The sequence below is a fragment of the Athene cunicularia genome (assembly GCF_003259725.1).
Source record: "Athene cunicularia isolate RWA chromosome 1 unlocalized genomic scaffold, athCun1 chr1_part1, whole genome shotgun sequence".
In the NCBI taxonomy this organism is placed as follows: domain Eukaryota; kingdom Metazoa; phylum Chordata; class Aves; order Strigiformes; family Strigidae; genus Athene; species Athene cunicularia.
The window spans coordinates 123,903,108-123,974,889 of NW_020799091.1; the positions used below are offsets into that span (position 1 = coordinate 123,903,108).

Below are 71,782 nucleotides of genomic sequence, written 5' to 3' on the forward strand. Positions count from 1 at the left end.
TGCCACACAGTGGCAATGAAAGACCAAGGGTCAAAGGTATGTCAATCAGGGTGCAAGAGGACAATAGCCCAAGGACACGCAGAGCAGAAGATCCTCTTGTTTTTCTCTGCTGTTGGCAGTGTGGAGCACAGCTGGAGATAGTTGCAGAGGTGTCATGTGGCTTTAAGCACTGATGAAAATAGTTGATACCGGCCTCTGCTATAACCTTATCTTTGCTTTCATTGATACCAGCCTGAGAAGTCTCTACCACTGGACAGCCAGCCGCACACTCATTCGCCAGCCACACAGATCTTGTCTGCCCAAGGAAGGTGTGGCTGAGCACAATAAAACTCACAAGCAGGAATTGGAAGATTAAAAGAAAAACTAGGCGTTTCCTGTCCAGCTACTTTCATTCCAACTCTTGCACATGCTAGAAAGAGCACATCTTTGATGCAAGGACAGAGCAAAAGGCAGCGCCTTCAGGTTGTATGTTTGTCACTGGAACATCCTTGGGTGTCTCACAGCCCGCGTGACTTGCTCATGCCAGCTTCGCCTTCCTCGTCAGCTATCCCCAGCCTTCTGCACTGTTTATTTATACTATCTAAATCAGACTCCGCATGGTCCTTCACTGGTGTCTGGAAAACAGAGAAAGGATGTCCCAAGTATCTGGACTTACCTCCTCAGCAGATACTGTGCCCCTGCACCCTGGGCTGCAGTGCTTTGGAACAGTGTTTCCTCCCAGCCCTGTTTTCTAATTTTACCAAGATTTATTTTTCCTTTTTTCCATAGGGAGGATGAGACTTTCACAAGGCTTCTTAGACAATAAGTATGAGGAAAAAAAAAAAAAAAAAAAAAAAAAGAAAAAGCAGACAGTGAGGGACTAGGTAGGGGTGAGAAAGGGAAGGAAAAGCAAGACAAAAAGACTATGACCCTCCATAGAAAAATGCTTTTCAGGAAACCATAAAGAATTCAGGTCCATCTTGCACAAGATAGTTATAACAACAGAGGCAGTATAACAACAATGGCAACAGAGTTGGTCTCGGACACTCCCATCCCATCCACCATGGAAAAGGAGTTAAGAGAAGCAGTTGCTATTCAATCTGCCTCCCACTTCGTCCATCCAGAATCACAGAGCGCCTCTGGGGCTGGTAAAAGCAGCTGGTAGAAGTCTCCAGTCTTTGGCCATTCTTGGGGATGGTCATTTTGTTCCGCAGCATCACCCCCTCAGGTGTTGTCCGCGAAGTCTCAGACAGATCGCCACAAATGGGGCTCGAAGAGGTGGTCTGAGTGGGGCTCCTTATGGGTGATAACAACACCCTGGAGTCTGCTGAAGAGGAGGGGTGGTCCATAATGGGGAAAGGAGGACTGAAGAGAATCAGACTCTGGGGCCTCCCAGGCCTAGATCTGCAGGAAGGCTTGGAGAACCCTGATGGCCTCTCCATCTTTGAGGACTGTGGGTTATCTCCAGCTGTCTCTCCCTCAGAGGTGCGCTTTCGGCGCAGAACAGGGGCATCCAGAGCGGGGTAATGACTGCACTGAGATGGTTCCAGCGGAGAGCTAAGGCTGCTGTGCCAAGGACAGGTTGAGTCCTTTTGAGTTGGGTCACTGTTTTCTTTCTCTGCTTTGGCTTTCTTCTCCGTCAGCGGGCTCTTGGGGGCTTCCAGGTGGCTCCATGCCACCCGTTGAGTCTGCCTGATGACCTGCTTGGCTTCTGCTTCCTTCTTCTCAGCCGATGGAGTGGTGTTCTGAGCCTGCAGGGGCTGGGGGATCTGGGTGTACTGAATCTTGGGTGGTATCACGGGTACCGCTCTAGCCTGGCACATCTTAATCATGAAGGAGGTCCTGACCGCTGACACGCTGACAGGAGCAGAGTTACGGCGGCCAGTGGTGGCATGGGCCACTGCCAGGTAATCCAAGTCCAGATCCACGTGGGCACTGAAGTGAGACCCCCAGGAAACGCCTTTACCGGCAGCAGGGCAGGCAGTCAGAAGGGATGGGACAGAATCACTGCTTTTTACTTCCTTCTGCCCACACAGGAGGTTCCCAGGAGCAGAGGGCATGGACAGGCTCTCGAATGTGAACAAATCTGAGGCTGGAAGGAGTGAATCCAAGTTGAGGGATGATGGTCTAGTCTTTACTTTGAGAGATGTTTCTTCACCTTTATTACTCAGCTGTGACTCAGAGGCAGAGCACAATGCTCTGGTGACAGTATTGCCTCCCAGGGCAGTGTCCTGAGACATGGATAACTCCTTTGTGTTCTTCCCCTGTGAAGAACTGCCTGGGCTATTTTGGTGTGGTAAAGACAGCTCAAGCTTTGAGCTCCAAGGGTTTTCTTTGCTCACATTCACTTTCTTTTCCTCTGGCTCTGAAAAAGGGATTCTGGAGGGTCCTTCCTTCCCAGCTGGTGCTTCCTCCCTGCTGAGGGGGTACCTCATCTCCTCAGGTTTTGAAGGTTCTTCTGAAGAACTTGTGCCAGTCTCATCTTGCTTAGCTTTGCTCAAACTAGAGGGTGAGATGGGTTGCGTTTTGGGCAGCTCACAAGTCACTGGCAGAATGTCACTGCATGGTTGTTGCTCGTCAGTGGCATCTATGAAAGAGAATGGGATAGTCCACAGACTCATCACTGTGTCTTTGCTGTCCAGGGAGAGGCTGCGACTGAATCGTGGTCTAAGAGAATGTCCTGTCTCTGCTCTTTGCCTCTGTGGCTGAAACTCCTGTATCATCTTCTCTTGAATGTCCTTAAAGGTGGGGGAATGGAGTGGGCTTGTAACCCACTGGTGATCCTCCCAGGGCTCCACAAGCTCTAAGCTCTGCACATTATCTGTCCAGGTATCCTCATCATCCTGGTCACCAGCATCATGGGTTCTGCTAATAGCATTGCCCTCCTTCAGCTCCTGGATTCCAGCTCCACTCAGTGCCTTGGAGGTGAATGTGTCCCTTTCCTCAGTGGTCTGTATCTCAGGCTTCTCACTCTGAGTCTGGGCTCCGCTAAGATCATTCTTTTCTCTCTGCAGCTGGCAAGTGCTATCTTTTTCTCTCCCTGACTCTGGACATGCTCCTTTGGAACAAGAAAATTCATCACTTGGGGCAACCTCATTAAGTTCTGATTGACTACAAAGTTTCCAGTCCAGGGGAGGAGTGAGGCATTCACTCCTGCTGTCCACCACTGGGTGGTGGTTCTTTGGAGCTGCTGTGCCAGTCGAGAGAGTACTCACTTTGGGTAGGGCTGAAGCACAGCTCTGCTGTGCAGCCACATCAGACTGGCAGTTGTGGAGGCTGTCTTGTTCCATGCCAGCGGCACCAAATAAAGGCACCTGAGTTGTTATCTGTGGTGTTCTGCTTGTAGATTTCTGCTGAGACAGTGTTGGACTCTGCCCTGGGCCAGAGGAATAGATATCCGTTTGTACTGAAGAAGAGGATTCAGAAATCAGGCCCATTGTGGGGACAGCTGCTGGCAAGAGCAAGAGATCCTCTTCAGGTTCAATAATTTTCAGTTCCTGCTGTATCTCTGGCCACAGTGGTTCTAGGGGGGCATTCGCAGGGTCCTCTTCTGACTGAAAAACAGAAGAAATGCCATGACCTGGCAGCTCACAACTTACCGGTAAATACACCTTCACTTTTCTCAAACAGCCCTCTTGGAATAGACAGGCTCCTGGATGAGCACACTCTTGGGTACAGAAACACAGGCATGCATACTACTACCAGTTCAAGAAAGGAAATACATCTATAAACGAGTGGATTATGGAGGAGAAGATCTGATGTGCAGCCAAAATTAGGCCTGGACAGATGTACTGAAAGAGTGAGGTGAATGAGTAGCTGGAATGTCTCAGCCTGTTTCTCAGCTCTTCCCATTCAGGCTCACTTGGCCTTGCCAGAGGATCTGCATTCCCAAACAGCACACAAACTGGAATGAATAATCTATTCAAGGAGCTATGCCAACAGATCTTTAAATAGCTGTCCAAAGATGAGTATCGCTGTAAGAAACTTGGTGAAAAAGCTCTGCTAGAGATACAGAGGAAGCAAAAATAATAACAATTAAAAAAAAAAAAAAAAAAAGATGTAGAGAATGGAAGAAAAAAGGACTGTTCAGGCTGTCCAGGACAAATGGGACAGCAAAAATAGAAGGGGAATTCAGAGACCACGGGTCAAAATGCTCAGACATCCAGACAGTCTCACATCTGGAAAGTCTCAGAGAAGACAGATTGTACTGACTGCAATCAGATAGTTATGGGAAAAGAAGACCAAAAGGGGACAGTATGTAGTTGTGTAAAGGTAAATCACCACATGGTATTTCTAGGTAGTTGTGTAAAGGTAAATCAGTACATGGTCAGTTCTTGACCCTGCTTAGCCTAGGTCATAGACTGAGTTTTCATGACTACAAACACACATGAAACTTTAAACAACCTCCCAGTCACCACCATGACATTGTCCCCCATCTTTTTTCTCATGCCTTCTTCTTACCACATCTCTTAAGCACAATCCTTCTCCTGTCTTAGCTGTCTTGATCTCCTGGTGGTCACAGCTGCCTTCTGAGGAGACATCCTTCATCTTGAGCTGTCCTTGCTCTGACTCGTCTTCAGGGAGTGGCCCTGTATGAACCTCTGAGGCCGGTGGTTGTTCCAAGGTGGGACTCTGCTCTGAGGACTGCTGGGGGCTGCTGGTGCTGCTTGTGCAGCTGCTTTGTTCACATAACGTCTCCTGATTTTCTGCTGCTGCCTGTGGATTTTCTAAGGACTCAGGTTTCCTGGCTGCCACCAGCTCCTCAGTGTGAGAGCCTGGATCAGAAACACAAATTAAAGATGTAACTATTTGTGACTGAAAACATGTGCCCTGAGAGAAAGCGGTGCTGTTCCAACCCAATGCCAACTAACAAAGCTAAAGAGCAGCCTCCGGGCACAACAGGATGTTACTGGGAGGCCACCCACCACCCCAGTCTCATTATGGCAACAAGCACCAACCCGACCTGCTACCATCAACACCCACCCTGCTACAGCTTGGTCTCTTTCCTGCCACAAGAGCAGGCGGGAGCAACCAAGCTGCAGGGCACATCCTGTAGCCCAACAGAGGTTCCACATCCCCCCTCTTTAACACACTTTTACCTCTGGATGCTGCCGCTGGCAGCGTGGGCTGTTTCTCCTTCCGCTCTGGTGCCTGCTCTGCCCTCGTGTGGGTCCCCACTTCCAGGGCAGAGGGACTCGTGCTCTCAGCCACAAGGGAAGACAGTTCCTCTAGGCTGGAGAGGGAAAGCTTCTCCTTGGCAGGCACACGGCATGGGGTGCTGTTGGTGCTGATAACTGCGGATACCCGCAGGGGGACAGAGACGGCGAAAGGCTCGGAGATGTTCAGGGCCTTCCTCTGGTGACGAGGGGAGGCCTCCAAGGGAAAGAGACTGCTTGGGAAGCCTGACTTGGTGGCTGTTTCAGAGGTGTAGAACATGCGGCCGCCTTTGGGGGAAGTCTGCTCATTTTCAGCATCCTCTGCCCGGAAGACCTTCAGCTGCTCAGGGGGTGACTTTGCCTGCGGTGTCCGGGGAGGACCTTTCTCCCCACTCAGGTCTGAGCTTTCTTTGGCCCCCGTGGCAGATCGTTCCCGTTCCCACTCACTCTCCTTACTGAGGTCATATGAGCTGCCTGTGCCTCCTGTCCGTATCTTCATCACCGGAACAAAAAACCCTCCAGTAGTCACTGTCCTCTTGAATCTGCTCTTTTCATCCTCCCCTAGAGATGGGACGATAGGAAGAAGTCAGTGGGAAGCAAAGCACTAGCAAATAACCTTTCTCTGTGAGAAGCCCTCCTCTGTTCCTTCAGGGATGAGTCCTGCCCTGGTGAACACCCACATTTCCCCGGAGAGATGGGCACAGCAGGCACTGGAGACCTTCTGGGCTCCAGCCCAGCAGCCTCCTTCAAACTGGGCAGGCAGGGCTGGATAGGATGCCCTCCAGTGGAAATAACCTAAGACTTTTATTAGAGGCCCCTCTCAATCAGATGCAGCCAAATCTAGGGCTAGTGTGCATTGCCCACAAAGATCACAGCTCCAGGCTTTGTTGGATTATTGCAAGCACTTTTCACTTATGAATGGGAATTTTGTGCCCAGAATAACCAAGAATCAAATCGAAGCGATCCCACTGATAATAAAGATGAGCTAAGGACAGTGGTAACTCCCAGGTGCAAGCACCAACATAAAAGACATGGAAAAGGGTTAAAAATGCATGCACACAGAGATGGGGGCACATGTCAGCAGCCATGGCACAAGCACATAAAGATACACTCAAGGTGAGATAAGTAAAGAAACAGACGCCTGCAGCCATACAAGCACAGGGGAAGGCTGAGAATGCAGACATAGAATCCTTCACCCTTACAGTATAGCCTGTTGGCGTCTCACCTTCAACTGGCAGGGAACACAGCGAATCCATGCTCTTCGCAGGACGAATAGTTGCTTTTTCTGTGGAAAATGAGTTTTAGAAGCAGGCTTCAGTTCCTGTGGCTTTGCAGCTTTCAACCCATAAAGATCAAAGGCTACATATAGATGGACACACCAGGCAGACATCAAAGTTATTTTCCATTTCTAAGCATTCCCCTGCTCTGTATCCACACCACACGGCATCTTACCCACAACACTTGTCCACACAGCTGGGGATCTGCTAGCACTAACAACAGCTTTGCACCTGCTGGACATGTGGAGAGCTATACTTAACCCAGCCAGTCAACACCATCTCCACTGTGAAGCAGTGGAACATCCCCAAAGCTGTTATGTACTATTAGGCTATTGGTTGCGGGGACTTTTTAACTAAACTGACACAAATGCCTTCTCACCTCTCATTCCTGATAGCAAATGTTAGGTTATTTTTATGTTGCACTCCCAGGGTCTTCTGCTGGCATAAGCATATCCTGCCTCCAGCAAGCTCTGCGGGAAATTTATGAGGGCAGTAAGCATCCTATTGTCCTGGTCACCCTCCCTGGACTTGCTTGTCCAGAAACAAGCTGCCATTTGTCACCAGACACTCTACAGGTCTGTTCCTGAGAGGTTTTGGAAGCGTGTAGCTGTTACCACCTTGAAAAGGGGAGATGGGAGGAATGTAGCTGGCAAGGAAGACAAGTTAGTCTCTGGCAGCCCAGAAAGGATCCATGGAGCTCTGGAAAATGTCTGGTAGCAAAGTTTGCTGTTTACAGTGTTGCACAAAGTAGGTAAGGCAGAAAGTGAGCAGGCTTGTTGGACTTCATTTGTTTATATAATTGAGGCTTCTGGGACTGACTTTCACGTGAGCATAGGAGAAACTCCAGCTACTTTTTGCATTTATATGAAGCCTGACTACCTTGTGCATTCATATGGCATGATGCCTTGAGCAGTGGCTCTGCTTTCCCAGAGGAACAGAATTCAAGCTGTGGAGCTTACATTTTCTGTGACTTGCAGACTTGGGTGCATGGACACAAACTGTTTTATACCATGTGCTGAGTTTCAACAGCAAGTTCATCTGTTTCCTCACATTAGACTGTAAGCAGAGAGCACACAAAAATACAACATGGCAGAGCTGAAGCACTGCTTCTCAAAAGCACTACTTCAGTGCCTAAATCTCTGCACACATTCCTGTATTTGTGTGTCCTGCTGGTAAAAACATGCAGCATCCTGTGACTCGATGCTATGCTTGGAACAGGGCTCAGCCCCCACCATCACCGGGCTCCAGTCATTCCTCAGCATCCTTGGGTTAGCACTATTTTGGGACAGTATTCCTTATCAAAGCGAGGAGGTGATCCCATGATCAAAATAGGATGGAGAGCTATTTTGAGATATGCCCTGGGCACCCTATGCAAGGCCATCTGTACCTGCAAAACATGGGGGAAGGCAGGGGTCCAAAAAGAGCTGGATCCAGCATTTGGCTTCACACTCACTTCTGATCCAAATACAGACTCTCTTATATGTGGTAGTAGGCAATGTTGCCAACATTAATTACTTTATTTTAATTCTTGTGATGTTTGGTAGGGCTCCTCCAAACACCAGCTGCTGGAGTCATGAGACTATTTAAAAAATCTTGTAACTTCATCTTCTTTCTAAAAAGTAAATTTCTTGACTTGGAGATGATACTAAAAAAATCTAGGACATATAAACCTGAAACACTTCTTTACAACTCAGGTAAAAAATGGTATGCTTTCTTCTAAAAACTGTGATTATTCTTAAGTCAACTTCATGTTTTTAGAACTTGAGTCATCATTTCTGAACACTGGGAATTGGCACTGCCATGTGATTTTCTAGGAAGCAGAGTGTTTAAGAGATTGCTGCTCAGGAGGGGCTAGAATTTGGGATTACAGCCAGGAGAAAAGAACTACTTTTTTCTTGTAAATTCTGCAAAAGTAATAGCTTCCCTCAACGTGCTGAGAGCAAGGAGCCATAGGAACTCCTGGTGCCTTGTTTTTCACAAAGGCACTGAACACAATTGGTTCTTTAATGCCCTTTCATGGAAGGAGAGCCTGCAAGGACAGTCATTCACCCAGTGCCATGTAAGGAACATTAGGAGCCGGAATCTGGCTGGGCTGGAAGAGTGGACTAATCCAAACCTACATAGCATTTCCTAGTTGCCCAGCTTGACAGCTGGGAAACAGGAACCTGTGTATCACATACCAAAATGGAATATTTACTGTAGCTGTCTGGCACATACTCCTGAAAGGGTGATTCTAGCCATCAAAGAATCATTCAGGTTGGAAAAGCCCCTTGGGATCATCGAGTCCAACCCTCAACCTGACTCTACAAAGTTCTCCCCTACACCACATCCCCCAGCATCTCATCCAAACGACTCTTAAACACACCCAGGGATGGGGACTCCACCCCCTCCCTGGGCAGCCTATTCCACTCTCTGACCACTCTTTCTGGGAATTTTTTTTCCTAATGTCCAGTCTAAACCTCCCCTGTTGCAGTTTAAAGCCGTTCCCTCTTGTTCTGTCACTAATCACCTGTGAGAAGAGACCAGCACCAGCCTCTCTACAGTGTCCTTTCAGGGAGCTGTAGAGAGTGATGAGGTCTCCCCTCAGCCTTCTCCTCCTCAAACTGAACAGTCCCAGTTCCTTCAACTGCTCCTCATAAGATTTATACTTAATGTATTCTTACATTATTCTTAATGTGCATGAAACCAGGCAACAAACATGACCCCATTAGACTATGTCAAGTTTAATGGTCTAAGTATCACGTGGATACACGTTGCCCATGCTATCAATATTGCAGGAAAAAGCTGCAGAGAGAAATATTTAACTGAAAAAAGTGTTCTTACCAGAGAGCTTCTGTGCCCTTACAAAGACGCTCCCATTTCGACTCAGTTTAGACTTTGATTCTGAGCCCGAACGGCCCAAGTTAAATATCGACTTCCATTTCTTGGACTTGGTAGATAATTTTCTCCTGGAAGGAAAAAGGGCTCAGAAGGTTACCAAACCCTAGAGACTATCCCACAAAAGCCTCCGAGCTCCCTCCCCTCAACACTGTCCCTCTTTTCTTCTCACACCTCTTTTAATTCTAAGGCATGCAAGGCGGAGCTACGCAACCAACTCTTGCTTTTCTGTAAGTGATGTATCTGTATTGCTGATTTAAGCATGTCATGGATGGAAAGACATATAAGCCAACTCTTCAGGGAATTCGCTCTGGCATCGTGCTACAGCAACTGTGATTGAGCAATCAACTATGCTCCTCTCCAGAGGGGAGAGGTTTCCGAGGCTAGAATGATCTTGCAATACAGTAAAAAAAAAATAAAATTGCCTTTTTAACAGGTCTTAATGACAGAATGAAAGATAAATTCCAGACAACTGGTGGTACTATTGCTTAGTGCACAAAGCTAGCATTTAAAGTCCATGTGTCTTATAGTTTTTACGAATTTGCAAACATAAAAGCATCCCTTAATACAAACTAGCTATTAATCCTTCTCAGGCCAACATTAATTTAATCATAGGTATTATATGATCATATGCAAGTATAATGTACTAGACAAAAAGGAGGAGGCTTAAGGGAATTAAATAATTTCTTGTAACTGTCAGAGGAAGTGGGACACCAGTTCCCTGTGTCTCTTTGGAAATCCCAGCTTTTAAAAGAAAGAAGCTGGTACTTGGGAAGCCAGTTTTCTTCTATGCATATTGCTGCATGAAGCTCTGTTTCAATTCCTTCACATACCCACTCTGATGACTCCTTCAATCTCCCTTTTTCCAGAGCAAGCAGAACCCTCTTATCTCCCTGTCTTGCTCTCCATAATGGGTTTTCTACCCCCACAGTTCTGCTTTACTTTCAGATTAATACTCAGAAGAGCACAAATCGGTCCTACAAAGAGGATTAGTATCTTGGGGATAGGACTGTTCCTTTCAAGCAATAAAGAAAAAAGTACTCTAGAGGGGCAATACACCCTTTTGTCTTAAGCTGGTTATCCTCTTGCCAGTATTCTATTAGATGGCTCCTTTTTGCTTTAATATATCAACTGCAAATAAATATCTTTGCTCCAATGCTTTATAGGTCAGGAGATTAATGAACCTCCCACTGCAGAGGCTATAATCTCTCAGAATCAGGCAGTGGAGTGGCCATATATTAACAGATAGATAGATAACAGACAAATACTTATGCTGAGCAGCAGTGCCAACAACTGCAGCAACCTCAGCTGAAATCGGACTCTTCTCCTGGCATAGGCATAGGTGGCATAGGTGCCACTATGTAAATATCTCTCCATCCTAGGAGTGAAAATTCACCTTACTGCTCGGTTAGGAGTCCAGAGGAACCTGGAGAATGATGAAGCTGAGCATGTCAATGTCACCAGGCATGCTGTGGACCAGCCGCCAGAAGGTGGACCTCCTAGGAGAGCTGTGTCTAGACCTGCTCCACCACTTCAGCCCAAATTTAGCCAATTCACAGAATCACAGAATCAACTAGGTTGGAAAGGACCTTGAAGATCATCTAGTCTAACCCTTAACCTAGCACTGACAGTTCCCAACTACACCATCTCCTTCAGTGCTAAGTCAACTCTACTCTTAAACCCCTCCAGGGATGTGGACTCCCCCCCCGGTGCCCTGGGCAGCCCATTCCAACGCCCAACAACCCCTTCTGCAAAGAAATACTTCCTGACATCTAGTCTAAACCTTCCCTGACGCAGCTTGAGGCCATTCCCTCTTGTCCTGTCGCTTACTACTAGGTTCAAGAGACTCATCCCCCCTCTCTGCACCCTCCTTTCAGGGAGTTGTAGAGGGCCATGAGGTCTCCCCTCAGCCTCCTCTTCTCCAGACTAAACCCCCCCAGTTCCCTCAGCCGCTCCCCATCAGACCTGTGCTCCAGCCCCTGCACCAGCTCCGTTGCCCTTCTCTGGACACGCTCGAGTCATTCAATGGCCTTTTTGTGGTGAGGGGCCCAAAACTGAACACAGGAATCGAGGTGCAGCCCCAGCAGTGCCAAGTACAGGGGTCAGATCCCTTCCCTGTCCCTGGTGACCACGCTATTGCTGACACAAGTCAGGATGCCATTGGCCTTCTTGGCCCCCTGGACACACTGCTGGCTCCTGTTCAGCCAGCTGTCAATCACACCCCCAGGTCCCTCTCTGACTGGCAGCTCTCCAGCCACTCCTCCCCAAGCCTGTAGCACTGCTGGGGGTTGTTGTGGCCCAAGGGCAGCCCCCAGCATTTGCCCTCAGTGAAACTCCCCCAGTTGGCCTTAGCCCATCTCTCCAGCCTGCCCAGGTCTCTCTGCAGGGCAATTCCTGAGCTGGTACAAGGATGCAAAGACAATTAATTCCTCCTGCAGGAGATCTGCGAGGTTCTGCCCTGATGGAGGCATTAGGACTAGTGGAGCTATGATCCCAACAACTACAATGCTTCTCAGGAGCAGCTGTGCCTCTCTAGAGAAGGGGACACAATTTCCTCTCGATGGTGGCTGTAGATTTATGCGTGCAGGTGTGGGGGTATCACACTAACAAAAGTCTCATTCCCGATCATGCTAAAGAACCTGCATTATTTTGTTTGCACTTTACAGTCCTCTTGGCACTTACTTGCTGTCAGGGAGGTCAACAACTGTGTGGAAGAGAGACCCAGTTACAGGGACAATTTCAGGCAAGCTGTTCTCTCGTCTCTCCTTCCGAGCAGGGTGGGAGGCAGAAAGACTCCGTGCCTGTGCTTCTTCCAGGCTCACCAGTTTCATCGGCAGGGAGGCCGAGGGGAGGGTCAGACTTTTCACAACTGATGCACTTTCTGCAAAGCAAGAAAATACATTCCAGCCTGGGGTGAGGAGAGACAAGAGCAAGAGCTTTATGTCTGTATTTGACAGGAGCATCTCCTGCAGAGCCGGAAAAGGAGCAACACGTGCAGGGGGAGAGGCTTTGTGTCAGATAAGTCTTCATCTCCCCAGCAACCTTATCCATATGAGTGCATTCCCAGCGGGGGCCACACTCACTAGCCAAAGGTTGCGTTGCACAGACTTGCTGCCTCTGCTGTAGACACTTTGGTGGGAAAGAGTTGTCTCTGAAAACCACTAGGATTCATATATTCCCCTTTCTCCTCTCCTTCGCTCCCCAGATTTTGGAGCAGTTCAGTCCCCGATCCAAACCTGGTGCCTAATTCTTTGTCTCACTTCCACATCTTTCTCCTCATCTTGTTCCAGGAAGGGGGACTGTTCTAAAAACCAGCATTACTTTACCTTTGTAATGCGTTTCAGGGCTATGGAAAACAGTGTGACAATAGCCCTGGGAACTGAAGGTCTCTGTTTACATGGGCAGTGGCAAATCCAACTTTCCATATGCCACACCAACAGGTCTGTCCTAAACAGACCACTTCAAGGTTCAGGAAGGAAGTGCAGGCTCTGGAGTCCAATCAGTACTTAGCTCTGCTGCTGAAGCAGGGTGCAAGCTACTGCCAGTGCAGAGGGGCTGGGTGAAGGGGCACTTTCCCACTAAGAAATCAACTGCGACCATCAGCATGTTCCTCTCTTGACTCCATACAACTGTTAAAAGCCAGTGGTGTTCAGCTGTCCTGGTTTCAGCTGGGATAGAGTTAATTTTCTTCCTAGTAGCTGGAACAGTGCTGTGGTTTGGATTTAGTGTGAGAATAATGTTGATAACACACTGTTGTTTTAGTTGTTGCTAAGTAGCGCTTACCATAACTTAAGGATTTTTCAGTTTTCCATGCTCTGCCAGCAAGCAGGTGCACAAGTAGCTGGGAGGGAGCATGGCCAGCACCACGTCATGATCAGTGTATAAAGTGGGGGGAGTTGGCTTGGGGGATCACTGCCTGGGCATCGGTTGGTGGGTGGTGAACAATTGCATTGTGCATCACATGGTTTTTTTCTTGGTTTTTCTCTATTTCTTATTATATTAATTTTCATTACTATTATTATTATTATATTCTATTTGATTTAGTGACTAAACCCACGAGTTTTACTTTTTTTTTTCTTTTTGATTCTCATGCCCATCCCACTGGCAGGGGATAGGAGTGAGTGAGTGTCTGTGTGGTGCTTAGTTGACAGTTGAAGTTAAAACCACAATATCAGCACTCACCAAACTTGGGCCAGCTTTTGGCCAGTGACCTGCAGCACAACCAGAAGCCATGGAATTTACTAGCCAGTGTTTCACTACAATGCTTTAGTCATTGGGAGAAGCTCCTCACTCCATGCCTACTGCCAGGGCATAATTAAGAGCATAGGAATGGCACCCACACCACCAGAGCAAAGGTGTTACAGGTTGAGCAGGGCACAGCACTTGAAATGCAGGCTCCAGGGACAGACTAACAGATAATGCCACATGTTAATGGAAGGTTGGGTTGGATGAGCTGACACATGACTGGAAAGCAGAAAGGTGGCTACTCCCTCACTTCTGAAGGCATTGTGAGTCTTTCCAGTGTGTAAAACAGAAAGCTGCTTATTTCTGAATTTATGTGAGGTCAATGTGGATCCAAGCCCTCGCACTTCCCAAGCTTAAAAGAATCTTGACAACAAAGCCATCACTAAATAACAAAAATCAGCATCTCAGAAAACTGTTTATGTCCCATGGAAAAAAAAAATCTCTTTTATAAAACGTCCCTAAGTACAAGACATAAGTTTTTAGAACACAAGCTTAAGTTTTATCCAGGGAATGTGGCCTCTGACTTAGGTGGATATGGTGGCTACAGGGCAGGTATCATCGGTATGAGGAATTACGAGTGGGGGAGCCTGAGAGAAGAATTGAAACTGTGGCTGATGGGTTTAGAGAGAAATCTTAGACCAGGACTGAGAAATAATCAGGTAGTCTTCCTTTTGTGGAAAGGATTAAGCCAGGTGAGATCATGCAAAAGATGAGCCATAGAGCGATCTGGGAGCATGATGAAGGACTCTAATATTTGAAAAGAAAATGTTGGAGACATGGATGAAGAGGACAAGAGGTAATCAGGGACTGGGCTCAAGGTGTCTTTGGGGCCGTCTGTGAGGACGGTAAGGGTTGATGTGCTTGAAATATTAGTTGAAGGGGATACAGTTAGGTCTGGAGTATATGGCAAGTGACACATGGCGTGGTTTGGGGAGGTTGTTACCAATGTTCTCTGCAGAGCTGGCTTTTCTGTTGTTGTTGAAGATCTGATCCACGTGATTCAGGATGAACTCGATCACCAGCTGCTGCACCCGCACCTCCAGGAAAGCTGCATCCCCATTGCAGCCAACTGCCTCAATCTCCTTTGACCTGCATGGGGAAAGAGTGATACTAGTAGCCAGCATTGGCACACACAGCCCCTGGGGAGGAAAGAGCAGATTTCTCCTGCAAGACTTGGAACAGGGATGTTTTCCTCATTCTTGCTGCACCTCTTGCTCTCCCTCTCTCACAGGCCCTCACCCTCTCTCTGCCTTTTCCCTCTTTTAAAAATTGTTTTCTCTGCCACTTCTGTTATTTTCTTTCCTGTCTGTGTTATTTTCCCTCCTTAGCTTTTACATTCTTCAGCAGAAGCTAAACCTGACTCTCAAACTCCGTTCTCCCTCTTTGCTCCTCTTTTACATATTTCAGAGTTGGGCCTGACAGACAACACAGAGGCCTTCAAACACGGCTTCCAGATCACTACTCAATGCTTCAATCGCCTCTCAGTGAGATTCCATGGAACCTTGCTCAGGTCTTCCCACCACCACTATTTTCAGTGCTTTGCCGTGTGCCCCAGTAGTGTCCTCTCTGCCCCCCTGCACTGCCACATTCTCACTCTTGCTTTTAGCGAAGTAACATTCCTTATCTTGACATGCCAAAGTGTTGCTGAAGAAATTATCTCTGGGCAATGGATCCTTTGTAAAGTTAATGACTGGTGTGTTAGATAATAGCTTGGGGCATTGCCAAGAGGATAACCCTGTAAGGAGACTGCAGTTGCATTGCTTGCTCCTTTCTTTTCCTCCCTGGAACTTGAACTCAGGAAAGATTGCAAAAGGAAACAGACTTCGGGTTTTTTGACAAGGGCAGATGCTAGAATGAAAATGTCTCAGTAGTAAAGGTCCACTTCGCGATATTCAATAGAGTCAACATTTGATTTATTTTCAGAACATGCTCTGCTTGTTTTGTGATTTAAAAGAGATAATTATTTAGAGAATGCTTTCCAGGCCTGTTCCTCTCTAGCCAATGTCCCTCCCTCCTGTCCTCTGCCAGCCCAGGGCTCCCCCCACCAGCTTTCCCATTGCCCCTCTCCTGCTCAGGTGCTGTCCAGGACTTTTTCCTGAATAGTTCATTCCTCTCAGTACATGTGGATGAGGTTGATGGGGAAGGGAATTTCAACAAGATACAAAATATTTCTTTTTTTTTCCAGATACTATTTTTTCTTGTTCTGCTTAGCTCTACAAGACATCAGCCAAACCTCTGCCTGCATCTTAGCTGGGCCTCTTGCCAGCAGCGTGCCAGGCATAGCAAACATGACAAACTAACTGGTGGTCTTGCGATTTGACAGAGAGTGCCATCTTAAGCCCACTGAGTTCATCTCACTTTTGCTCAAGCAGATCTGGGCCCAGGCCTGTAGTATTATTGCACTGTTGCTCTCCCTTCCAAGCCTTGCTGTCTCTCACCACCCCACTGCAGAAGCACTGGCGCTGTCAGAAATGTCATTTCAGTTCCACAGTGATGAGCTAATTCCTCATTTTTAAATTGGTGTGCTGAAGTTGCAAATAACAGCTTTTTTTTATATATATATAAGAAACACACAAAACCACAAGCTTCCTCAGATGCTGGTAGTTAAACCTCAGATTATTAAACCTGGAAGCATTTTTTTCTCCCTTTAAAAGCTGTTTGCTCTGCTCTACTGTTTCCTTTAGTTGTTCTGCTTTTCCCTGTCTTTGCATTTCCTTCAGGGGAAGGGTCTCCAGGTTCAGGTGCTGGCGCTCCCCTTGGGAGCTTGGCATGGTGCTCTGGATGATAAGATTTTCTACTGTACCTGAGGAGGTTGGGAGCCCACACTAAGGCCAGGTTTCTGGTGTGCATGTTGGTCATGTTGCTGAAGGAGGCCAGGTGAGTCAGGTGCTTGATCAGGTATTCCAGTGTTCTGCAGTGGTTTCACATGAAGAAAGAAAAATACGTCAAGTGACTGATGGCTGCTCACCAGGACAGCAAAGCTTAAACCTAGACCTGGCCTCAGAGTTGTCCCCTCCTCAGCGAAGGCAGGGTATGCGATGGCCCAACAGGCCCCATAGGACAGAGGATTTACAGCACTAGCATTTACACAGGATGGCAGCGAACACCTGAATAACTGTGCTCTGGGGTGGCCAAGGATGGGGCGTGAACCAAATAATCCTTAGCATGATGGGTATGAAGAAGATGGCAGACAGATGGGAGAGGGAATGTGATGCTGCAAAGGTTTAGCTCTTGCTCAAGACCTCCAGCAGATCATCTTCTTCTCACTACACCCAGGGCACTGGCCAAGGGTGCCACAGGGGGTCATACCTGGGGAAGGAGGATGATAGACTGCAGCAGGGAGAGGTTGTTCGATCTCTAACAACAATTGGTTCAATGATATTGAAAGGCCAGATAAATTGTTGTCAGATTTGGAAATGGTGAGTAAGCTTTTGGGAACTGACTTCTGGAAATTAACTCCAGAGCTGTTTCAGGTGATACTCCCTGATGGTGGGAGTCACCACACTGATCCTCAGCACCTCAGTGGACACTTTCTCACCTGTAATGGGATGGTGGGAGCTCCTGGATGACATTTTGGATTCGTGCCAACTGCTCGTCCTCAGGGAAGCGAGATACTGCTTCCTGCGGAGATACAAGGAAAGAGTCTGCCCTGGCAATGGACTCAGAGGAAAAGGAACAGGGATAAGGAGAGTCACATGAGACAGCCTGTCTTGACGGAATGCTCTCTTGTTACCTTACAGAACTCTTAGCAGAAGAAGCTGCTTTGTGTCCCCAGCACAGCACAGATTTGCTGCGCTGTTATTTCATGTCTTGGTACATCCTTCCCACAGGTTGGGACATAGTGGTCGATGTTTTGGGGAAAGAAGCATTTAAAGACCGAGACTTTCAATTATGAGTTATGCTTCTTTTTTTTTTTTTTTTTTTAATCTTTTCCCCTTTTTTATCTTGGGCATTTATGGGTAGAATAGAAAGAGCAGGAAGGAGAAAATTTAAAATAATGGAAAAAAATATGAATAGTGACATCCTCTCCCTGAAACTGTGTTAAATATAAAGCAGGTCTTTCAAACCCTGTGTTATGAAAACAGCCTGGATATACGTGTTCCATATTCTTCAAAATAAGCAATATTTTGGCTGTCATATGAAGATAGCCATAAGGATTGTTTGTGTGAGTTTGCATCATTTATAATGGGAGAAGCATTAGGAAAATCACTGTCCAGGTAGTTTAATAAATTATACTCAGTGTAAGAGTAGGTTAGACAGAATCAAGGCTATACATCTTGGTCTTGAGCAAGTCTCTTAAGACCAAGATCTTAGAGAGCCATGATAAGCTATTGTCTGCATTCCTAGGAGTTTACTGCACTGGTATTCATCTGTTCAGCTATTCCCTTTCAATATTTGTGCTGGGAGAGGACAAACCACCAGCGAGTTCAAACAATGCATGACTGTCTGGGAACCTACTGCCACCAGAGTTTGGAGCAAGTTCAAAGAAAGATGCTGGGAGCCACGCTGCCAGCAGAAGCTTTGCCTACAGACAGACGTCAGCACTGCTAGGAAAGGAAAGGAAGGAAATAACCCTTCCCAAACCACCCGTCGCTTAAACATTATGAACCTGAAATTACCAGCCACAACTAGAGAAGTATCTTCTTGTAGTAGTCACTACATCATCCACACTGATGATGCTGCCATCTCTGTTCTGGTCACTGTCCTTTTCCCAGCAGATCACTTCCCATGTATAACCACCAGCAAAACAAACATTGCCATTTTCAAGGTCAGAGATGAATATGAATCATGTTTTATTCCCTAACCCTGGGAATTGAGATCTATGCCCTGTACATTGAACTTCTCACTGGTGTGATGGCAAAGAAAGACAAGTGAGCTTACTAGTTTGATGCACTTGTTTTGCCCAAATTAAAGTTACATTAACTCCTTCTAGTACATTTTACCCATACCTATAGCTCTGGGTTGTTTGGTTGTTGTTTTTGTTTGTTTGGGTTTTTTTTTTAAAAAAACCCAACTATTACCATCAGCCCAGAAATCCTAAATATACGAACTCTTGTGATCTTCATACAAGGTTTCCAGTTGAATGGCCTTGTTCAAAGACGTAGATAGATATAAACTTTAACTGGTGCATATCAAACATTAGATTTCAAGTAGATTGTACACCGTATTTTCTCCCCCTGTGCTGATTTCATTCCTATACTTAACTACCATGTCACAAAGACCTAATGCTTAGACAGCAAGTGAATACCAGCCTCTCTGAAATCATGAATTATTCAAACCTCTGAGCCAAATTTCTGACCCATACATGTTGTGCCTTTGATATCTGAGGCCCTCTCCAAAACTCAGGATAACAGCAGCAGAATACAGAATTCAAGGAAAATCCAGTAACTCCATTTATTACATGTCTGTTAATGTATGAATTAATGTAATTTAAATTTTCATCTTACAAGTGGGAAGAGAACACTCGGAGGGTAGCAGAAGGTATGTAAAACGATTTAAAATCTTGGATTTTTTTACTCTAATGGTGATTCTGGGAGTGCACAATTCACAAGTCCTGGTTAACAAGTGGAATAGTCTCAAAAGAGAAGGTAGGCTTGGCCTTCTACAGCTTATTTGCTCTGAGGGAATACTCAGTCCCTCTACACCCAGGTTAGAACAAGCCAAGCAGATTCAAGTTATCTATCCCATGAAACAAGCATCCCTCAGCAGAGTACAAAATGGCAAACTGGAGAGCATGAGAGGGCATCATTTTGCAAAAGTTAATAGCCAGTGAGGTCATGACTGGGATGTTACATCTGAGAATTTGACACAGTAATGATCAAAAGGCCAGCACCTCCTAGTCATTAAGAATTTTACGTTCCTTAGCCACACATGTCTGAATCACTCTGGTGACTCAAAGTGGAGCCTATCCCATCTCAGAGACAGTTCCGACTGAGTCAGGCTGGGATTAGCATGCATCCTTTACTCCTACCAGCATTCTTCTGCTGAGGCACAGCTGCCACCACTCCTTGTTCAGACACCCCATGCATACACAAGCTCCTAGCAGGATTTCTGCTCCTTGGGGAATTGGTCTTTTTTCTTTCTTTCCTCCTGGTATCTGACTGTGCTTCCTGTCAGCTGGGTTACCCATTATATATCCATACTGAGTAGACTTAGGTGAATAATGGATTTTGTGGCTGAGCGGACAAACTAAAAAGCTGGAGATTTAAAAAAAAATCCCTTTTAGGTCAATCCAAAGTGATAATGTTTCAGGGAACTGGCACAAGATTTTAGAAAGTAATTGTCTGAGGTTCACCAAAGCACCACACTCCACCTTAAATGAAAGAAATTATCATTTAAATTTGGGGCTGTTTAACCCTTTTCTGAAAGATGTTTTATTTATGAGTTAGATGTGTTGATTTAATGTTGAAACATTTCCTTTAGAAAGTATTTATCAAAGAAACATTTAGACAGTTAAAGAAATGTTTTCCCTTTTGTTTTTGAATAAAACTATTTACCAAATATATCTACCAAAAATCTGCAAGTCATCATCACAAAACTGCACTTTTCAGCAAACATTCTTTCCAAAAAAAAGTTTCCATCTAAATCTTCATGTTTACTTTAGAGCATTTTTCTGTCATAAATCAGTAGCGATAGCCAGAAAGACATCAGCCAAACAGCTTCAACAAGAATGAGACTCATCAGTTACTGTGGTTGAATAATACCCTGCATTCTCAAGATCCTATTCATCCTGACTGTCTCTAGCTTAGAGATCCTAGCCTGTATCCTCAGGATCCCTATATCCTGAGGATACAGGTCCATTTTTCAAATCTGCTCCGAATTTTGACTAAAGGTTTGACTATACAGCTCCTTGAAACAGACCAATATGACACCGAAACAGCAAGACACCTAACAGTATCGCATATCTGTCAAGACACACAGCGAGCCAATTCCCACCCCATGTTCCCCAGCTCATTTGTTGTCCCTAGAAGCTCCCTGACTTCCTATAGCAGGTTGCTGCTTGGCTGGTCCCATCTGGCTTTGCCCTACAGCAACTCCCTTGCACAGATGTGCCTGGCTCTTCCCATAACAGGCAACAGAGAGTCTTTGGAGAATGTCGTCTTCTTGTGTGGACCCCGCGGATGTCTCTCAGTGCCTTCTGTGCCATAGCAGCACCACTTGGAAGTGACTGATTCAGGATAGAGGCAACGAAGACAGCAATACCTGAAACTAAAGTTGCTTGCCAATTCCCATTTCATTCAGACATGATTTTGCAAAACTTCTCTGCAACAATTGACATTTTTGGTGATGTCTGTCCCCTCCACCTCCCACCAAATGGGAAAGAGTAGGATGACAGAAATTCTTAACAAAAAGATGGATGTTTCTAACACTGGGAAAACAATCTTTCCCATCCCCTCACCCCACTTGTTTTAAGCAGTTGGTGAATTCTTCTAGCTGAAAATTCACACCTCTGCCACTTAACATTTCAGTCTGAATGACTGGGTTTAAATTTGTTGGTGTTAAAAACAACTGAAAGCAGATTTAGAATGGTAAGAAGCAAACAATCGTTAACAACAAGCATAGCTTGCTGTGCCACCTTTTAATAAAATATTATCTGTCATCAAAATTAGCCAACTCTCTTAAAAATTCAGTCTTTGTGGTCTTATTTTTCTGCTCCCCCGCAGTCTGCTCCTAGGCTCCAACTGTATCCCTGTATAATCTGTGGTCGTTTTGCAGAATCCAGTAACTACCTCAATGATAATCTCTTTAAAGAAAGTTAGAGATTTCTGCTTGGCCAGCTGCCACTTTCATCCACCATTTATATTTATGGCATGATCATGATGGGCCTATTATGCCATAGCTGGCATAACCTGTGTCATCATTTGCACTCCGGCAAACCATGTGAAAAATGCTGCAGATGCAGAAAAATTGGTGCTTTAAATGGGCTGAGCAATCAGTTTGTGCCAGTATCAGGGACTGTCAGAGGGGCAGGGAGGAGGAAACCACACCCTTGTGATTATGATCACAAGCCCCAGGTGATCCAGAAGACTCTCAGTGATGGACAGTAATGAGGAAAAGAAAGAGAATTAGTAATTCTGGGAGGAGATGTGCAGTGGGAGAGAAAGAATAACAGCAGGGAAGCAATGTGGTAAAAAATAAGCAAGATGAAGGGGATGAAAAAGCAGAGAAAACTAGAGAAATAAACATGAAATGGGGGGAAGAAACAAGGATGGGGAAAGAAACAAGGACAGGGAAAGAGTGTCAGGGCAAGATGAGAAGGGAAGAGCACTGAGAAGTGCATACACTGATACATGCACCAAAAGCCAGCACACTGGAGTGAATCTCAAACAGCTGTCATGGGGGAATATGCAGCACATCCACACTGCTGGAGAGGAACAAGGCCAGCAAAGCGTCTCACCGTGAATTTCTTGTAGAGCTCATAAGTGAGGAGAGGGTTGGGCAGTTCCCTGAAATACAGCTTACAGAGAGACCCCACGCAGTGGATGTCCTGGAGGTAAACTTCCCTTGTCAGATCCGGGCATTGGTCAGAAACAAATTCTTGTCTGAAACAATATGGAAACATAACAACATAGGTGAATAAGAGCTATAGCATCCCAGTACTCCACCCTAAGTATTCTTTTACAGCTAGAAGGAAAAACAAACTGGAAAGCAGCTATGTCTCTGCAGCCTGGCCCAGATTCTGTTCCAGGATCAGGCCCCAAGGTTTCAACTAGTCTCTGGTTTCCCTAACACAGTCCCATGAGTGGACCTTAAACTGATGTAAAGAGATTGCTTTGTCTTGAAGTGAACGAGAACAACTCAGCATTTGTGCTGAGACCCTCCATGCCTTTCCCTTTAATAGATGGAGAAGGAGATTTTTCTCTTTTTTTGGTCACAGACTAATCCCTGAAATTTTGTATTTCCCTGTTACCAGCTTCAGAGACAGTTTATTTTCTGCATCACTACAGAGGTCTGTTGGGCCCAGTCTATGCCTGAGGGTCTAAACAGCAAAAGGGTACCAAGCCGTGTGAGCGAATCCCTCTGGCACTCAGGTTGCCTTTACCTCAGCTTTTGTATGTTGGAAGTCACTCCTGAGAGGCGGTAGATCCCATCCACAATGCCATGAGTCTCAATGAACTCCGCGCAGCTCTTCAGCACGTAGGGGACTAGGAGAGGAAAGCAAGGCAAGATTCCCAATGAATACACACTGACAACTTCCAAAAGTCACCACAGAGGAGAAAGTTTCATGAAACAACACCAAAGTCTCTCTGCAGATGCAGGCAGGGGTACAGCAAGGGGAAAAATACAGGACAAAAATAAACCCCACAAAGTGGCCGTAGACAATTTGCAAAGTAAGGATATGCTACGGTTGTGCCATGCCACACTCATTGACACATGACAGTAACTGACCCTGAAGTCACAGAAACATGTGGGAAGAAAGGTAGGGTTTCTCTCTCCCTTTTTCTTTTCTTTCCAGAAAAAGAAGCAATTTCATTCTAATTGAAAGCATGAGGTAAAACATGAGGTCCTGGGAACCTCCCCCTTCCTCAAGATAGAGCTCCAGCCTTGCTGAATTGTGCCAGAAGGCCTGATTAGCTTGGATAAAAATCAGAGAAGCATTCGCACTTCCATATAAGCCTACATACCCACAGTTGAGTGCTCATAAACTCCCACAGAGGGGGTATAAAGTTCAAATATTGACTAGATCTGCACACTGACAAAATCTGACGTTGGCTTCAAAAGAACTCCATCAACATAACCCGCCAAAGACTTAAGCAGACCTAAAGCTGAGAGGAGCCTGAGGCACAACATTTACATCCAGACCTGAACCTAAAGCATATGTTTATTTTTTCCCCGTTATATAGGTATAGGAAACCCTCATCCTCTTGGTCAGACCAAGCCTCCCTGTCCCCAGTACTATAACAACCCTAGCTGTAACAATAACAGTAAGAGAGCCCTTCCTTTTTAGGTGCTAGAAACTACTGTGTATTTAATGCAATGCTTCACACAGCCATAAGCACAAAAGTCAGTAAATGTAGAAGTTGAAGTTCCCTGCTGTAATGCTGACTGCTGCACTGCACATTTGTAAAGCTGTATGACAGAAGACAGGCTAAGCCATCCATTTTGACTGAAAAGCCAGGCATAGAAATTATTGCATCTTTGAGACACCACAGAGATAATGCCTCTGGCCAGACCTTCCCTGAGTTCTTCTGCTCAAAGTTCAGGACCACGATGACATATTAATATGTGCTTCATCAGGCGGCATCCACAGACAGCACCCCAAGGACAGCCTGAACAAAAGCCATCTGGTACATTATCGTATTTCTCATGAGTGCCTCTGGGGCCAGAGCCAGCTCATGGATGGACTTGCGCTGACCAAGCAGGCCAGGGCACAGGCTCTGGTGAGGAGGGCTCACAGGCTGGCGCCTACCTCAGTGACACACTATTACTGAGCCCAGGCGGTCAGGCAAGTTCTACCCTTCTGCCTCCCAGCTCTTATAAGAAGGAGGTAAAGAGGTCACAGAATCACCAAATCACCTAGGTTGGAAAAGGCCTTGAAGATATCTGGTTCAACCACGAACCTCACCCTGACTGTTCCCAACTCCACCAGATCCCTCTGCGCTGGGTAAACCCGACTCTTCAGCCCCTCCAGGGATGGGGACTCCACCACAGGTCCTTTTTGTGTGTCTCTTCACTTCTCTTTTGGCCAACCCAAAGGCAGGAATAAACTATACACATATGCCAGTGATTATTTGGAAGCCTAAATGATCCAAACAGACTAATTCTTCTCAGTTAAACGAACCTCTCCAAAAAAACAGGGAAAATTTAGCTTTATGGCTTTTTGAGCAGGGATGCCTAATGCAGGTACATTAGTCATGCTGTGTCATACTCAAAGCCCTTGGGCTGATTTTTAAGACCCTCGAGTTGTTGGGCCAAGACTAACAGTGGAACTTCTGGTAGGGGCCCTTGTCTACTACAACAATGTTCATAAGAAGCCATGAAATCCCCAAGAGAACAGATGTAGTCTACAGTGTCAAAGCTTCATCCACAGCAGCCACAGAGCTATAGGATTCTCTCCTCAAGGACTCCTGAGGAGAACGTACATCAGTGCCTTCCAGAAGGAACATGGAACACATTCCTTTCAGTGCCTCCAGCGCCTGCTTCCTAAGAGGACTGGATAATGTGGGAGGAGACAGAGCAAAAGAAAAGTATAAAATTTCCTTAAAATCCTACCAAGAAAAGCCAAAGTGACATACCAAAATAGAGGAACTTACTATCCTTGAGTAAGACCTGATTATATGTAACTGCAGTAGGGAACTAAGATCATATGATGATGAGCATGCTAGAAATTTAAAAAAAAAAAGGGAAGAAAATGACTTCAGGCCTCTTCATTTCTGATTTCGTATCAAAGATGATATGGCTGGTAAGGTTGTATCATCTCTGGGACAGGAGCTATGTATACATGGCATATTAAGATTTCCTTCTTGGTAGGGGTCTCTGGGAAAAATCTAGTGTGAATAGCAAAAATGAAAGCTAGGCAAGATCCATGTTCACTTTGGATCGATTTGGGTGGGAGAATGGGTGAACCACTCCATGCTAACTAGAAAAAGAAGAAATAACTGAACAGAAAACATATTTGATCAGGACAACCACTTGACAAGGTTTGCTTAAAAATTAAAAAGTCTTTCATATAGACAAACTTCATATGATGGTGCTTAGCTGCCAAAAAATTAGGTCCCACAGACCCCTTTATTATTTTTAAAACCTTGGTGTTAAGATCAAGCACAACAACTAAAAATGCATATACTAATGTTCATTGTGACTATTTGACCTCTTGAAAGTAAGACCTATAAAATCACACTATTTTTTTGCTGAGTTTTAAGTTTCCTTGGGATAAATTAGGTCAAGAGGCCTCAGGCAGGTAAGCAAACCTCTTATACACAAACCAGAGAAGGCTAGATCCATCTGTTGAGGACTGGTAAGAAAAAAAAAAGAAAAAAGAAAAAAGGGGAGGGTCTGAGGAGAATAATCTTTACCAAATGTATAAAATTCAACCCATTTTTTAAAAGTAGGTGAAGACTTCATAGTAGACATAACCTATAGGCTGCAGATAGACAATATGCACTGAGCTCTGCCAGTATCTCTTACTCCAGCCCTGAAGTCTTCCCTGCTTTTCCAGCCCTGAGCTTCTCACCTATCTCTGTCAGTGTCCTTCCCTCATGTATGTGATTTCCTGCCATACCAGGTCTTTGGCTCTTATGAAGAGAAACAGCCAGTTACACAAAAATGTGTGGCAGTTTCATGATAAAAAAAAAAAAAAAAAAAAAAAAAAAAATCCCACGTAGGACACATTTCACTTGTAACCAAAAATTATGGACATTGACCTCAGATCTCTGGAGGTGAAGAGACTTCATCAGCTTCCTGCAAAGCAAGTCCCTAAATGCAGGGCTTGTATGAAACTGGAGCACAATAAATGTTTTCTTTGAGCAGAGCTCTGAAATTCCTGAGCAGCTCTGATCTCCTACAAAGCTGAGTCTTTTGGGCACTCGGGGGAGGTGAGGTTAGAGGGGCAGCGAGCAGCTCCCTCCCACTTCCAGGCATTTCTGAGGTGGTTTGATTATTTCAGACATGGCTCCTGATGAACCAAAACAAAGGCTGTGATCAACCCTGAATGCATGGAGGTACAGACTCCAGCATGTGCTTTACAACGGGACGCTATGGGCGTTACAGGGCACATGGAAATCCAAGAGCTGGGTCTCTCCCAAAGGAAGATGGGACATAGATGAGGGTTTGTAACAGGGACTGTGAGTGTGCGTGCAGGCACAGAAAGGGGTGGAGGGTGGGGGTATCTAATCTCGACACTTCTATAATTAAAACTGTGCTGGAGGCTTAGAAGTTGGAAGAGGCAGCTGGTGTCACACAGACCCCGCTTGTTCTGCCAGACAACCAAACTGTCCTCATTTAAAACTACAATAGAAACCAGATGGAGGAGGAGAAGAGAGCGTGGAGCAAGGCATCAGTCAGAAAGGAAATTGAGTTATAAACATACTGCACACAAAAGACAATACTTCTCTTCCCCCAGACAAAAATAAACCAGAAGGGCAGTCACAGTAACTCGTTCCACTCTCACTGGGTATCACCTCTAAACTCAGTGTACATTCACCTTCATCAGGGTCTTTTCCATGACCACAGCTTGTGCCACCTACTTTACACGTATGCTACTCCTGCTAGGTCAGCTATCGTGCCTCCCTCCCTCTCTGGACCCTCTGACTTCCAGTGCCAGCGATGGGCGCTGAGCGTCTCATCTCCCAGCATTGCTGGGATAGAGGAGGGCTCTCCCTTCTCCTGCCCCTTCCCAGACATGGTGCTACCACCCACCAGACCTTCCCAGCAGCGAGCAAGGTGCTCCCTCTGCCTGCCCCACAAAGGCTCCATCTGGCACAAGGCTGAGCGTTTTGGATCAAAGCTGGGGAGACCTATCAGCATGTACATAACTAAATCACCAAGCAGCCCAAGTAGGAGGGGACGGTAGGAAGAGAGGGAGTCACCCCATCTAACAACTGGTGGCCTCCTGGTCTCCCACCAAGGCCAGCAAAGAGCAAGAAAGGCCCTCATCCAGTCAGAGTTGCAAGCAATGCCCTGTAGCCTTCAGTGCTGCCTTCTAGAAGGAACTCTGAGTCTCCATGGGCTACAGAAGGACTGTAGGGAGGAGGTTGCTAAGTCCGCCACCCTAACCAGTCAGTGTGAATAATGTCCAGTAAGACTGTGCTTAAAGTTAGCTAACCTGGACTCAGACATGTGTTCAGGGTACACTGGACTGAACTGGACTGAATAGCAGCAGGTTTCATTTTTGACTTTATCCTTCTGATGTTCTCTCAGAAGGCTCCTTGCAAGGATAAAAATTTAGTGACAGAGCTACTTGGGTCCTCCTTAGTGGTCAGTTTATGTCACATGGAGAAGGTTTCATGTCCTCTCTAATTTTATTTTAATTTTAGTTCGAGTAACAGGAGAGTAAATGCAGACCTTTCATTTTACCTGAAACACCCACTTTTTGATGTTTGACTTGCAGGAAATACAGGAAATAGTTTGCCTTTTTTTTTTTTTTTTTTTTTTCCCCTATGAATCCTGCATCATAAAAAAAAAAAAGTGGCCATTTTTATTTCACCATTTTGGTTTTGTTATATATTCGTATTTTTTTAAATTGCCTTCCATTGTCCACAATAGCTATGTCAATAACATGACAATAAAGGTCAAAATAGTCTCTTGTTTCAATTTACATGACTAAATTAAGAAATACTTCCTCCTAAGAAATAAGTGTTTCAGTCTGTACTAAGCAAGAGTTGTTGTTTTGTACAAAAATAACAAAACAGTGCACATTTTAGAACATACTAATATATTAACTTGGCTTCCTAATCACAGGAAAGGAACAGCATTGTATAAATGGCAGCATACTTGCAAGTCGATATCTCTGATGTGACATTTTTCTGCATTTCCTGATGCTTCCTACTTTAAATCACAAGCTTTAATGCTGATTCACTAGTTTTCTTCTTTTTTTTTTTTTTTTTTTTTTTTTTTTTTTTTTTTTTTTTTCTGATCTTGCCTGATTTTTACTAGGTGTAAGGTTGGCTGGGAAACAGATTCCAGAGAAGATCAAACCGTGCTCTCCTCCCTGCAACAAACCCAAGCCCTGGTCCAGCATGGCAGTCACGATTCCAGTTTGTCTCCCAGTGCATAGCCCTAACCCATAGCAGCTAAGGATAAATCCTGCCTTGCCCCCAGGTATCATCTCCTTTGCCTTCCACTCTCTCTTTTTCAGCGGTGACCGGAGATGGAAGGGGCCACATCATCCACAATCGCTGCAGAGGATCCCTCCTTCTCGGAGATGAAGTTGGCAGTGCTAGAGAAGAGAAGGGTTTGCCCTGCTTGGATGTAACTGCTACAAGGACAAACAGAGGGATCCAGTCTCCACGACGTCTATAAATACTTTTCATCAGCACTAAATTCATTTTACAGAAGAACAAAAAACAATCTCACCATCAAATTCCAGTGTTTAGTTTGGCTGAGCTACCACAAGCCCCCATGCATACACACACATACCTGTGTTTGAACAGTGTGAGACAGCTAAACACCACCAAACAGGCTTAAAACCAAATCAACTTGTTATAGTCCTCCTCGCCTCTTCCCCCTTAGCTGCCATAAACACAGTTAAAAGACGAATAGCTGGCGCTGAGGTGATCCTGTCTGCATGAACAGCACAACTGAATCACCATATAAGTCACATGCTTCATATTTTTTTTTCCCCTCTACTTCTGTGGGAAATGTCTCTGCAATGTCATGAAGGTTAGCACAACAGTGCTGTTCCCTGTGATGAAAGCACCATCCTGAATGCAGTTGTGATTCTGGTGGGCAAAGACGTAGGAAAAATGGATCTCGAATCTGTCAGATGCTGTGAGCCATCACCCTCTGTGTCCTGAGCGGGAAGTGGAAATGCTGAGCACAGCTCAGGATGTGGCATGATGATTTCAAGCAAATGCATTTCAACACAGCCTGCAGGCCCAGTGTGAGTTTGAATGAATTTGATGGCATCGCTATCAAGGGTTTTTATTCCCATTGATATTACACCCAGCTTACACCGCACTAATCTAAACAAGACATGTAGGAACACCTGATTTTCCAGAGCAGATCTGACAACTGTGATTCCAGGCAGAAATTAAAGAGCCCGTGGCAGACCCGGCCAGCTCATCAACACCACTCAGCAAAGAAAGCCTGAGAGAAAGCACTGCACGAGCAGACATTGAATGCTGACTCTCAACCCCAGGGGTCACCATGCCCCTCTGAAACGTGACTAGTATCTTGACATAGCTGGCAAATTCTGTCATGCAGGCACTTTTGAAAAGAGGTTGTACTAAATACTAGAATAGTTTTGTTAGAAAAACATCCTGCTGGGGGTTTCCTGAAAAAAAAAAAAAGACCAGATAACTGAACAGGATATCTCCACTCCTAACTTTTATGACTCTGTGGTACAGCCACCTCGGAAAAGAGTGGCTTATGTTCTGCAGAGCAGATCAATGAGCTGTGCACATCCTCAGCTAGCCCTTTGAATACTAACAACTCTGATCTACGGCAGATTAGGGTGGATATTGTACAGTGTTTTGTTCACCACAGCACAGGCAATTGGGATAATTAATTCCGCAGGTAGGAGTAACAGGACAATTTATGCCGTGTCAGAAAAGGAATTCGGGTATAAGTATAGAAAAGATGAGAATAGTTTTGAAACTGCATATAATGAGTTGAGCTTTGTGTTGGTAAATGCCTAGAGACTATGAGGATAAGCGGGCTGTGCGACAGGAATTCTGCCATTAACCTCGTTTCTGATGACACATACTAAAACCACTACCAAATCCAAAGGCTGCGTCAGCACAGATGGAGCTGCAGCTCAAGGGAGTTGGGAGAAGCCTGCAGGGGAAGAGTGCAGGTAAGTGTTGAGCGCTGGGATGGACAGCAGTGATGTAGGCTCCATTTGAAGTCTCTTGAGTGCCCGCTGTCTTTCATCCAGATCAATAAAGAAGCTTATGGACTGCAGGTGTCACACTGTATTATGTTTTCCTTCCCAACTCCGCTTTTTTCTTAAGCATGGACACCAATGTAACCATGCTAACCCACTTAATTGCTGTCAATAAAACAAGGAAAATATATAGACTTCATAAGTTTTTCCCTCCTCTCAATGGATTTTGACCTATGTGTTTTCATTTACAAGGGCTTCGGAAGCAAGTTAGAAAACAAACAGTGCACAGTCTCTATCTTCTACCTGGGCCTGCTAGCTGATGCAGACTTGCTCAGTTTCCTACAGTCCCAAAATTACTCTAGAGATGACTTGTGAGTTATTATACCCATTATTTGACTGTAAAAGGAGTGTAGAAACCAACATCTCCCTTGACACATGGGAATTCTTACATGGGATTCTTAGGATCCCAGAATCTGGAGAAAGGCAATTCAACGGGATCAGTGCATACTCCCTGTGTGGCTGTCAGTGTTAGTTTGTTCCTTATTCCTCTTTGGCTCAGGCTTTAGTTGCCAGGCAATAGGGATTCCAGGTTTCTCTTTATAAGGAAGCCTTTTGGAACTGTTAGAAAGAAATTCTGGGTGCTTAGGTCTTGACACGCACCTGAAAAATACCAGCTACTAGTCAAACAGTTTTGAGGTGCCTTGTACTGTGCCTTTCACACACACCACCTCCACACACTGAAATCTATAGCAATCTCTATAGGATATAGAGTTTGACTAGAATTTGACTGTAGTTACTGTGCTGTTCTGTCATGCTATCTCACTGTTAGACATATCCTTGGTCCCATTTCATAGTGATGGCATGCTGGTGACAAAGCAACTAATTCCCAAATAAATGCCCTTGGGAGGCTTCAGGAAAAAATATGCTGCTGTTACCCTGCTGGTGAAGACACAGGGTGAAGTGAGGAGCTGGACAGTTGTGTCATGAACTCTGGTGCTGTAACAAAGTGGGCTGCTCCGCAGTCCTCTCTGCTGTTCTTTCCCGGGAAATTTCTGTTGTCCCTCTGAACGTGCAAGGATAGTCTGGAGGTCTGTCAGCATTCGTGGTTCTCCTTCCACTCTCTCTGCACAGCAAGTCATTTACAGGCGTATATGACAGCCATTATCAAGCTTTAAAGTGCACATCCAGCTGTGCCAGCTACTGTAGATCAGCAGTGCCAGTGCACTCAGGTGTGTGAAAGGGAAAGCAGGGACCAATCATTTCACTGAGAGCCCAGGTTAATGTTTGGGAGCAAGGTACGAAGTAACTGAGAAGTTGGTCTTAGACCAAGCTCTCATATGGATGAAAAAATTGCATGGCTGAATCTCACAGCACATATTTATATATTTTCTTTTTATTTTGCCCTCTGTCACACTGATGGACTGATGCAGACTGACACTAGCTTATGCAGCAATGTTCTTTCACTCAGGCTTCTCACTGATCTTACCTCTAGGGCTCTCCTCGTGAAGAGTGGATACAGCAATTTCCAGAGGTTATTCCAAATGGGCTCTTTTATGGATAGTCAACAACTTGGGGCAAAGAGCATGGAAAATTGCTGAGGATCATTATATATCACAGACAGACAGATGAAGAGCCTAAATACAAACCCGTAACGGCTGCAAATGAGAAGTGAAAGGGAAATGAAAACAGACTTTTGAGAAAAAGTAAATAAGGCTTTATGATGTCAATCTGATTGAAAACAAACATGCAAAAGCACTTGCAATAATCAGTCATTATAGTTCGAAGCCAAGCAGCACAAAATCCATTCCATCTTTGCTCAGTTGCTGAGCATATATTTAGACTGAGTGTTTTCATTGCAAGGCTGCCTGGGCCTGACCCAAAGAACCACACTCATACAAAAAATCCCATTGAATTCAGCAGTATTTTCCACAAGGAGAGAAAAAAAATAAATCTGTTTGTTCTACTCTCTCTTCCTCCTTACTGTGGCATGCAAATACTAGCAAACGAGGTGTAGGAATGACAGAAGCATTTTCACTAGCTTTACAGGAGCATAAAATGATGGGGTGAGGTTCAACACAGAGTGGAGAATTAAGACTCCTGATGGCAGTGGAAGGTCATCTGGAAATGCTTCTTCCAGCCCTGCTCAGAGGAAGCTGAAGACAGGTCAGTCTTTATTTGAAGAGGATTAATTTGTGGGTGAGTCAGATTGGTAAGGTTTCTCTGGTGAAACAACGTGCTGTTCTACCCATACTAAGTAATGTCCAGGGCACACAATCACCACAGCCTGTGAGCTGGGTTGCTGTGTCCAAGCAGCATGGAGAAAATTCTGCCAGAAACAGCACCTAGTCAGACACACATATGTCGATATATGGATAAATATATATCTATGTGTATATTAGCATATATGTGTGTGCATACATACACATATATGCATGTATTTTTATGTATACAGCTATATTCATTTATGTACGTATATACGTGTGTGTGAGAGGTTTCATGTGCATCACCAGGAAGTTCTTCTTAGAGAAATAGCTTCATTTTAATAAAGTGTCAACCACAGCCTAATATCTAAAGGTGCTATTTACAGAGTCAGAAGCTGCAAAAGTCTTGCTAGGCTGATGTCATAGGTCTGGGGGATACATCACTACATGCTGATGCTTTTGCTTGCTGAAGCTTGTTCAGCCAGCCGGAGAATGAGCCATTGCCACAGACATTTTCCATGCTTTCCTGTCCCAGGCAAAGTGCATTTAGCTTGCGCATTGCCCTGCCTGTTGCTATTGCACTGAACGCCCTTCTGGGTGAAATACTCAACCAAGGAAAGCTGTTGGTTTGGGGTGGATTCCTCAAGGATGCATAGATTTCTACATCAGCAAGTCCAGAACCAGTCTCAGTGGATTGGTTTCACTTGGTAGCTTAGTTAAGAAGGGTAGCCCATGGGATATGGGTCATTTTGGCTCCACTTTTTCATCTCCAGAGGATGCAGTCCTCTAAAGTGTACCTTACAGCCTTGATTTCAGGGACCATGTTTTCCTTTCCATACACCAGGAAGGGTAAAGAGCTCTTAAGCTCTTTAGCTGCTGAGCAGCCTAGCCCCAACATCTGGATGTGGTGCTGCACCCTTCAGGGCTTCCTTCAGAAACAACAGGGAGTACAGCACTGCTCCATCTGCCAGCCTTGTGGCAGATCAACACTTCACACATGGTGCAAGGGGGCAGCTCGCTCGCTCTCCAAAGCCTGTGAGAATCATCAAGGGCAGCAGAGGAGGCAGAACAGCATTTGCAGATGGTGTCACACAGCCTCCCAGCCTTCTAGAGGCTGATGCTGGGCTGGGATTGTTTAGAAGAAAATATTTCCTGCCGTGTTGTTTGTGTCTACCTCCACCCCAGGATGTTGGCACATAACTACTGAGATGCATCCAGAACGTAGGGCACGGTTTCTCCAAGGCTGACGTGCAGGGACTGTAACTCTGCAACTGCTCGCCAGAGGGATAAGGGTATTGGAAACAGAAACTGGTTCTCATAAGGTCAGTGATGAAAGGAGGCATGATATGGCTTTTACAAGCCCTAATGAAATGGGAAAAGAAACAAAGCTGAATAAAATAATACAGTATGATAGTATCTTCTTATTCCCCAAAGAAGCATCTATCCTCTCACCTAGTAGGGACAAGTCAGGAGAGTTATCTATCTGTGACTCTTCTTTGTATTCCCAAGGCTCTTTTGCCCCAGGTGGGAGCCATTGTCCCCATGACTTTTCTTTCCCTCAGAATATCCTCACAGTTCAACATCAGATATGAGCCTCTCCCTCCCTTCATCTCTCAATAAATTTGAATACCAGGTGTTATTAACCTGAGGGTCATTCTCAGTGCTAACAATGGGAGAAAAAGCAGTATCCAGCTGTTACTAAAGTCGCAAATCTAGCCACTTTGCGTTTGCGCTCCTCAGTTTCCAAGCCCTCCAATGGATTCCTGATATATTCCATATTTTGCTCTTTATTTTGCTTTCCATTTGGCAAAGGACAGACTCCAAACCAGTGTGAAGAAAAACAACCTTACCCACCCCCACCACCCGCCCTTTTTTTTTTTTTTTTTCTTATTTTCACGGCACTATCTCTGTTCCAAGTCAGGCCAGGTAGCGCTTATCATTTCCTCTGCACTGCAAACACCAGTGTGCATGCGTTTCCTGACGGCCAGTCCTAACCCGCAAGCTGACATTGTTTTCAAGGCCCCTCTCTCTTGGAGGCAGGAGCAGCTCTGCCGCGCAGCGCTTCCTGTTGATGTCAGGCCTCTCTTCCTCCCAAAGCAAATGGGCTTCCTGCTGGCATCTGTGTCCTTTTCCATAAGGACTAGCAGGAGCCATTTTCCTACATAGCGGCTGGGAGAAAAAAAAAAAACACAACAAAAACGGAGACAGGGATATAACTGGGAGGAGCAGGGGTGGATGGTTTTTATTTTTCCTAGCGGTGTTGAAGAACATCTGGGGCCCCTCTCAATGAGGAGGCGAGAGAAGAGATAAGAGGTCGAAACAACAGAACTGTGTCTCAGGGATGCCAGCATTTGCAAGTACCAGAGAAATCACTTATTAGCAGAGAACATCAGAGACTAATTACAGCTGCTGATTTCCCGCTGCTAAGGAATGTAAGCTCACAAAAGAAAAGCTACAGCCATGGCCCCTGTGCTCCAGTGGCGCCGTCATAAGCTGTGGGAGATGCCAAGACCTTTACACCAGACCACTGCCTTCATTTTTATTTTTTCAAATGGAGGAATCTCTACCACTGCCAGCACTGTTTCATCAACAGTGGAGAAACTGGACGTTTGCAGAACATGGCTTATGCCAAGGTGAAGCACTTCAGTTCTGCAGGCTGCCATTGCATGAGCCACTGCCCCAGCAGAGAAGAGAAAACCTAACCAGACACCATTTCAGACCTCTCCCAGCCCATGGCATTCAAGGTTTGCATTTGTGCCATTAGAGAAGCTGATGGGCTTGCCTGAGCTCCCACCAGGAGGTTATCAGTTGGCTGCACAGCGTAAGAAACAGCCCAGGAATGTGTGATTACAGGCTCCATGGTGGTGGGGACACACAATGGGACAGAGTGCGAGGGGCACTATCAGCCATGGCAGCTCCGTTGTCTCCCCTCCACAGTGCTTCAGCCACACATGTCCCACAGCCTCCTGTGCAGGGCAAGGAGTTGGCTTGTGTTATGACATGTTTCCCTGCAAGCAGAGGTTTCCCATGACTGGGGAAATAGAGTCCCCCAGCATTTTCTATACCACACCTAAAACTGGCCAAACAGGTGGGGTGGGGAAGGGCTTTACTAAGGGGTCCCTAGCAATAACCAGAACAGGACTTGTCCCTTAGAGTCTCAACTACTGCTCCTAAGGGTCCTCTGGGATGAGTTTTCATGTATATTTCAGTAAAATATATTGTTATAAGGTGATTTTCTCCTTTGCCTATCTGTTGCCTGGTCACCTTCCTCGGTCACTGTAAGAACTAAGCAAAGGGTTACATTTCCAATCTCTGGTCATAAATTGCCACAGAGGCTGACAAAATTACTCCAGCTTTATGCAACTGTAGCCAGCAGCAGATGTGGCCCCAAGTCTGGCAGAGACGGCAGAGTTGCAAGAGAGTGAACTGGGGTTTAGTTGTCCTGACAAGAAGGAATTCTTACCAAGGTGCAGTTGCAAAATCTCAACGGCTGGTGTGGGCGTAAGATGCAAAGGAAAAAAAGCCCACCTACGTTCTCACAGCAGAAGTTGGCCGGTGCTGCTGAAATTTGTAGCGCTGACATTTAGGTAAGAATTCCCAGCCACAGAAGATGCACCCTGCATGGCTAAACCCAGTGGGAGCCGTGCTGCTGCTTGCACACAGGGATGGGGGACCAGGAGAGGAGACCTCCTTGTGCTTTTTAGCAAGCTCCAGCCTACACAGCGCCAGTGGCTTTTCTGGAAAGCGCCTACCAGCTGGCAGAACCAGCTAAAACATGTGAACACTTTGCAGGATGGGCCCCCATTTCCAAAGCTTCTCTGGGAGCAAAACTGCACTTTTGACGAAGGAGTGCGCAAGACAGACAGGCTCCACCGAGCTCACATTTTCCTGCCGTGCTCTCTCTCTCCTTTAATATGGCTTGCTATTCGTGAATGAATTACCTCAATTCCTCTTAAGCAATGCGCTGACCAGGAAAAGGGCGTGGGGATTATTAATGGAAAAATCCTTGAATCTTTTAGCCCTGTAGCATGGCTACAGTTACAAGGAAAACAGGATACCATGCTGCATATGGGTAGGAGGAAGAGAAAAGGAGCAGAAACTCTAATGATCTACAGGGACTGACTTACAAGGAAGAACAAAGTGGCAGTGGTAAAATAGGCACAGCTGGCCCAAATTACCAGGAGAGAAACAAACGCGCGCAATACGGGGTGCAAATACCACCGCGGGAAAGGGTTTGTTCTGGATGATCAAGGGGTTGTAACTAGGAGTGACTGAATAAAATTATGAGGGGAAATTTAGGTTGAATGGTAGGAAAATCCTCCTAAGTGTCAGACATAGTATCATGTAGAATTGCCTTCTCAAGGGAGCGGGTGGGAGCCATGCTGCCTGTATATTTAAAATTAAGCAGGAGATCACTCTGTAGGGAACAGTCCTGCACCGGTTGCTGTGACAAAGACAAAACAATTTTGCCGGCCTTCCCATGTCGTTATCAAGCGATGCCTTTTAAGCCACGGTAAGATCCCCTGGAAGAGCTTGCTGTGTTAATTATAAAGGAAAGCATATAGTGCCAGCACTCACTACAACAAGGGACAACCACAATCAGCAGCTGGAGTTTAAATTGGGTACTAAAGCATGCAGGAAGAAAGGCTACTTGAAAATCTTCCAGCAGAACGATTTTTCCAGTGGGAAAGTGCGCATTTCACAGAATCAAAATGTTTCACCAGAAAGCAGGGATTCAGTTTTCATTTTTCAACCAAAGAAACACTTAAATATATTGTTTCTAGGAGGTGAAATACGTTCACTTCCACACCATTATTTTCAACGTAATATAACCTGTTGGCAAAATTTTATTCAGGGGAAGTTTCTACTTTTTTATTCCAATTCCGGATGAAAGGAAGTCTTGCAGTAGGGGAAGATGGAGAGCAGTGCAAAACAGGAACCGTCTCTAATGGCTATCAAGTGATATCATCAATGACTGGCTAGTGTTCGCTCCTCTCTGTACACTTCTGAGGATGGCAGCACCATTCCTTGCAAGCTGAAGCCCAGAATATTGTGTGTGTTTCTCGTCAGTGTATGAGAGAAAAAGGAGGCGAGTGTCCTAGGGTTTGCTTTTCAACCCTCGGGATACAAAAGCCTTCATTTGAAAACTTGCTTGTATCTCACGTCTCCCATTGTGAGCATGAAACCCCAGCACAGTCTCAAAAAATATGCTTTGCTTCTGTCAGCAAAAATCTAACCCCTTGGCAAAGAGTCATGAATTAACAGAGGATAAGTATCATTGTCATCCCATAGGTGCAAAAAATGAGAAACAGAAATGAGTTGGCAGCCTGAGGTCATGCAATGAGTTAGTGGAAGAGCTAAGGTTAGAGCCCATGACTTTGATCCCCGCTCTGTAACTAAGCCACGTGGCCAGTTTTCTTGTATCTGAACTGCTGGTAAATAGAAACTTACCTTCAGAAGTTCAGGAGTTGGTAAAGCATGCAGAGATTGCAACTGGCTTATCAGAAAGTCAAGTTGAAAATCTCACACAGATGTGTTTTTCTGGGAGAGGCTTAATTCTTCCCAAGCTTCTACCAAATCAGAAACTACCCAAACTTCTAGCCAAAATCTGGACGCATGGACTAAAACCTCAGAAGGAGATTTGAGTCAGAGATTGCTGATCACACTCTTGGAGCAAAATTTGGGGTTGGTTGTCCTAAAAGTTATCCTTGCACCAAAAGACCAGACTTCAGTACCCCCATGCCTGGGAATATTTGGAGCTGGATCCACGTTTTGTGGCTTGGTCTCACTTCTAATTTTTTTTTTTTTCCTTTTGAATGGTTCTCTCATAACTAAATACCACAACAATGGCAAGAAGCTACCCAGAGGCCATCTGGGGAGAAACTGCATTATTACTGATCATTTCAGGGAAGGGAGGTTGGGGGGGTGGGAGGGGAGGCCTGAATTCACTGGAAAAGATGTCCTGTCTGCTCACAGATCAGTTATACCACACTTCTTGTATTCCCTGTGTTTTGACTTCTTCTACCTCCTCAGCTATCCATTGGTTTCATTTCTTTACCTTTCATTTTCAATTCACAGGGCACTCAGTTTTCAGCATAATTTTCTCCCCATAGAGACCAAACTCAAGCCCCACCTTTGAGACCTGGACTGAGGTTTAAAATCCCTTCCCAGAAAAAAGACACTTGTAGCTGGCATTTACGATTCAGGCCCATATCTTCCAACTGCAGCTCTAAATTGGATCAAAGACTTTTGTTCCTAGCTTTTATTCCCAGCTTTTGTTCCCTTCTCTGTTCCCTTCAAATGTCAGCAAACATGATGGCTTTGTTGATGCCGTCAGGGTGGTCTGACCACTTCCCACGCTGGGCATGCAGATTGGGTAGCCGTGGAGCAGTCAGCAATTCACTGGGTGTCTCCTCTAGGATGTTGTTGTTCCTCAGACCAAGGCAGTGGCCTGAAGCAGCAACACTGCCATGAAATCAACAGAAAACAAATCCACCTCCAGCTGCCCTGGCTCGCACAGGGACACGCAGACTGTTTGTTGCAAACCAACAGCTGCCAATGTTGCCCAGAAGGACAGGAAACCATGCTGGGAAGTCAGGGCTGCCCTCGGATATTGGGATGGATATCCACCCCTTCAGACATTCCCTGCTTTGTCTGGAGGAAGGCCTAAAATATATGCGTTACTGCTGCCTCCCGAGCCAACATGCAGCAGGGCTGTCAGAGCTCACAGCCCTCACGGCTCTTCTAGCTCTCTGTTGGCTTCCACATGTAGATGGTTTCTCTCAAGTCGAGGGACACAGGCATGTCCTACCCCAGACACCTCCTGCCAACTCCCCAGATGTCCTGGGACCTCCCTGGACACTGCTTGTTCCTTGGTCAGCACTGGCTGCGCTGCTGGGTAGGGGCAGACAGCACTGCCGGCCACCCTGACCCATGTCGTTCCCTGCAAGCCCAGCGGGCTCTGCCTCAGCCGTGAGAAGCACCCACAAAGCGTGCCTGCCTGCTGTCACAGCATCATAGGGCAGTTCACAGGAAGGATGGGGGAAATGCCAACCACAGGCCCCATCACAGGAATCACTTTTAGTGGGCACTGCCCAGTAGGAGATGCCTTAGCATCACTTCTCTTGCCCACCAAGGGGGATCCTCAGGGTCTCCAGAACATTTGTCCTTCTCTCTCCGCTTTGCCTGCCAATATGCTGCAAATATCAGTTGTGGCCTCTCAGCTGTTATGAAATAACGTGTTTGGCTTCAGCCTGAAGAGCCTGACTAGTGCTGCTCTACTGCACGTCCCTGTTAGCCATTGTGTTAAGGATGTGATTTTACTTCGGAATGAGCTGAGCCTCTTCTTGATGTCTGCTCTGCACCTCTCAGGTTCAGTCGATCTTTTCCTACCACAATGCTTTTTCCCACTGTTTATTATTAATTAATTTTCTTCAATTACAGCAGAAAAGAGCCCTGGCCAAAGAGGAATTTTGCAGCATGTCTCAAGAAAGATCATATTTGTCTGCAGCTTGGTTTCATTTAAGGAAGGTCATTCTATGGTCAAGCACTCAAAACAGACAGTGCCTTGTCTCCGGGTCTCCAGAACCTCCCATCCAGGCACTGTCATTGAACCTTTCGACTTGAGCGCTCCTCTGATACATATCCAACCTCACCAATACTTTCTCAGCAGTCTGTCCTTCAAGAGATTTCGGCCAACACAATCTACTTCTCTTGAAGTTGATGCTACCACCATCTTCAGTGCCAACTGCAGTAAATTACAACAACGCTACCTGCTTTTGACAAATCCTCCTTAAATTTGGTTCTTCTTTTCACTCTTGACACCATGTGTGTTCTGGTGCATTCCTAGGACTTCTCTGGAGCTAATTCTTGGTTCACTCTCATGGTAACAGGGAAAGTATGGATGTTGCAGAAGCATTTTGTCACAGGGGAGATTCGCAAGTACCTACGTCACACAGACATTATTTTTGTTCTGCTGTTTCACCAATCTAAATCATAAGCTTCTTTACAGCTGGGAACACTTGCTGTATATGCCGATTTGAAGTACTTCCACGCCAGTTGGCTGCAGCATCCCAGATTTATACTAGTGTCACTGAGGTCAGAAGCTGGCCCGATGCCATGCAGCCTGTGGCTCTGGAGGAGCTCGATGGTAAAAGGCAGTATGCTGAAATGGAGGCAAGGTGTCAGAGCTCTGTGAGGTGCTGGAAAAACATTTCAGAGCCACAGTAACAAAACAAAAGCACCCCTTCTCTGCCGGCATGTGAATCCCTTATACTTCTTGTGTCCCAGTGTGAGAGATCCTCTGTGTGGGAGCACTTGAAAGGACACATGGATCACCAAGAGCCATGTGCTAGGGAAGGTCTGTGGCGCAACATGCAGGCAAGGAGTATGTTCCTAACCAGATCCTTTGGCTTGTACAGCCCAGCTCCATCCAACTTTGCCACACAGCTCTGCACATTCCCTTCTACTCCATAGCTTCATACACCAGAGGACAGCTGGACAGGGGACATTCAGCCTCTGGCCCACCTGAGCAGAGTAGGAAAGGCGCTACAGGGAGACACACTGATATGAATGCACAAAGTGTAGACACAGCTGCCATGGAGTACAGACCAGTGCCCTGGTCCCCTGGTTAGAGCCTGGTTTCACATGCAGTGTTCAGGCCATCCCAGGTTTTAAGATGGCTCTAGGTAGAGATAGAAGTCAGCTGTATGAATCCCACATGTAAAGCACTACCCTTGATGTGAAATGGTTTAGCAGCATAGCCTCGTTCATAACCCCTTTGGTTTTGCAGTATGCAGGAAGACATTTGGGTGGATGATGTCTTGTTGGACCCAGGCTGGAAGGGGAGATGACAAAGTGGGAAGTGGGTAGAAGTCACAGTCATGTGTACATCAGCAAGTTTGTCCTGCTCAGAAGAAACAAAGGAAACATTGCAAAAGATAGTGGCGTTCCCAGGGAATCCACTTCTGAATCTGGCTTGCCTGGCCGCGACCTGAGACTCCTTTATAAATTGCATCAGGAAGGCAGCATTGGCCAACAGAACACAACAGCTAATCATAAAATCCAAAGAATATCCATTATGTGCTCAGCTAGTGACATTTTAAAGCCTATAATTTTTTGCATCTGTAGTCTCCTGGACTATAGTATTTACTCTCCCTTCCATCAGACCCAAACTAGAGACAGATTTAGATAAAAACTCTGCAGCTGAACACCCCAGATTTTAGGGAAATTGAACTCAGGCATCTGTACTTCAAATTCAGCCCTGATCACAGCAATCTGAGAAGAACCAGTTCAAAATGAGCTGGGCTCTGACAACCATCTTCAGCTCCCACTTTGGGCAGGAGACAGCAAAGGACAGTGCCAGACCCCCATAGTCTCCCCAAGCAAGCTCCAGAGACATGCAAAACTGAGGTGCAACTCAGATCAGCTTTGTAGACCTCTAGACCTTTGTAGATAACAGACACAAGGTCTTTTTCTTCTGATTTCAGGTTTTGTTAAGGAAATTTCTTAACTCTGACTTGGTAGCACTTTGGTAATCTCAGTCCTCTTTTGCACAACAGCCTGGGCACTCCTGACAGGAAAGTTTATAGGAGGTTTGAGAAAGAGAATTGGGAAAATATGAATTCAGGAAACAGGAATGTTACAACCTTGCTAGTACAAATCCAAAAGCCATTGCGCACACACAAATTTAGAAGCAGCAACAGCAAAATCCTTTGAAGGAAAGCAGCAGTGATTTTTATTATTGCCTTATATGAGTTCAAAATGTTGCAAAGTTAAACAAAACAATTATAAAGCTGGGTATTTAAAAATACTTAATGTTTCACAGCCTCCTTTGAGATGAATCAGGTATCCAAACATCCGGGGACTGCAATATCCATCAGGAAACACAGACAGATGAGACACATCAAGACAGGAAGGTTCATGGCTGCCATTGGAGAGACAAGGAACAGCAGGAGATTCCCGCGACTTCTTTTGGCTAAGAAATGTTAGTACTACATGGATGTGTACACTAAACAAAAAGAGGAAGAAAAAGAGAGGGCTAAAAAAGGTTTTTGCAAGTCTCCTGCTGTTCTGTGTCTTTCTCACTTTGCTCTGATCTCTCTGTACATGTCACTGGCTGGCAGGATGACTGCTTCCTGATTCATGATTTCATATTTAATTCTTTCTATATAAAAGGAATTTAAAGGAAATTATTACAAATGGTTTGGCCACACTGCATCAAGTCATTGGAAACTATTTCATTACCTCTGACTTTTCTTTTCTTTTTTTTTTTTTTCTTTTTTTCCTCTTTTAAAAGAAAAGTTAGATGCTTTCCTAAACACTTTCCAGACTTGAGCTATTCACAGATTGCATGTGGAAGGCAAACACAGCCCAGGCCTGGAAGAAAGAGGCTCTCATACTGGACACCCCGGTAGCTTGGGGCGTTGCAGGCGGTGTCCTCAGCAGCGTTTCCTTTCAGAGAGCTGTTGCTGCATGAAAATGCTTTGGGTGTAGCAATCCTGTGCTCATCCCACAGGCGCTTCATGAAAGAGGCAACTGTTCCATGTTGGGAATTCAGAGAAACCTCTGGCCAGCAGCGGCTGCTGGAGGCGCCCTGATTAAAGCCCCATTGTTTTGCCCTCTCCGGCAGCCCTGCTAAACCACTCCCTGATGAAGCTCCTGTCTGTCCAGTGATTTGGGAAGAGGCAAATAAGTAAATACGGTCGTTGCTGGGAGTAACAAATATTGGGGGAAGCAAGGAAAGAGGAAGCAACATAAAAAAATCCTTCAATGCACTGTGTTTCGTCAAAGGAAAATACCAAGGAGTTGATTTCTGGGCTGTTTCTTTTGTCTTTCTGACTCCTGGATCTTGCTGTACTAAGGGCTTTGAGACACTAACAAACACATTGCAAACACCAGAAGGGGTGTTTCAGGAAAAGGGCGTTGAGATCATACTTAATCAAACTTCCTTACATTTTGATAGCTACAGTACTGCCATATAAGTCAATCATCTCTTTGCTTTTGCTCTCTGCAGCCACCACACAGCTGAACCACACACTTCAGGCCAAGTCCTGCATCTTGATTTTAGTACATGGCTGATGGGTTTCAGAGGGAAAAAGAAAGCCAGGCAGAGTTTATCTTCTTGCACAGGTCTATCTCAAAGGGGGATGAACTGCATGATCTAAAACGAGGAACTTATTGGACACTAAAATCAGAGAAGTTTTGATTCATAGCACAGGCTTCCAAAGCAAAGGAAGCTGTGGCACTGCATGCCCTCAGCAGGCAATGAAGCGGGGCACATTTAAATGTTAAGTATTGAAAGCTTATCCAAGCAAGACAAAGCTGTTCTTGCTCACACCCATACACTCTGGAATTGATCAGAGACTGGAGCTCTTTTTAACTTCAGTTAGGCACCAAAGAGGGAATGAAAAAATGTAGTTAGCTGAAGAAAAGATGCATCACTCACAATGCAGTAACTCAGTGGCATCTCCTTGCATTTTCCAAACCCAAGCTTGTTTCAAGGGCTGAAAAGAGCCAGAAATAATTCCCTCACCTCTCGCCCTGGATCAGTTTGGGGTAAGAATCTGGAAAAGGTTTGGATAACAAGACTTGTTGGCACTGTGAGCGTCTTCCATTGCTCTCCACTGTTTCTGATGAACACTATTCCTGTCTATCCTCTGGCCATCTGTACCCAGAAAACCATGTCTTCATCTGCTCTACCCCTACTATCAGAGCTTCCAGGATTTTGACTTTTTCTCTCACTTACAGCTCTGTCTGTGTTACTATTCATTGGCAGCCTCCAGCTGTCAATAAGGTCAGTTTTGCTCTCAGACTAGTTTTTCCAACCTTCCCCTCCTCTATTTCAAGCATATTGGAATTTCCTCACATGCTGTCTCCACTCCACCTTTGCCCTTATTCGCTTTCCCCATTTGTTCCCTCCAGTCTCCTTTTTCATTTCTCTGCCACACTTCTCCCTTCCTAGCTGTTTCTTTGGATGCATTATCATTAGCTTCTATCAATAACCTTAGGTTGGGCCTTGTCCCAAAACCAGAATCAATTGAAATTGCTGTTGGTGACTTGTAAGGGGCAGTCCTTTCCATGAGCCAATAATGAAACATGTCCCGTGGTGTACAAAGAAAATGCCGTGTTACTGCATATTCTCCCTTCTAAATCAGAGACTATAAAATGAAGATTTCAGTCTTGCACAAAGTCTTTGTAGCACTTTTTTTTTTTTTTCCCCCCCTTGGGTTTTTTTTTGGCAAGATTAGCAGAACTAAAGACAGAATCCTGGCCAAATTCCAGTTTAGGGTAATCTCTTCTGCTATTTCAGATAGATGCTGCATTGTTTTTCCATTTCCTAGACCCAGGGGGTTAGGTGGTAAATGGTTGTCATGTTCTCTTCAAAGCTAAAACATCACGTAATGGGGCAGAGGCCTCACCTAACTCAGAAGGAAGCACTAGCAACCTTCCTCTCTAGGTATGTAATGCCACCCTGATGTTCCTCACAAATCCGTCTGAGGCTTTTGGTATGGATCCTGCCTGAAACAGGCAAGATGGGCAAGCAACATCCTTTTCTGCCCTCACTGTCATCCAAAGCAACACTTCCCACAGCTTTGAGTCCACTTTTCAGTACTGGGAGATGAAAACAGCTGGGACGCTCCACATTTAATAATAATAATAAAAACAATAATAATACTGAGAACTTTGTGCCAAAGAGAAGACAATACCAGCATCATTTAATCACTGAAGGGAGTAAGATGTGGAAAAAGGAGTGGTCTAAGGTCTCTCACTGAATCAAGCAGTGGCAGCATGCCACCAGTGTGACTCCTGCCACCTCCTCCACTCTACGCAATTCAAACTCCAATCCGAGCAACTCAGCCTTCCTTTGTGTACAAACACTGGAATGTAAAGAGAAAAGAAAAAAGGTGTGCTTTTAAGCTGCTTACGTCTCCGCCAGGTCACCAAACCGGATGCAGGATGAAGGCAGCCAAGCTGAGGGTGCAAATTCTCATTTCACCCATGAAGATCCATGCTCCCTTTTAGCCTCGTCACGGGGCGTGGAGTGGACAGCACTGCCCAGGGTGCATGTGGAACTTTTCCCAATATTTCAGACAACTGTGCTGCTGGTAGCTTGCAAAAGCATTCAGCCAAAACTGCTGACACATGTCAAATCCCCCAAGCAGCGTTCCTGGCCCAGCCAAGTGAGTTTGAGGAGCCATCTGGCCAGGGACACAGAGCCCATGTGCCGGCGGCCAGCCTCTTGCTTCCCGGGCCAGGATAATTGGACATTGTTCGGCTGCTGAATCACCGCTCTGTTGGGCTGTGGGCTTGTCTTGTAGGGACAAGCTAATTAACATGCAAACTGCCAAGGAAAGGACAGGGTCAGAGATGGCCCTCACCCCTTCCTCTCCCCCATAATAAACAGGAGGCTTATGTGAAACTACAACGCCCCGACACAGGGAGGGGAGAATGGGTGGGGAAGGGGTAGGGAAGGGAGAAGTCCCTTGAACACTTCCCATTCAAACCCTAATATGGGAGCCCTCATCAAACACTGGAGAGGACACTGAATGTCCCAGCCTCCAGACCAGCATAAACATGAGGTAAAGTAACACAATTGCTACCAGCCTCTTTTCAAGGAGGTAGAAGTGTGGGGAAAGGGAGAGAAATAAGGCACCTTAAAAGCTACAATATCTTTCCTTGAGCACAAGAACTGATGACAGGTGCACCTGCACTGTCCCCTGAATCACAGCTATACAAAATGTTTTCATATCCTGCAAACATTCTGTCAAGAGGCAGAACACATTTTCCTGATTTTCCCATCCTCCCAAAGAAAACACACGTCTCTTTCTCCTTCGTCTACCAATGCCCACTTAAATTTGCCTCATAGGTATATAATGCTGCAAAGAAAAGTCTTGCTGTCACCATTTGTCCATCTGCTAAATTCTTCCACCATCCTGCAGTGACTTCAAATCTGCAGTAAGAGATGCATGAAAAATCCAAAGTAGGGAACCATTATTAGGGCAGGGATAAGCCTCCAAAGCCCTTTAGGATCCAGAGCTGCAGTTCATGTCTGTCTTTAATGCCCAAGAGCTAACATCAATAATTTAACAAGCGCCTTACATCCTGAAATATTTCACAAACTGCAAAAAACAAGACTCACTCCACCCACCTCTAGGCTGGGAGGTGACAGCTGTTGAGCTGGGCAGAGCAACGCTACGTGACAGTTTAGGACGCTAAGTGAAAAAAAACAAATCATGGCTCCAGCTGAAACAGCTTCTGGAAAGGGAAAGACGCAGCACAGCATGTACATGTGTTAAAAAGTCCCCATCACCTAGAAACAAAAGATAAACCAGAGCTCTTTTCAAAGGACTGGGGCCTTTGTTTTACCCTGTGCCCAAATGGCAACATTTCCCTAAATGATGCCAAGGCAGCACTGAACTGATGATACTACACTTGGCATCCTCTGAATCACCCCATTCCTGCAGCAGATTTTTTTTTTTTTCGGCAACTCCCATGCAAGCACTAACCAGACATAAACCTGCTTAGGGTGTAATTGCTGCAAGCACAGCTTAAGGCTGAGCAGCAGCACACTTACTGAGCTGCCATGGTTAGGAGCCTAAGTAGTATCCAGTTAATCTTCTCAAATCTCATTATTGCAGCAGAGTGACAGATGGGTATTTTAACAGGCTAGAAATGAGGACTAATTAGAACTCCTAGCCCTTCTTTGTATTTATTGCATTAGTTCATTCCCCGCCTCTGAAGCACGTTTGTGAGCAGTGCTGAGAGGCTGCCTTCCATGGTTGCTCTCTGCCTGCCACCCTGAGGACAGCGGGTACAGGGTCACCTGGGCTGATCCAGCGATGGGGCTGCAGGAGGATGTCGCTCCTCATCCAGGTTCTGGCAAGTCTAAAGGGGGACCTCAAATTGAAGCTGTTGGGATCCAAAACTGGATTTTCTGACTCAGACCTCGTTTGTGGCTTTACATGGCAAGCCTTGGGCAACAGTATGTGACTGGTACTCACTACCGAGCCAGGAAATAAGAATAATGGACTCAACAGTTCAAAACCAGCTCTTCCCATTCACTGCTCCTAAGCCTGCCTTAGGCACAGATGCTTGATGTATTGACTTTGGCAACATGTGCATACTGCCATCCTGGCAATAAAGTTATTGAAATGGAGGAGGAGAAAAAGCCAACAAAAAACTCCCAACTATGTAAGAGGAACTCAAAACACTTGAGGGAAGGGAGCATCCCCCACACCCCATCTGTAACCCTGAGCTGTCGCTTCAGGCCAAACCCCATGCTCCTTTTAGAGGTTCCAGGACATTTGTTTTAACTTTTTTTTTTTTTTTTTTTTTTTTTTTTTTTTTTTCCTGCATTCCTCTACCTTGTTGTACTTTTGGTTTCCAGCTGGGACTGGAAGGGAGAGAACAGGATTATAGAAGGAAGTCTGTTGCTCTATTTTTCTGGCTTGATTAGAAGCAGAACATGCAATAAATCTCACAAGAGAGTTTGTTCTCATTCAGCCTCCCATCTATCTGAAACTACCTGACCAGAGCAAGGGTAAGGAAAATGTAATACCAAATGGAGCACACGAGGAAGATAAAAAAAGAAAGCAAAATGGTGAAGCTGTTCCCCTCTCTGATTCTGCATAAGGAAAGAAAGCAATTCAGTCCTTCTGACAGCTTATTTATTTCACACAAATTGCAGCACAGACGTAAGGGATCCAGAAGGAGGCTCACCCTGCCTGATCACACCGCCAAACCTCTTGAGGTGTGACTGCCATCACTACCAGCAGCACCGTAATGAGAGATGAATAGAAAAACAAGCACTAGTTGCACATGGAGCAAAGGTTTTTCCACAGGCTGGTTGGCCCTGTTGTGCTGCCGAGCTGCCTGTCTGCAACAGGACTTGACAGTCACATTCAATGCTGAGATGGCAAATATAGAATACTAACAGCATCAAAAATATCCCAGCTGAAATATTCAGATCCAGATAAACAACCCCCCACCCTTTTTTCCCTGTGTTCTGGGTTTGTTAAATCAGCATTCTTTTGATAAGCCAGTGAATATATACGGTGAGACCAGGCACAGATCTAACCTGGATTCTCAGCCCTGCATCCCACGTGTAGATAAAGTTTGCAAGCATGTCGACACCTTTCAGAAAAGAAAGGTTGTACCAATGCTGAGTGTTTGGCGAAAACCAGGAGTTGTATCCTTTAAATGAAGTTTGTACTAGAGAATCGGTCTCCTAACACTCTTTAGGAAACAAATTACACAACGAATGTCTCCTGGCCCTTTGTATGTTCAGTCCCTACTTTAGAGATGCAGGTGTATCTCCTCTAACAATTTCACCATGTGACAGTATTTAATGACATTACAAAACCAAACGCACACACGTTCCCAGATGGAAGAAAGGACATGACATATAAAGAGAGCTTTGCGTTTGTTTTGGGGTTTAGTTTTTGTTCTCTGTTTTACTGTTCTGTGCTTTACAGAACTAAACAAAGCCTCCTGTTCCAGACAATAAATCTTCAAGCTGCTCCTGGCCCCAGAGAGCACAGGAGATAATAGCATTTCCAAAAGCATTTAGTTAGCTGAGTCTTGACTGTAGAAGAGGGCAGAGAGAGGAGCTGGAGATAAATGGCTATGAATCCAGCTCAGCTGCTCAGGGCATATTTCTGAGAGCAGCAGCCACAGCTGAGAATCTTGCACGGGGATGCAGGTTTCCCCTCCCCTTGCCCGGTCACTGTGCTGGAGAAGGACATGCAACACAGCCACCCCAAAAGAAAGAAGTCCGGCCACCAGCCCCCAGTTTGGTGCACAGTGCCTTTGGGGGGGCTGCACAACCACCACCTGAGAACAGTGTGCTGCTTCATAGCATTACTTGTAGGCTTTCTATTAAGCCAAGGCTCTGCACAGCTTTCATAAGATGCAGCATATCAGCATATTATATAAAGCATACATTAATTCATTTGAGCTGGCCAGCAGCAAAACTGCAGAAACCATTAAAAACCAGGGGCCGTCTATGAAAAGTCAATTCATTTTCAGCATTAACCTGGGCAGAAAGGATCCTTTACACTGTCCTAATTGCATGTTAGTTATTGACTGAAATTGCCAGCCTAGGCTGGAAGACCAAGGCCGATTTCTGACAGAAACTGTCTAAATTACTAGAAATATCAGAAGAATTAAGAAGAGCATTGCCAGCAGGTGGAGGGAGGTGACCCTTCCCCTCTGCTCGCACTGGTGAGCCCACACCTGGAGTCCTGTGTCCAGCTCTGGGCTCCCCAGACAGACTTAGTGCAGCAAGCCCAGCTCAAGGCCACAAAGATGATTAAGGGACTGGAGGACCTCTCATATGACAAGAGGCTGGGATTGTTCAGCCTGGATAAGAGAAGGATCAGGAGGGATCTTATTGTTGTGAACAAATACTTGCTGGGAGGGAACGCAGAAAAGAGAGCCAGGCTCTTCTCAGTGGTGCCTACTGACAGAAAAAAAAAGAGGCACAAATTAAAAAACATGAGATTCCATCTGAACACAATACTTTTTTAATGTGACGGTAGTCAAAGGCTGGATCAGGTTGCTCACAGAGGCTGTGGAGTCTCCATCTGTGGAGATATTCAAAACTCAGCTGCACACAGTCCTTGGCAACTGGCTCAAGCCGAACCTGCTCAAGAAGATGGTTTGGTCTAGATAATCTCAGGAAGTCCCTGCTCATCTCAGTGATTCTGTAACATGTTCTACTGCTGTTAAGGTAACTCTTCTTATACGGACATTAAATCATCTAAGTCAAATCAGCCATCCTGCCAACCCAGAATTGCTTGGAACAGAGCATCAGCTGCTGGCACCAGGGTGGAGGTAGGCTGGCTTGAACCTAGTCCAGGCTGCTGTTCTACAAGGGAGGACAACAACTGAGGTAGAGGAACGGAAGGCAAGTGCAAAAAGCATGGGTTTTGCTCAGTCCCTTTTGGTCCACTGTTAAGATCAAAAGTGCCTCCACCGGGCTGAAAATGGAGAATCTAACCCAGCTGCAGGGTCGTGTTCAAGGCAAGAGGGTGAGACAGAAGAGAACTGGGAATTTCCCTGTCCATTTACGTGGTGTGTGCCAAAAGACCTGTAGCATTAGGGACTGAACTCTTTGCTCTCACACACAATGATAGCATTGAACTGGCACTTGAGTGAGGGTGAAGTTTAGTATTGGCATCTGTAACTTCATTATATGCAAGGGCCTAAACATCCAACAACAAGCTAGGTCTTAAGCCCATGGTAAGTACTTTCATATCTGCAATCACAGTGGTGCAGAAGGCCAGAAAGCCTGTTTGTGGTTTCTGATAAATATAGAAAACAGAGGGTTACATTATTGAATTAAGTATGAAAGTTAATAATACAGTCAGCACAGTTGCTCCACATTATTTAATTTAACACTAAATTCAATTTAAGTTACACTGTTTTCTGTCTGTGTCCATTGTAAACATGCTGCAGGTTTTTTCTTTTTTGTTGTTGACAATGCAAAACACATTCACTGAAGTTATCAGCAGAAAAGCTGAAGGCTCTGGCACACGAACAAAGGACAGCTGGGGCTTGAGGCTCTGGGAATGTATGGAAAGTAGACACTAGTGGGCAACTAGCAACGCTAGTTGCCCTTAAAACAACCAGCAGTGGAGCCAGTTAGCAGCCTTTGTATTGTAATGAGGTTATGTATAGGTTTCCATGTCAAAGCTCTAAGTGCGTCTGGCACCCTGTTGGTGGTTCAGGACTGGGGGCAGATGCTGGTAGCTCTCCATTCTTTAATCACCCTCCATTTATATTTCACACTTAGGAAAACCACATCCAGTGCAGATGAGAGATTCAGTCCAAGCCGTGATGGGGGCAGTCGATCTGACAGCCACACCACCCCAGGCCTGTCAGAGCTGGGCTGGGCATACCATTACTGACAGGCTGTTTTCATTTCCCCTGTTACCGTTAAAGGAGGAACACTGGAACGTAAATCTGTGGCATAACGCTGACTGCCAGCTGCTGTAGAACTGCGTCATATATGCAAAGCCTGAGTTACAGATGCAAGCTTTTGAGCATTTTGTTCGTGTCACGAGCTCTCCAAACTAGAACCAGGCCTACAGCAAAATTTTGGATCCAAGCACTTCAGACAACTATGGATCTCCCAAATTACGTGTTCACCATGTCTACATCAGCCCATGCTGTACATCCACCGTGTGCAGAGCCAGCATTTCATCCACTGCAGTTATTTCCTTGTACCTTCGAGAGCTGTGATACCACAAGCAGTGAAGTCCCTACTCCTTGGTTTCCCAAGTTCAGATGAAATCAGCTGTTATCAACAAGGAGAAAACATTTGCTAAATCAAAATACATTTTCTAATCTAGAATCTGCAGGCAAGCCATGTGATTCATGCTGTTTTCAGGGGGTGGGGGAGAAGGCAGGATCAAAGTGGGGCTTAGTGCATGCAAACAACACGTGTGCCTCCTGCAGTTCTTGGTTAAGGGAAATGTAAACCAGGAGGCAGCATGGAAGAGCTCTCTGCTAATCATACAGTGCTAGCAATGGAAAGTCAATACAGAACAAGGAGCTGAGCTCGCAACACAAATGTTTAACTGCAGTAACACTGTGCCACAGAGATGCAAAAATCCAGCTCCCAGGAACCAGAAACAGATTGAGGAAGTAGCATAAACATCATCCAAAACAAGGAGGAACAGCACAGTAACATAAGCAGACAGATGGTTTCTGCTCCCATTGTTCCCGGTGTCTTTTTGCTCTCACTTTGTTGCCATAGAGGCTGATATCTGGGACTCATAATGTGATGCTCCGATTGTGAGAGTGGGTGGAGAAAAAGCAACCTTTATGTTATTAATAATTTCCCACACACTATCCATTTTGGCAGCAGAGTTTCTCATTCCCCTGTCCACTGGACATGCCTTGGCAGACTCTGAAAGGAGCTGTTTTCCCCCAAAACCTGGCCCAGATTCTCCACCTGACAATTCTTGCCCTCTCAGGGCTCCTCTGCCACAGCTTTCCTCCACTGTACAATACCACAGTCCCCCATTTTGCCCCCAAACTTTACATCCCAGCTGTGCCTTTTGCTCCCATCACAGAAGTTGAGGGGATGCAGCCTTATGTATCCACACAGGTTGCTTGACTCCAGCCAGGGATAAACCCCACAGAGCACAGGGCATGGGGCTTCTTAGTACATCAGCAGTAGGAAAATGTAGAGCAGACTGCAGCAGCATGTCAGACAACAACAACAACAACAACAACAACAACAACAACAACAACAACAAAAAGGACTAAGAGGACTAATGCATTTCAGGACAGCCCAAGGGGCTGTTCTTGTCCCGTTCCCCTCCTAGCCCCTGCTGCTTCCTTCCTTGCAGGGAGACAAGTGTTTGCATAGCCTCAGAGGGAGGTAGGTCAGGGAAGAGATCTGGATTGAAAGCAATTTGGCTACAGGAAGAAGAAAAGGTTTCTTTTCAGCTCGATCAGTTCTTGAGACAGAAATCCCCAGTGCCAGTTTCTAATTTTGAGAGCGGGATGAATGCAGCTCTTCAATCTTCTGCAGCAGATTAAACGAGCGTGTGGCATTTTCATTTTTCCAAAGGGACTTTAAAAAAAAAAAAAAAAAAGCCTTGTCTTTTCCCTACACATTGCCATTAATGATCCTTCAGCAATTTTCCCAGAACTTTCTGCATGCATCGCTAATCAAAAACACCTACCCAAAAGCATGGGCATACATTCACTTTGAAACATCAACGCAGGAAAAGCACTTTAAAAAAAATACACTAAGTGGACACATCTAATATACTAAGTGGCATCTTTGTGTAGTGCACACTTACATGTGCTATGGACTTGCAAGCACTCTCACGCACATCCCTTCATGCTCTTATCCCACACGCACGTGCAGCTGCACCTACAAATGTGAGGAAGGAAAGCCACCCGACCCACAAAAGTTGCTCCACATCTGGGTAGCAGGTTCAACGATCGGCTCCGAAGGGAGTCTGTTCTCAAAGCAAACTACTTTCTTCCTGAGTGACAGGTGTCCTCATCCCTCTAAGTACGGGCAAGGCAGCTTCACAACAAAACACGTAGCATCAAAATCAGACAGAAGATACCGTGCTAAGGGGCTGTACCAAAACAGCCAAAGAGTATCCAAGGCCACTTTTCCTTTGTACAAAGCATGTCACTGCTGAATTATTGTTACTGTTTTCCCTCAGAAGTACTTGCCTACCTTAGACCTACGGCAGCTCTCAAAAGTGGTTAAGATTGTGCTTGGGGAGCCAGCGTATGCCAGAATTACCATGTTTTTATGAGACCAACAACACTAAATGGAAACTTTCCTTACTCTTTCATTCAAATGCAGCTGTGACAAGGCAGAAGCAGTTATTGCACAGCCACACAGCATAGAAAAATATCATATTGGCTACCCATGTTTTCTCCTTCCCCATATTACAATCTTCCTCACCCGTCTCCCTGTGTTACATTTGCAGACAGTATCTCCCTTTCCCTCCCCAGCCTCAGGGAGGGCTGCTGGCCAGCCCTGCTCTCTGCCATGGCAAGAAGGAGCCTCAAGTCAGTTGGTGGCTTCAGAGCTCCTCAAATGAAGCAGCCCTATTTCTACAGCAAATAACAAACAAAGCCAATAAGCAGCATTAGACAAAGAGGTAGAAAGTGCTTTGGGTGCTACAGGCTCAGGATGAGAGTCATTGAGGGAGCTGTGGGGAGTGTGGGAGTGGGTTAAGGGGAAAAACTGAGCTCATTGCATCCCAACCAGACAACATCAGGCAGGAAACAGATGTGCAAGAAACCACAGAGGGGTACAGCAGCAGCAGAATTAACTCTCCAGCAAATAGGGGAAGCTTGGACACACAGAGCTGACCTGCACCCTAAGAACAAGGCGTCTAACCTGAGATTGTTTTTTTTGCAGTCCTGGCAGCACCTCCTGTCCCAACATCTAGACACCATCACACTAGAAATGAAGGAAACGATTCAGCCTTTCTCCAAGTCCTACCTGGCTCTAAGAAAATGAAGCCAAGGTGAGTCTAAATCAGTAGTGGTTCCCATGCAAAAAGACTGGATTATGTTCTACCAGTACAATCCATTTTTTGTAGATGCTGTGTTTATTTCCATTTTTAAAAGTGGGATTTGTACCTGGTTGTGCACCTGAAATCCCAACTGGAATGTCCCACATTTAGAAGTATTTGGAATATTAAACTCCATTTTGACTTAGTCTCTCCCACTTTAAGAATTTTGACTTTTTCAGCCCCCTCTTACAACACTTCTGCGATATAACCAAAAGCAAGACTACCCTTTTCTTAAGCAGTTCAGACCATCCTGCCCCAACTAAGGTTTGTACACAACCTTGTAACTTGTCTTCTCCACTGACCCATCTGTCACTTGAAAATTATACTGTTGTCATTACAGGAACTGGGGGCCTGATGTGCAGCTGCCATTGACTTCATTAGAGACACTACATGCTTTTCTCCTCTGGAAACCAGGCTGGTTATCAAAAGACCAAAACATGGCTCTAACGTTAATCTTCCAAGGCTAATATCTGTTAGCTCCATTGCACCTGTGCAACACTTTAATAAATTTTGACACAGGAAAATGTTTTAGTAGAGGGCATTAGCACTAAATTCCTCCTGCATGGGTGCCAATCCATGCCCAAAGCCTGACACTGTTTTCTAGTGAAGCTCCGATGCTCCAAAAGATCACTTGCCTCCGTATGTGGATTCAGTGCTGGCAGGGACTATATGAAATCAGACAACTTTTACACATTGGTATTGCCAGCCACCATTCTTTTATGTCTTCTGTGAGCTTTTCCTCAAATCCACTGCTATTAAAGTCCTTGTTTGAGAATTTTAGTGGGAAGGAAGAAAGGCTAATTTTTCCCCAAGTTTCTAGCCCTCTTGCCAGCAGAAGGACTTGAAAACCCAACTCAGAAGCACACAGACGTTTCAGAAAACAGAAAGAAGAAAAAGAACCCAGCTCTGATTTTATTTTATATCATGATTTTTGTGGCCTGAGTCATGATTTTAAATGCTTGAGAGCACTGATAGCAGTCTGCCCCCATAAGGAGCACAACCAGTCTCTGTGTAGAGATTGCCAGCAGGAAAAGGCCAAGTAGGGTCAAATGCGGTAGTGACAGGAACTGACTTGAAATACAGTAAATTCAACACATCTGAGCTTCAAACCAGCTACCGGACAGCAATATCTGTCCATCACCACTGACCTCGGTCAGATCTGAAGAATCAACTTACAGCTGAAGGCTTTGTATCACATTTTTAGTCTCCTGAGCTACCCCTCTGTATCTGCTAAAGTGTTTCCATCTACACCACTCTTAAATACTTTGTAGTTCGGCCACAGCTTTTATTGTATTATAAAGCTCTTTATAACAGAGCCTTAGGTACATCTGTCTGGTAAAGGAGACAGCGGGATCTTTTCACCCTTCACTGAAACGCAGCCATCTCTGAAGCAGACCATAGCAAGTTATTAAACAGTTAAACGACAGGAGAGGAAATGCTGATACCTTAAGCAGAATATAATTCTCTCCACTGGAATTTGGCAACAACACAAGGACTAAGGTCCTTGAAGAAAGCACAAGCTGCTCTTCAGCAACCACAAGCATGTAGGGACTCTAGTTTTGCATCTCCTCCACAAAGCCTCACACAAGTAGTGCAGCACCCCCTAACTGTAACTGCCATGTATTCGTCCGGAGGGAAAAAAGCCAAACTGAACCATCTACACTAGCCTTGGCCATCCCCTGTACTCCCTTTGCCATCCTCAGCACCAGCAAAGTGCGCAGGACCAGTCACACAAAGCAGCACTACAGGATGGTGTAAAGCAGGCCTGAGTATGAAAGCACAACCGATCTGACTTGTGTCCTGACTCTCCTACAGCCTCTTCTTCTTTTCCAGTTAACCCTCCGGGTGCATTTTAAAACCTTCTTTCACAAAGGTCTGCAACAAAATGTTTTCTGGACAGCAGCCAAAGTGCTCTCCCCTTCCTCCTCACTCCCAGATACTGTGAACAGTCTTACATCTTCATTGCTTCAAAGTAGGGATCACCCAGAGCATGCATCAGCAGTTAAACACAGGGTACTATCTAAAGCAGAGAGAAAGTTACTGCTTTACATCTCTACCGAAGCCCCTGCTTGCCGGACCACTGGCTTGTCACTGGAAATAATTCTTAGCAGGACAATTCAACTATCCTCAAATCAATCACCTCTCATACCTCAAATGCTCTTCTAATTTTGTTTCGTAGTTACAGGTTGCAAGTCTGTGATGTCGTGGTGACATCTGAACTTCCATTTCTTCCCAAGATGCCACTTTGTCACAGTTGGTCACATTCCTATTGATCCTGAGAGCCCTACTGGCAACAAAATTAATATCTCTAATACTCTCGTTTCTTCTCCCCCTGTCCTGACAAATGGCATTGTACCAATCTAACTTACACCCTTCCCAATAAACCTATAACAATTGAGTCTTTCATTTCTGGATCCCACGGCACTGGGCAACGAGATGTGCTATTCAGCAAATAGCAGTACAGCATAAAGGGAAAGAAACTTCATATTCTCCCCCACTTCTACTCAGCATGGAGAAATAAGTAGGTTGGAAGTGTGAACCATCCCACAAACGAGACTTGAGACAGTGTCCTTCTTTCTTGTGCCCAAAAAACTATTAAAAAAAAATAATTATGGGATTTCGGGTAATAAATTTTGCTGTTCTGGCCTAATTTCAGCTGCAGTAACTGTGTTTCTCCCCTTAAAATCCCCCTCGCTGCTTCAACAGAATATATTGCCTGTGCCTGCCTTCCTGGCGTTGTTTTTCAGTGTTCCTGTAAACAGCTGTAAATTTTTCCTCCACCGTGGCAGCTCATGTTAGCACTGGATGGAATTTATCTATCTGTACCTTGCACTGGCAAAGTGGTACCAGTTCATTAAGTCTGTTATTTTTGCTATTTCGATTCAACTGCCTTTAAGGGCTCTACAAGTTAAAAGATACAGTAATTGTTACAGACAACTCACAATGAAATTGAATGACTGTTTTTCCCTGTATCTAAGTAAATGCACGATATATAACATTTTATCTTAGTGATATATGCACTGCCCTCTTCACTGTGCGATGGAAAGGACTACTGCTATGCAGTCCATCCCTCAGCCAGTGCACTCCATCAGCCATACTCATCAGCAAATGAAAGACCTGATTGTACAGCCCTCCCCGTACAAAGCTGGCATTGCTGCTAGAGGCATTTTTTTTTCCTCTCAGAGTAGCCTGACATTAGTAAAAGTTAGTTAATTCAAATTGGAACATAATGCTAAACCTGGAACATAATGCTAACATCAGGGTTATATTTATTTTTCCTCTTGCTAAACTGCAGGTCTTTCTGTATGCCAAACTCACAATTGCTTCTCTTGTCATCCAGCCCTCTTTAAGAAAAATCGTTCTGCTCCTTCCCTTATCAGGGACTGACCCTTTCAAGCTCAGGACCCTCTGATCTTACTGGAGTTAGCTCTTGTCTGAGCTACCATGTTTTCATCTGATACCTGGGGGCACGGAGGTCAGGGAGAGGAGGAGAGGAGAGAAAGATAACAGTCACGGTAGTAAAAATATTAGCTCAGCTGCCCCCTACACCTCACACCCATCCCTTACTCCACACACACACACCCCCAGCTTCCCAGTCTCTGTTCTGTCTCCATCCTGCAGTGAAAGGACAATATGGGAACTGCACTGGCATCCAGGAGGGGCAGATGGGACGTTCCCAGTTCTTCCCTACAGCCCTGCAACGCTCTAGTCTCCTGGACTTCAGGAGGATTTTGAATCCCGGGAGGAGGCAACGCTAAGCGCACTTTTCATTTCTGAATCTAGCTCCCTAAAAGCCTGCTATTCCCTTCCACGACCGGGAGGATGGAAGAGGGCATCGCAACGTACATCTGTCCACCTCTGTCCATGCTTAGCACTACTCATGCAAGGGTCATGCAAACGTGTCACCAAAGCAATCTTCCGATCGTTCATTCATTGTGAGTAACTGGGCAGTGACTCAACTTCCCAGAGAAAAACGAGCTCCAGGTTGTCTACCCTCAGGCATGGGAAAGGTCCGTTTTGCAGTCCTACCAGTAACAAAAAAAAAAGGGGGACGCGCGCTCTGCTCCTCCGCAACCAGAGGGAGAATAAAGAGGCATTTACCATCCTGCCCAGAGCTCTCCAGATACTCCGTCAGGTCGCAGCCGAAAGCGCTCGCGGCTCCCTTCCTCTTGAGTTTCTGTTTGGCTCCCTTGTTCTTCATGAGGTTAGTCCCAAAAGAGGTTGGCCCCCCTCCTGCCTTGCCCCCCTCCCCCCGGCCTCACGCTGGGTGACAAAAATCTCGCTCTTCTCCTCAGACCACCGCCCGTGTCCTGCTCCCAGGGAGCAACATCGGGGGTCCCGTACAGCGTCCAGCCAAAGAAGTAAACATGAATCCCCACCAGATGTTGGGCTTCTCCTGTGGCAGAGGAAGGTCAGGGCGAGAGGAGGCTCCCCAGTCGGCAGCAGCAGCGATCATAGCCCGAGCCCGGAAGGGTTCTCATCAGAGGGAAGTGGGTGGTGGACGGGTGCCCACATCGGAGCTGGCAAGTTGGGGGAAGATGATGATGCGGGGAGGAGGGAAGTTATTCCCTCAGCGTGGTCCCGGGACCCTCCACGGCCACCTTATGGGTTTCGTCAGCTGTGGTGTTGTTGCTTCCAGCTGAAAGCGTCCCAGTCTGGTTGTTGTCCTTCTCTTGGCTTTCAGAGGAGACTGGAAGTTCAAACGGACTAATGAAAAGGGACCGGGGAAGAGTCTGCACAAGGCTCCTCTTTGGCTCCCCCCCTTCCCCTCCTCCTGCCTTCGGACAGTTAGAGGAATGAGAAACTAGCTTCCTGTCCTGACTCCCGCTCGCTCACTCTCTCCTTTCCCCCGTTTTACAAATCCTAGGATTATCCAGCTCAAAAAAAAATGCTGAAAGGAAGTTAGCTGAGGAGGGGGGCGGAGGACAGTTTTTGGCAGTAAAATGTGTGTGTGTGCGTGTGTGTGTGTGTACACGAGAGGCTGAGGGAAGGCGGGGAGAGGAGTTGGGGGACGGAGATGGGGACGGGGAGGGGAGGAAGAGGGAAGCCTGTCCTGACAGTCGACAGATAACGGACTGCCTGAGAGGAAATCCCGGAGAGCCGAGCTGCAGCCCACGGCGCAGTCAGACGCTTCCTGCACTACCAACGCTCGGCTCTGAAAAGGCCCAAGGAGGGGCCGGCAAGGAAGAGAGAGACCAGGAGCTGCTTCAATAAAACTCTGCCTCTGTTCACCAAGTCCTTCGTCGCAAGGCACCTTCCTGCCCTCGAACGTGATTCTGTCACTTCAGGATCTGCGTTACTCTACTGAGGTGCAGGCTGGAGCTCTCGAAGTGCAAGCAGGGGGCAGAATGGTGGGAAACTAAAGAGAGGGGGGAGGAGGGAAACCTTCATCTCCCTCCTCCCCAGCAAGCAGAAACAGATGCTGTCCGGGCACCTAAGTTCATGTACTTTCAAGTCAGCGCCCAAAAAATGCTCCCCTTGACCAACAAAGGGATTTAGAGATAAGGAACATAAATCACCCAGTAGCTGCAAGAAGGGAGATGGGATGAGTCTGCCCCCGGGCCCCAAGCCTTGCTCCCCTCCTGCCCCAACACCTTTCTAGTCTAACTTTCAGAACGTTCATATCACTGCTCGTAAGAGCAGTCACTTGCACTTACTCCACATTTTTTTTTATCTCAGAAATTCAGACTTCTTCACAGGGCTGGGTATGCTGGCAGACTACATGCTTCACCTAGGGAGGCAAACTTAACTCTGCTAAGGCTTCATTGCCCCCTCTTGCTCTGTGCCAGATATAACTGTGTGGGTCTGGGTGAAAAATAAACAAACAAATGAAAAACAGGAAACTGCAGTTTCTCGCCAAAAATCAGACCAAAGACAAGAAGAGTAGTTTTGGTTTGAAGGAAAATTGGCCAGGAAATGGAGCAAAAAACTCCCTTAACCCACCTCCGCCCTCAACCCTGGGCTCTGCACCCTCACACAGCAGAGAAACGCCATCTCCTTCCACAGACGTCTGCAAACCCACCTCACCCCTTTATTTTGACAGAGTCGTTTTTCAGAGAAATCAAGCCTCCAACGGTGACCCTACTGCTGCCAAAAGCAATTCGGGTTCTGTCTGTTGATATGATGACTTTGGTTTTTTCCTCAAAAGTGTTGGATGTTACCACTTCACATACAAGAAAAACCTCCGAGCCCTAGTGAAGGACCTTGAGCAATTAAAACTCCTATTGTGCAGTTTATAACCGCAATTATCATCATTATCCCCATTTTACAGCTTGCTGGCTGATGGGTTGAGGGGAAAATGATTTGCAGAAGTGTACCAAAGAGATGTCTGGCCTGTCAGCTCCCAGCCTTCTGCTCCTGTTTACAGGCTAAGAGGGAAAACTCAACTCTTATGACCAGACCAAAGGCTGTTCTCAGGCACCCTAGGTGTTCATGAAACACTTAAAACTTCCTTGAATTTATTCTGGGCTTCTCACAGCACCTTCATGTCAAGTCGGTGCACAGGATCCCTCCCTGTGCCGGCATGCTGCCAAACCCATCGCGTGCCGCAGCGCATCCTGCCTGCCTGCCAAGGGGCAGACTTCAAATGGCTCGGACAGACAGCAGGACGTTCAGACCTGGATGTATCACCAGCCCGCCCTCCCGCTGCCCGGGTGGCTGGCTGCCTTCTCTATGAGGAGAAAGCCTTCTCCTTGCCCCCTCAGGGAGGAAACATGTCCTCCTGTGCATGCCAGCCCTCTCCCACAGGGCTGAGCCCCAGCACTGAACACACAGTGGGGAACAGCTTCACTGTGGCACATAACCACACCATCTTCTTCAAAGTCCTGAACTCCCCTCTGCAGACACCTCCCTCCCTCCATGAACCAAACAGGACATTTAAATTTCCCACACTGGTCTCCTCCATCATCGGACAGCCTCACTAACAGGGTCTGTGTCCACAGCCCTCGCCTATCCCCTCTGCCTGGTGACCCACTCTGTGACACTCCTGCCCTCTCCTCCATGCACTCCTTCATCTTAGTTATGCCTTCCTCACGCCTCCCTTGCAAGTCTAACCAAACAGGATGTCTTCAGAGGATGGCTTCATTTCAAGAAAAAATAAATTTAACGAGTAAAATCAACTCCTGCATGTATAGACTTTTCTCATGTCACCAGCAAGGCAGCTACAGCGCCAGGCGCAGGGGGTGGCATGGCTGCTATGCAACATGGGCCCCCTCCCTTCCCTTGGTGCAGCCCAGAGCACAGGGACTCAGCAGCACTGCTGGGTTAGCCTGTCACCCTTTCTTCTTGCTGTTTCTCACAGGCCAGCAGGCATTTTTAGCTGAAAACACCATTTCTTGGAGCTGGCTCTGTGGCAGTTCCCTACAGCCACTGAGGGAGGTGCCATCTTTGGGACCCATGCTGTTGGGTTCCACTGGCCGATGTACGCTGCAGAAATTGAGCACTGCTGTCTGATTTTGGTTATCTGGGGGCTGTGCTGTGCTGCCCTGACCCCAGCCAGGCAACAAGTGGATGATGCCTGTCCAAGGCCTGGCCACAGGACCACCATCAGCCGCTGCCACTGGGGTGCTGTGGTAGGGGACAGGGAGAGACTGCCACCCCTATACCAAGAAAAAACAGCATTTGAAGTACAAGTGCATAGAAGAGGACCTAGAAACAAACCAGGGTGGATTCTCACTTTATCCATAGAGGATCTTTCAGGCGTTGAAGTTTGCTGCCCTGCTTCCCCATGCCAGGTACCTCATGGAGGGAAGAGGGAGCCGGAGAAAGGAAATGTCGGAGCAGGCGGGGTGAAAGAGGCAAGTTCTGCAGCGAGTGAAAGAAGGCATGAGGAGCTCCAGGAGAGCCCTTGCCAGGCAGGCTGGCCTACAGGGGTGACTTTCCCCATGCCAGGATGAGGTTCAGCAAGAGGACAGAGGGGAGGTCATTGCGGGATTGCCTGAAGAGCCTGGGGCCAGGAGGAGAAGGTCAGGCAAGGTGAGTGGGAACCAAACAAGGGAGGCTTTACAAACAAAGCACTGCGTATTGGAGCCTGAAATCAGTGCTGAGCCAGAGGATTTTTCGCAGGGAAAGGGGCGACGTTGTCCTCCACAGAGGAAAAAATAAAAAATTTGGATTTGTGGAGCCTGGGAGGCAGGGCAGGTCTCTCTAATTGAGTGAACAGAACGGCTAAGGAGTAAACCAGTGTTCCTCTTGGAAAAGCTTTCACAGATGAGAACAAAACTGGAGAGGAAAAGAGGTTGAGCCAGAAGCATGGAAAGCAAAAGAGCTCAAAGCTGAAACCTCTGGAAAAGAAGGGGGAATTTCTCTCCTTCCTAAAAAAAAAAAAAAAAAGAAAAAAGTGAGTCTGCAGAATAAGAGCAACACCAAGCCAAGCCAGAGTTCTCACAGAAGCAATCTCTCTGTAGAGATTACTTCCTTGTCCCCGCTGCCATACAAACAGCTTGATGGCCAGTGGCCCCACGGTACCACAGTCCCTATCAGGAAGTCATGGCCCCACGACACTTAATTTAAATCCTTCCTTTTGAACCTGTAAAAATAGGTCAGAATTTGAAGTTAGTCACAGAGGCCTCCCTGTCAGAGAGGGCCACAGGTTCGTGCGGGAAGGTGGAGCACCTTCCCACCCTGCTTCACTGCTGATCTGTGATGCCTCGCCCTTGGGCTCGAGAGCGGATGTGGCAAACCAGCGTCTGTGTGTGAATGAACCAGGACGGATAATGACTTCACAGTTCTCTCCGTTCTCACAGACAAGGTATTGGTGACCCCAGAAGCAGTCAGAGAGCCTGGGGAACAGCTTTGGCCATTAGGCCTAAGTCTTTCTTCCCCTTCTAAAAGCCGTGGGCTGTGGCGGAGGCGTCACACAAGCTATTTCTGGGCACCCATCTCTCCCCTCCCTGTTGCGTTTCCTTCATTTTGTTTGAGCTCTTTCCTATCTGTGGCTTTAAAATCTCCACCAATCTGCCAGGCGCCACTCAACACAAAAGAGCAGTGGAGGTGGGGAGTAGAAGACCCGGAGGGGAGGGGAGGGGATCTGAACCCCTAAAAATAGCTCTGCCGAGTACGACTGTTTTCCTGACACAGACAGTTCATTGTTAGACCCTGACACGCCACTTCATCCTCCCTCCCCACCCCTCAACATACTCTCTTTCCTCTCCTGCCCCTCTCTGGCCCAGTTTCCTGTCTACTCCCATCTCCATGGCCAAAGCTGGAGCATATTGTGAAACATAAAGCCTGGCGTGGAGGCTTTTGTTTCTCTGAGTGCATGTCAGACCACAGACTGTGGGGATACCCTTCAGCTTCCCTTGTCACAGGGCACCCACAAACTTGGTTCCTAATTTCACCCATTCCCAACCACAAGCCCTGTCTCCCCCAGCTCTCACCTCCCTTTCTGCTTTCCAGAGGAACCTCTTGCCCCACATTATGCCACATCTTCTGTGTGTGTGTTTGTGTGTCTGCCCCATGCAAGCTTTTAATTAGCTACTTTGCAGATCTTAGCACTTCAGCTACAAATGAAGGAGGCACCTCACTCTTGCATGCTACCAAGCCTCCTCACTGCTGGCTGTATACCCATGACACGACAGACCTATGCCCAGAAGGCTCTAGTTTTGAGGCTGTATGATGATGTGATGTCATCACATGAGAGAATAAATGGAACACCCCTTGTACCAGGAAGGTATTTTTCTCCCACTTTGCTGGTTAGGGCATAGGGCAAGGATCTATGGCCATAGGATCTGGTGTAGTCACTGACATAATAGGAGCAGACATATGTACTCCTGCCCATCTCACCTCCTTGAGTATCGTCCCAGATGCAGTGAAATCTGGAGTACATAAGTAGCCTAATATATCATGGTACTCAGTTATTGACTATACACAGCAGAACGACAAAACATGCAACGACATTTTTAATCCAGTTATTTCCGAAGTGTCTTGCGCGCAGAAAAACAAATGAGGAACACATCTCCCTTCCCTTACACAAAACACAAACTTGTCTGAACAGTGACCGTTGGTTAATCCTGTGTTTGTACAGCATCTAGCACAGAGGAACTTGAATTCTTGACTGAGGACTCCAAATTGCTCTTTAGTTAAAAAACACAAAGACCATTATAGAAAGGCTCTATGTCTCCCAGTGTAAAATTCTACTGATAGCACAATAATATGAGATAGTATTATAAAACAAACGTTCAGAGAAAAACTCTACCAGACAAGCCACACAGCTAGCAAAAGCTTCATCTCAGAAGCACGTTCTGAACCTTCTCCAAGCATCTTACCAACGAGATGACCCATTTGGTGAGGGAGGAAGTCCACAAGTCCACAAACCTCACATCATGGAGCCATTTCAAGCTCACACAGGCCTTTTCCAGAACATCCTGCCAGGAGCTTTTTGGATAACATGGAAGAGGCAGCTGGCAGCTGGCAGCCCTGTGCTGGGTACAAGCAAGACAGCATATTGCAGAGATTTCCTCAACACATCGCCTCACTGCAAATAACAACAATAAGGATTCCCACCAAACCAAGAAATGTTTTTGCCTCCTTTTTTTTCCCCCCAATCAAGCAACCAAAGAGATCGACAGAAATTCAACAACTTGCTTAGAACTATGTTGTGACTCCATAGCAAAGCTAAAAGCAAAATCAACAGAACTATGAATTTAAGAAATGCCTTAACCATAAGCATTGCTTCTCCTATCTTATCAGCCTCTGAGCACAAGCAATAATCAGATACTTAAGCACAGCCAGAATCCCTAGGAGCTGAGAAAACTTAATCAGAGAAGAAAATCCTGAGGAGATCTATCTATAACTTCAGACACCCGTTGCTTAGTCACTATGTCCAGCAGCTATACCACCACAGCCTAAAGGAGAGCAGAAGACTTGCAGTATCTGTTCCTCCACATTTACACCCCACTGGTTTTTGCAGGAGTTTCCTCCACCCTTTATCCTATAAACCTTGTTCTAGCAGAAATGAGAAATCTGTTGAGCCAGAGGCAAAAAGATAAGCTATTTAGTCTTTCCTGCTCTTAATTCTGCCAAACAAGAGCATAGGTAGTGCACTATAAAGGACCCTACATAGATAATTTCTGATTAGCCCAGCTCACCATCACTGAAGAGAACACTGACAACAACACCCACCTCAGTGCCTGTATTTCCACCTTCAGGTGTCCCTCTCTTGTCATCCATTCTGCTAATCAAGTTGCCATGGGAGAAGGAAGTTGTGGGTTAACCTGACTGCATAATAACAGCAGTCCTTTGCTCTTGTGTTATTTTAACGGTGATGCAAGGCTAAGGACTGAGAAAGAATCTTTATTATAAGGACTAAGCTGGAAGGAAAGAAAGAAATGAGATTAGGGGTTAACTCAAGCAATAATCTATTTGGATCACTTTCTGTAGAAGATAAGGGCTGTTTTGTAATAATCTTATTTGCTAAAAACCCCCCAACAAATAGCTCAGGGTTGCTCACTATTCTAGGGATAAAAGCTAGCCTGTTACATGCTATTTTTAGAAGTCACTTAAAACCTGACTTCTTTTATTCTGGGGTCTTCTCCTGATCACTTGTGAAAATCATTTTTTTCTATGAGACAATTAAATCTTGTTTTAGCACAAGCTTTCAGCTAAGACTCCTTTTATTTTGTCTGAACATCTAGCACCACAAGGAAGATTTCCTACGAAGAATTGCCAGCTATGACGATGGCCTCCAGCTAGGACAGACTGCTACTTCACCCCTTCTCTCTCTCTCTGGCAAGGCAATATATGATTTGGTGGCAGGAAGGGGGGGAGAGAGAGAGCAAATACAAGTTTGCAAAAGGCACAGTCCCCTTGCAAACACCTCTACAAGAGGGTGTCAGCTGTGATGGGTAGAGTGCTAGCAGCTGTGTCAGGCAAGGCCAGGTGTTAGTACAAGCGGCCAGGCTCCAGCACATTTGTTGTTTCTTTTTTCTACTTGCTGAGCTAAGTCCCTGTAGGGAAAGCACTGGTGGGCCTGCACAAATGATCTTCTATTGTCTTCTCTTCAAGGCTGACCATATCCACTCTCTCTTCTAGGCTCGCTCTTCCTGCCTTGCACCACGTCCCTCTTCACAATCAGGAATGTGCCTAGGTTAAGTGGAAAAACAACTTGCCTGTCTACTGTGCTCTCAAATGCTGAAGGTACCAAGTGGGGAAATCAGCTACGTGGGCAGATTCCTTCTGCCTGAGATTTGAGTGTCCCCTCTCTCAGGCTGTATAACATTAAAGCTCTCTATACTCCCTCGGGGAAGGCCACATTTATTCTTTAACGTTTTCTGTACCTGCACCCTGGCTGTTCTAGCAGGAGGTGTTTTCTGTGGGGATGTGCCAGGTTGCGAAGGATTTTTTAAACTTCTTTGCCACACTTGCTTTCTCTTTTCCTTTCAGAAATTTCAGAAATTTCCATTTCAGAAATGTCACCAGTCCTGCAGTGCTGTCAGCAGTAGTATTTAGTTTGAATCCTACTAAGTCTCAACACCTCCAGGCAAAGGTGGCAGTTATCTTCTCTCCATCCCAGGCTGAAAGGCTTGGTTTGCCTTTAACACCTCATTGTCTAAATCTGTGGTTCAGATTATTTCCCCACTCATGCTGAAGTTATATTGGGTGTGAAGTACAGCAGAAAGTACTCAGAAGGCTTCAGGCTGGAACCAATAATATTCTTTCTGTGATTTGAAATTACTTACACAGCTTAACAGCTGTTTTCAACTTTTATGGCTAGTGTAGCTTCATTGTCGCTGGCCAGTATGATGGGGACATCTGGGGAGTCCTCCTGTGTAATTGAAGTGGCTAGCAGGACTGGTGTCTTTTCTGCAAACTAGCAGAGGGGTTTTGTCATCTTTAGCTTTGGCTAAGAAGCCTGGGTCCCTAATGCTGCCCTGCTATATTTAGACCCTCTTCTGGTGTGCCCACCCAGTGCTGTTCCCCTTGTTTGCTTCCTACCAAACAATGAGACCTGAAAGAATTGCTTGGAAAGGGGCCAGTGCTCATGCAAATGAAACTGTCAGGCAGCCAAGTTTTGCAACAGCCCTTTGTAACATACTGTACTGGGAAAAGGGAAGCAATTGTCCCTCTTGCTTCAATCTCGAAGCATGTTGGGTTGTTTGTTTTTTTTTTTTTCCCCATGCTGAGCACTCTGTGGTGTGGTCCTGCCCCGGGGAATGTCTTTGAGAAGGTGTCAAGAAGACATGGGGGGAATGCCAAGAGGCAACAAAATCAGGATGGCAAGGAGCAATGTAAGATCTGTTTTCTGTTACCCTCACCCCTAATCCTGTATTCCTGCCAGAGAGTGTTTTAGCAGCAGGTTGTTCCTGGAAAGCCTTTGCTATCTGCCCTGATTGCAGCAGAAGCTGCTCATGTACATATAGGGTTACAGGTGCGACCAGATGACCTTCTCACTCACCCCCTGGGTTTTCTTCTGTGCTCTTGTGGTGTTTGGCTACTGTTTTCTACAACCTCAGCACTACAGGGGGAGAAAAAAAGCAGCTCCAGCCCTAACGGTGCACAGAGCAAGAATCAAGTTAAGATTACTTTTGCTTGTTTTAAACAAATGGAGCCAAAGGCAAAAACAAAGGAGAAGGAAAAAAAGCCAGACAGAGAGAAGAGAGAGAAGGAAGATTTCTTTAAGACAGAAGGGTCTGCCTGTTCCACAGTAACCTAAATGATGAGAGCTTGAAAATTGCAGATTTTCATCCAAAACAGATTTTGTTCCATTACCTTAAGTTCCAACTTTGTTGCTTCTTTTGGCCTCCTAAGCCAAACCCTCTCTAGCCAGAAAAGGACATGTGTATCCCTGAGGGAGATTCCAGGAACATCCATCGGTTGGATCTCTTTTGGGTTTTCCTTTAAGCCTATAAGCATTAGAAAAAAAAAAAAAAAAAAAAAAAGTCAATATTTCCAGCAGGGAAAGAAAGATGCTGAGTATCATAGCAAAATTTAAGGCAAGAGAAAGATCTGCTAAGAAAGGTATCTGTCCAAACCACACAGGCATCTACTGAGAAAATGGGTGTAAATCTCATGTGGGGAATATGGGGAGCGCATGTGCCTCCAGTGCCAGTGTCATACTCTTGATTCACTTATCACCACATACCCACTGTTCTCTGTCAAATTTACGAGATGCTGGTACAAATCCAATGGTTTGCATTATGTAGCATCTTTTTAGTTACGATACCAAGTATTTATAACTTGAAAATGGAACCAACTTTTAAGAACAGCTTAGGAAAACGCATGCTGGCAGGAAAAATGCAGCTGGGGGAGAAATAAGTAGATAATATTTTGACACCATGGGCACACAGCACTAAATGACAGGCATTGTAGGACAGCAGTCTTAGGCAGAAATTGTGTAGATGAGTGGAGAATACAGGGAGCAGCTGAGGGCAAATCAGGTAAAAAGGAGAAATTAATGCAGCAAGGAAATGCTGCATTTCAGACTGATCCCTAGCAGACAGTGACTATAAGGTACAGTAAGCAGCACCCTGCACTGTTGCACTTCAACATATCACAGAAGAGAACTTGAATAACTCAAATGTCACTAAAACACCTGGAATAGTCAATAGGGGATAGCCTTTGTTGTAGGAAATAAGGCAGTTTCAGAAGCATAGGGCTTTCTGGATTGTAATATTGTCATATGTAGCAACTGTCTTTAAATCCCAGCTCCTGGAGTCAGGGTATTTCTTGTAAAAATCTCAGCTCTCAGTATAAACCAGTACAAAAACCCCTGCATCCTTCATTAGCGTACAGGGAAATTTTAAAGATGCAGACCCTAAAAGCTCAGAGAATTTTGGATGGTGGCCTAAAAACCAAAGGCCTGTCTCTATAGCAGCTTCTGATTTGGTGCACACAGGCTGGCTGAGAAATCTGGGATCCTCTTGGTTCATGTTGCAATAATAAATGGGGTTATTTCGTACTTGCTGTTTATTGCAGAACACAGATCCACTGTGCTCAGTGACTAAAGATCATTTGTGGAGCCTTAACAGTCAACAGGAAATTATATTCTCATTTTGCCAAATCACTTTATCATGATGCCATTATGGAAAGACTGTTCAACTATTTCAGTGGTTGCTTAGGAGATGCGAGAGGGATTGGCCTGCAGCCACTTCCCTCTTCTGACTCTCCCCAGGATAGCGCTGCAGCCCCTTACCTACCCTCCCCAGCAGTTACTGGGCAACTGCTTGAATGGCCACAGAGATTTTACATTCAGGCTCCTTTTGTGACCTGTTGTGGCAGTACAGCCAGGTGGAGGAAGTCCTGACCTCCAGCTGAACGGGAAACAGACAAGCTTAGCAACAGGGAGGATCAGGGGAAGAAGGTGGATTAATGACACTCTGAGAAATTCAGGGATGGTGAGGAAATGGCTGATGAGGTGGTGATAATTCTCGTGGCAAAAAACTTGTGTTTGGTGGTTGCATGGTGGACCCTGTTCTGGGAGGAACCTCTTGCAGAATCTTGGTGTGAAATGGATTAGGAGGACTGCTGGGGGAGGAAACATAGTTGTCTTTGTGTGTGTGTGTGTGGTTTTGGCCTTTGGAAGAAATGGATCTTCGTTTTGGAGAGTGAAGGTTTTTGAAAAATGAATGTGAACTTTTGACACGGTGTATTGAAGGCTTAATCTCACACTCGCAAAGTGAGGCAAGTCACCAGCACAAAGTCTAAGAGAAGTTTGCTGAAGTCAGAAAGCTTTTTTCTCTACAATTTGCATTCTTTTGTGGAAATTCTAGGAGGTTTCCTGAAATTTATTCTTTTTTTTTTTTTTTTTTTTTTTTTTTTTATTCAATAACTAATGTTCTGATCAGCACTAAGAAATTAATAGCAAGTTTGAAAACCAAGGAAGACGAGATTTTCTTTTTCTTGGTCTCAACATAAATGAGATTTGAAAGGTTGAGATCTATGAGTTCTAAAACCTTGTAAGATATATTGACCAAAAAACCCCAATTCAATTCACTACCTACAGATAATAGATCCTTTCCTTGCTTAATCAGTTTTGATCAACTTGTCTTGTATATCCTGCACAGCTACTGTGTACCTTCATTATCTAATAAAAAGCAGAAATAAAATGCTGGCTTTCTGCATCTTAATTGAATTCCAATTCTCATCCAAAAATAGCTTGACACAAATCAAAGTAAAAAAATAATTATCATGTAAATAAGCAAAGCCATTCACTATTTTCTAACAGAACTAAATGCAAATTATGGATCTGAATAAATGTGAGCGATTAGATTGTTCTATTTACATGTGCAGAGAGCCCAGGCTAGCAAGAAGTTACCAAATTTAGGGGAAGGGCTATATATAGTTTCAAATCAGGATGCTCTAATTACCAGCTAACAGGAAGCAACCTTTTTAGTTTAGTTTTGTTTTGTTTTCTGGTAATTTCTGTGAGGTTTTGGAAATAACTACAAATGTGAAGCATAATTAAAATAGATTGCTCCAATCATCCTTTTTTGCTATCTGATATTTTTAAATCGCACCATCTTGAGCAGACATTATCACACACCAGTCTTGTGGAAACTTTACAAATGCTTTTCTAAGATATCCCAGTTCATGCCAACTCCCATATCCCTATTTTGTCTCCCTTATAAATTATCTGGGCTATCCACAAATGAGTTTGAGCTGGATCATCTGCTCTCTTCAAGTTAACTTTTGCAAAAAAAAGTAACACAGTTCCTCATGCGCTTGCTGGTTTCATTGGCTCTTTATGGCCAGAGCAGAATAGCAGTGATGACTCCCAAACACTTTGTACTTCGCAGCCTCCAAACAAAAGAAAAAAAAAAGAAAACAACACTTTTTCTGTTCACTATAGTCTAACGCTAGATACCGCTTATTACAAGCATGTGAAACCACAGTCACTCAATACCTGAGGGTTATAGAAATTTTTTTAATTTGCTGCCTAAACTCTGAAGTGCCACTGCATCTGAGTACATACAGCTCTTGAATCAAGGGTATTTAGGTGCCACATATCCAGAAGACCTTGGAGTCTCTGTCACCCCTATCAGTCCTCCTGTTCTGCACTTTCCTGGCACAATGCTTCCCATACTTCAGTTTTTCACTCCGTCCTTTGGTTCCCAGAGTCTGTTTGTAGGCTGCAGAACAATAGCAATTGAGGAAAATATGAAATGGGAGAAAAGAAAACATCTTAGTAAAACACTAACACACTGGGAGTAGGATATAAAAATAAGAAGTGACAGCTTGGCTCTGGGGCCCCAGGATCTATGGGCTGTGGATAAAAACTGCTTCTATTTTTCTTCTAGAGTCTTACCTCTTGTTCTGCTTCTGAAAAATGCCAATAAGGAGACAGATCCTCTTTGTCATCTCTCCTAGGAGGTACATTCCTCCTGTGCCAATACCATCATACCTTCTATTACCGAACATATTTTATATCCTTCTCCTTCCTTTTATTTGGCTCCTAGATCTCAGTGAATAATTTTGCAATGAATTGTTTATTCAGCAAATCTCACTTCTTTTCCCATTTTTGGAGTATCCCAGAGCAGATTGCAATTTCCTCAGGTTCTTT

At 45.6% G+C, this 71,782-nt stretch overlaps 1 protein-coding gene across 2 annotated transcripts; it reads right to left on the bottom strand.

Moving 5' to 3' along the window:
• Positions 1-827: 827 nt before the first annotated feature.
• Positions 828-59,137, bottom strand: ARHGAP31 (Rho GTPase activating protein 31). 2 transcript variants are annotated; one of them, XM_026853486.1, is made up of 12 exons: positions 58,387-59,137; positions 22,578-22,680; positions 21,933-22,077; positions 17,073-17,155; positions 16,338-16,445; positions 14,478-14,623; positions 11,972-12,170; positions 9,236-9,360; positions 6,361-6,420; positions 5,583-5,696; positions 4,441-4,754; positions 828-3,533 (listed from the first exon to the last, which is right to left on the bottom strand). In XM_026853486.1, exons 1-12 carry the CDS (start codon positions 58,484-58,486, stop codon positions 1,071-1,073), a joined length of 3,960 nt encoding a protein of 1,319 aa, XP_026709287.1. In that variant the 5' UTR covers positions 58,487-59,137; the 3' UTR covers positions 828-1,070. The 2 variants fall into 2 exon arrangements, with proteins under 2 accessions (XP_026709287.1, XP_026709277.1); XM_026853476.1 differs by having other exon boundaries at positions 5,079-5,696.
• Between the last annotated feature and the right edge of the window lie 12,645 nt (positions 59,138-71,782).

Bases quoted from the DNA above. Each gene is read 5' to 3' on its own strand.
- ARHGAP31 (XM_026853476.1), bottom strand. From the start codon at position 58,486: ATGAAGAACAAGGGAGCCAAACAGAAACTCAAGAGGAAGGGAGCCGCG. The intron at 5,697-6,360 runs GTGAGACGCCAA...TCCCATCTCTAG, and splicing joins GTGTTCCCTGCCAGTTGAAG to GGGAGGATGAAAAGAGCAGA. The intron at 3,534-4,440 runs GTAAGAAGAAGG...TCTGTTTTTCAG, and splicing joins GATTGTGCTTAAGAGATGTG to TCAGAAGAGGACCCTGCGAA.